Source organism: Canis lupus, chromosome 16 (assembly GCF_011100685.1).
Source record: "Canis lupus familiaris isolate Mischka breed German Shepherd chromosome 16, alternate assembly UU_Cfam_GSD_1.0, whole genome shotgun sequence".
Lineage (NCBI taxonomy): Eukaryota > Metazoa > Chordata > Mammalia > Carnivora > Canidae > Canis > Canis lupus.
Genome location: NC_049237.1, coordinates 7,223,921 through 7,291,032, shown reverse-complemented (window position 1 = coordinate 7,291,032; position 67,112 = coordinate 7,223,921). Strand labels below are relative to the sequence as shown.

At 41.1% G+C, this 67,112-nt stretch overlaps 2 protein-coding genes and 1 long non-coding RNA gene across 5 annotated transcripts; 2 read left to right on the top strand and 1 right to left on the bottom strand.

The window, feature by feature from the left end:
* Positions 1-6,687: 6,687 nt before the first annotated feature.
* On the top strand, positions 6,688-39,362 carry WEE2 (WEE2 oocyte meiosis inhibiting kinase). The gene is made up of 11 exons (XM_038559370.1): positions 6,688-7,032; positions 20,879-21,075; positions 22,831-22,882; positions 24,831-25,003; positions 26,366-26,487; positions 31,491-31,637; positions 32,288-32,395; positions 32,530-32,615; positions 33,749-33,919; positions 35,593-35,735; positions 38,289-39,362. Exons 1-11 carry the CDS (start codon positions 6,688-6,690, stop codon positions 38,443-38,445), a joined length of 1,701 nt encoding a protein of 566 aa, XP_038415298.1. The 3' UTR covers positions 38,446-39,362.
* A 5,183-nt stretch (positions 39,363-44,545) lies between these two features.
* On the top strand, positions 44,546-54,106 carry SSBP1 (single stranded DNA binding protein 1). The gene is made up of 7 exons (NM_001252279.1): positions 44,546-44,681; positions 45,303-45,369; positions 47,561-47,621; positions 48,230-48,370; positions 48,568-48,655; positions 50,592-50,680; positions 53,947-54,106. The coding sequence occupies exons 2-7, from the start codon at positions 45,346-45,348 to the stop codon at positions 53,988-53,990; spliced, it is 447 nt and encodes a 148-aa protein (NP_001239208.1). The 5' UTR covers positions 44,546-44,681; positions 45,303-45,345; the 3' UTR covers positions 53,991-54,106.
* On the bottom strand, positions 51,817-61,324 carry LOC119869513. 3 transcript variants are annotated; one of them, XR_005371228.1, is made up of 5 exons: positions 61,186-61,324; positions 60,461-60,614; positions 58,725-58,876; positions 58,055-58,130; positions 51,817-52,101 (listed from the first exon to the last, which is right to left on the bottom strand). It is a non-coding gene; the product is annotated as an uncharacterized LOC119869513 (long non-coding RNA). The 3 variants fall into 3 exon arrangements; XR_005371227.1 differs by lacking the exon at positions 51,817-52,101 and adding an exon at positions 55,435-57,971; XR_005371226.1 differs by lacking the exon at positions 51,817-52,101 and having other exon boundaries at positions 55,435-58,130.
* Between the last annotated feature and the right edge of the window lie 5,788 nt (positions 61,325-67,112).

Sequence of the window (67,112 nt, the reverse complement as noted above, 5' to 3'; positions counted from 1 at the left end):
GGGTCACAGAGAGAGCAGTCAGTGATGACTTACAGATGTTTGGCATGTTTCTGTTTATAGAGAAATGAGGAAACTGCGGGAGGAGCAGGTTTGGTAGGAGAGGTTGGGAGCTTGGGTTCAGCCACGTTAAGATCGAGATGCCTGTTGCACATCCAGGGGGAGGCTGGGTCAGGGAGCTGCAGACCTGAAGTTCAGGAGTGGAGTCTGGACACCATGCAGATGTCCCTCCAGGGCGCACCCGGTTACAGAGGGTTTACAACTGTGGGCTGCGTGCTACTGCAGGAAGTGAATGCCCCCAGGGAGAAGCTGGGGAGACTGAGCCCAGGGAGACCCTCGTGAGCTTAGAGGTCAGGCAGATGCAGAGCAGTGAGTGGAGGCATTCAAGCACTTTATGGACCAGTAAAAAAATATACATTTATTGGGATGCCTGGGTGGCTCAGCAGTTAAGCGTCTGCATTAGGCTCAGGGTGTGATCCCAGGGTCCTGGGATCGAGTCCCACATCGAGTCCCCTGCAGGGTGCCTGTGTCTCTCTTGAATAAATAAATAAAATCTTTTTTTTTAAATGCATTTATTTATAATTTTCATTTAAATTCTTGGAAATTATTTTGACATTTTAATTAGATCTCCATGGCAAAGATGAAACAATCACATTACACACAGGACATACAGTGAGCAGCAATCTCCTCTCCCCAGACCCTCCCCCAGGCCCTCTCCCTCCCTGGGGACAGTCACTTTTGACAGTTTCTCTCTTTGGAGCTTCTGGTGGTTACCCTTTACTTTCTTCCTTATCACACTTCCCCAAAATCATTAAGCGTTTGCTTCTTTTTGTTTGAGGAAGATAAACCTTCAGTGTGGGGATCTTGTAATTGGGTCAGAAGCATAAAGCAATGGCTGGCAACGTTTGACCAAGTAACTAGTGACTTCTTGAGCCCCGGCCCTGGGAGCAGAGAGACAGTCAAGATCAAGGCACACCAGATCCAGCTCTTTGCCATTCCTATGAATTCCTTCCTGTGAGAGTAATGTGTGTGTGTGTGCGTGAGAGAGAGGAACAGGGAGACACAGAGATCTCATCTCTGTGGAATGGCATTGGACCAGGTCACACGGGCGACCCATCTGCTCTAATTCTGGAGAATCTGGGAATGGCCAAGCGCCACATAAATTCTGTTACCCACATAAATAAATTCTGTTACCCACATAAATGTGGGTAACAGAAAACAGATCAGTGGACTAAGGAGTCTAGACCATTGTTTCAAAATAACTGCTCCTTAAAATATGGGCAGTACATCAATGGTCTCTGAATTAGTGGGATGTCAGGTTAGCAATCTGTTCTTATTCTAAGAAGAACAGTGTGTTTTGTGAGGGGACAGGCAGTGTGTCTCTATTATAACAGCTATTTTTTTTTTTAAGATTTTGTTCATTTATTCGTGAGACACAGAGAGAGGGAGAGAGGCAGAGACACAGGCCGAGGGAGAAGCAGGCTCCATGCAGGGAGCCCGACGCAGGACTCGATCCTGGGTCTCCAGGATCACCCCTGGGCTGAAGGCGGCGCTAAACTGCTGAGCCATCGGGGCTGCCCTGTAACAGCTATTTTTGACAGACATCCTGTAATTTTAGCAAATGTGACACCGTGGCAAGAGAAGCAATTTGTCAGAATCTCATGTATTCATCAGGTAGATGTTTAGTAGATCTGAAGAGAATAGATTAATCTGAGGAGTTTCACTAATGGCGCTGAAGTCTTCATGAATGAAAGGATGTGTTACCAGTGATTTGCTTTAAAAAACCTCCAGTACCCAACCGCCCCCAGCGAAATTGCAGATCTAAATGAAACAAGATTGTACAGCTGCCCATAATTTTTGAAGCTACATCGCTGATACATGGAGACTCATTATACTGTATTTTCTCTACTTTTGGTGTGTTTGAACACTTCCACGAGAAAAAGCAAAATAAGAAGAAAAGGATTAACGAGACGTTAAAACGGTCTCCAGGCTTTATCTTGCTCAGCCCACAATCTTTCCTTGGAATTCCGTTCTGCTGTCAGTGCTACTTAGCAGATACAGCTGTGTAAGCACTTGCACATGAGAAACGTGGCGGCCAAATACGAACTAGTGTCAGTAAATTATGTACTTAGCACTAGAGTCACTGCAAGGACAGGGGGTCTGCTGCTGTGCACTCTCTCAGGGTGGAAGGAGGAGGTCAAGAGAAGGTCTTCGTCAGGCCTCCTGGCCTTGCTGAGCACCCTGAGCTGTTAGAGGGGTCAGGAGCGGGGTGCCTGGGTGGCCTGGCGGTTGAGTGTCTGCCTTTGGCTCAGGTTGTGATCCTGCGATCCTGGGATCGAGTCCCGCATCAGGCTCCCTGCATGGTGCCTGCTTCTCCCTCTGCCTGTGTCTCTGCCTCTCTCTCTCTCTGTATGTCTCTCATGAATAAATAAAATCTTTAAAAATATATATAGATACAATTAAAAAAAAAGAGGAGTCAGGAGCACCTGAAGCTCTGTGCTGCAATGGGCTACCACATTGCACCTGCTGTCACTGCTGCTGGTGGATGTGTCCCCGGAGCTGGCGAACGTATGCTGCTGCTGAACGTAGTCTGCTTTTCTCGAAGTCACTGCAAACTTCCCTCTGTGGGGCTGAAGCAACACTTCCGGTTGTGATGAGAGACGGAGCTAGAGGAGGATGAGGGAGGACATGGGGCTGGAGTGGGCAGGGACCCCAGAGACCCGAGACCCTGCCTAGTCCTCTGGTTTCCTCAGTGAGCTGGAGAGGACTCCTCCCTGCGTCCGCAAGGCCCCGGGCCCTGGTGGGAGAACGCTGACTGCTGCCCTGCTGCCTCGCGAGGGCACGTCCTGGGGACCAGGGCCAACGGTCCCCTCCACCAGCCTGCACCTCCCTCAGGCTGGCCTCTAGCCTTCACAGCCCAGGCCCAACAGACTGAGGCCCAGAAAGTGGCTGGCAGCCCCAGCCCTCTTCCAGTCTCCGCTTCCTGTCCTGGAGCCACCCAGCTTCCCAGAAAGCCTCGGAGAAGTGTCCCTTTCTTGCTTGGGGAACCAGACCTCTACCTCCCAATGGGTCCCAGGGGGTAGGGGGTGGGGGGTGGCGGGGCGGCTCATCAAATATACTCTAATCCAATACCTGTATGTTTCGGAGTCTGGAATGACTCCGTCTGAATTCAGTCTTCAATAAATAATGTGCTACAGCTTCCTTTTGGCTTCTTCAGATATATATATATATATATATTTTTTTTTTTTTTTTTACAATTCTCCCTCCTGAGGGAACTATAAGGCCAGCATGTCCTTCCTTGGAGCCATAGACTCTCAAACAAATGGCTCATTTTCCGTGGCCTTAGCTTTACTTTTGCAAACAGTCTACCCTAAAGGTGAAAATGAGTTTCCACCTCTTCTAAACTGATTTGAATGGACAGACTTTCTTGCTTCTGTTTTTCCCACTGGTGTTTCAGAGGCCTCAGCACCAAGGTTGCGTCGGAGCAGGGCTCTGAGCCTAGCTTTCTGGCTCCTCAGCAGTGGGAGAGAGCTTCTCCCAAGCACAGGGTGTAGGGAATCTTAGCCCTGAGATGCAAAGCTGGCTTCCTCCATCGACATCCTGGGAACATTGCTTTGCCTCACTGCAGCAACCCCTGAAACAATAAGAAAAATATTCAAACTTTCAAAAAGTCAAATTTTGAGTATTTAAAACAAAACTTAGATGAATTTATTTTGCTTTCCCAAGTCCACTCAAAAACGACTTGTGGAGGGATGCCTGGGTAGCTCAGTGGTTGAGCGTCTGTCTTTAGCCCAGGGCATGATCCCGGGGTCCTGAGATCAAGTCCCACATCCATCTGCTTCTCCCTCTGCCTATGTCTCTTCCTCTCTCTGTGTGTCTCTCATGAATAAATAAATAAAATCTTTTTTTTTTTTTTAAAAAGCATTTTAGGGACCCCTGGGTGGCTCAGGGGTTTAGTGCCACCTTCAGCTCAGGGCATGATCCCGGAGACCCAGGATCGAGTCCCACGTCGGGCTCCCGGCATGGAGCCTGCTTCTCCCTCTGCCTGTGTCTCTGCCTCTATCTCTCTCTGTGCCTGTCATGAATAAATAAATAAAATCTTTTTAAAAAATAAAAAAACAAGTCAACAACAACAAAAACAATTTATGGAACCCTCACTACGTGTCAGGTACTAAGGGAAAAATTCTCCCTTTTCCCTTACTGCCACAGATTACCTGTGTTCCCCCTTGGACCCCTCATCTCATGATGAGGAGCTGTTTGCCTGGGACGGATGCCTAGGGTATTAGCTGAAGCAAAGAGGAAAATTTTTCATCATGTGCAGACGCTGAGAGCAAAGAACAAGAGTGAGGCAAGACGCCTCAAAGAGTGGGGCTGTGGGCCAGAGGCAAAATGCAGGCTTCTGGGGCTTCCCTTAGGCCGTCAAGGTCAGGACCTGCCCAATTCCCATTATTCGCTTTCCAACTTGGGAGCATCTTCTTTGTACTTGTTATTATGCCTTTCTTGTTCTGAAGCCTTAGCACAATTGTCCTTCGAGTGACAATACGCGAAAAGGTGAATGGTGCACGTTTCTAACCGAAGCACCACTGGTGATGCTGGTGACCTGGGACCCAAACCATAACAACGGCACAGCTGCCTCCCTAGGTAGGTGGTGTGGTCGTAAGTGAGGGTGACTGAGAACTCTAGCAAGGCCGAGAGGAAAGGGGGAGTATGTGTGTGTGTGTGTGGGGGGGGTGGTGATGGTAAAAAACTGGTGTCTCTAGTTAACGCCCCATGAACTGGGCCCCGTGCCCTGCCTGCATGCCTGGGATTCGCTCAGAGTGTTTCCAATGAGTCCCGTCCTGCCTGAGAGTGGACCCAGGCTTGGCTAGCCTAGGGCTCCAAGAATGACGGACGACCCATGGCCTAAGAGGGGAACACTGGTCAACACCAAGGCTACGGCAAGGAATATCACCTGGCCTGCCGTGATAGTTGCAAATAAGGATCTCACTCCCAAAGCCTGGATCTCAGCTCACAGCAATTTCTTTACTTATAACCAGAGTCCTCCTTTTCCTGTTGATGACTTAATCGTCTCTAGCCCCTGCGGGATGGGGGAACCCTGCCAGAGGTGGGCAGTGAGTGAGTTTGTGCCTGCCATGAGCAACGTGATGTCCCTGTGGAATGATTTGGGAAGGTCGGCACTGGCGGGATGGGCTAGGGAAGGTCAAGAGAAGGATCCAGTGGTGTGCACACCTGTAAAAAGCAGGAGCATGAGAAGCCTTTTAGCTGAAAAAGTTACTTTTACATCCTCCCGGTTAGTTTTCACGTGGATTAACGTCCTCATGAGCTCAGGTCAGAGATGGGAAAGATTGAGAAAGGAGAAAGGACTGAAGGGATTGAAGGGGGAGGAAATGGAAGACTGGTGATGGGCAACGAGTAACCAAAGACTGTAAGAGAAGAGAAATTAACTTTGTTTCAGCCAAGATCAAACCATCCTCAGCACCTCTCTTCAGGCCCACGTCTATCAGGTACATAATTTCACGTGTCCAGTACCTCTAGGGTCTCCCCTGAAGGTACAAGAAGGCTCATGTATATCATTTTCCTATTCCATGGATGACCTTTCACATGGTTTCTCCTACAAAGTGGTATCGGTGACTTTTTTTTTTTTATTCAAAGAGTTTTTTACTCTTCTCAAGGGGCCCCTCTAAGAAAGAAATTTAATGATGTAGGTTAACAGTAAAAAAAAAAAAAAAAAAAAAAAAGACGCCTGGGTGGCTCAGGTCATGATCCCGGGGTCTTGGGATCGAGTCCCACATCGGGCTCAATGCATGGAGTGTGCTTCTCCCTCTGCCTGTGTCTCTGCTTCTCCCTTTCTGTGTCTCTCATGAATAAATAAATTATTTTTAAAAAATTTAAAGATTACAAAATAAGGCATTTGGGGGCAAAGTAATTGCTCTTTTCAAATGATACATACCGGCTTCTATGTGTCACTCAGCTTTTTTTTGTCAGTTTAGAAATTTGTCCTATTCCCTAAAAGTTTTAACTGCTGATACCTGGGGCGGGGGGAGGGGAGGGTGGAGGGTGTGAGATGCCTGAATTATAGCAGGTGTGTCTGGCGGAAATCTCAGGTGTCTCCCTGCTGGGGAGAGGGACTCCAGCCAAGAGAAGTTAGCAGCTGTTTAAGGATGATTATGATACCCTGGTGATGCTGAGTTCTAGTTAACCGCTGTTAGCCACGGGTGGGTGGGGGAGACAGGAGAGCGTGGTATTTCTTAATGGTAGGTAGAAAAGACTGGAAAGAATATCTTCCCAATAATGAGCTTGTTTCCGAAATGGCTAATGGGTATTTTTAAAGCCACATAGAATTAAAGGAATCCAACTATCTCACCCGGATTTTTGCAGCACGTGGGTTCAGGGAGACTATGTGGGATATCCAGAAGAGTTCTATACATGAATTGAATTTAATTGCTCCGAGAGTCGCTGGAGCTTTCTTCAATCAGGCTGGAAATGAGGATAAGCTGAGGTCTTACAGATATGGGGTACTTAAGGGAGCAAACTAATGCCGTGCCTCTGCATAGCTATTAGTGGGCAGAGGGAGAGGCAGGCTAACACTGGGGGATTTGCCAGCTTACAGTGTCCTCTCCTCCTCTGGAGCTCTACAGGGCTCCCCTCCGATAGGCCTTCTCACTGGTGCTGTCAAGCTCTCTGGCTGAGATGGATGACAGCAGTATTAACAAAGAACTAAAGCAGAAGTTGAATGTTTCCTACTGTGAAGAAGAGAGCGAGAGTGAGGGGCAGAAGGAGGCACCAGAAAGCAGGGAGACCCAGAGTCAAACCCCAGACTGGGCTGAAGGCCAGGAGTCAGAGGCAAAGTTCACACCTCCCAGGACTCCCTCCAGTAGCATCCATGGAGTGGGCACATTTGAGGAAAAAGACAAGATGAGTCCAGATCAGGCTTTGAGGACTCCAGGGCCAGGCTTTCACAAATGTCCTGGGACACCAGCCCAGCCAGACAGCAGGAGCGAGGTGGTGCATTGCGAGAGCCCCTACACTCCCAAAGTAAGTAAGTCGTGGGGCAAGGGGACCCAGGTTGCCAAGATCTGGGTTCTAGTTCAGCTGATGGAGAAGCAGGACACGGTCGTTTATGTGTATCTGACCCATTTGCCTCATGGGCTATGCATGTCCTTAATTATGTATTTGTTGGTGAAAATGAAGAAAAGTTTTAAGTTATCAGAAAGTAGAACTACGTGCCTTGCTAGCTGTCTTCTCAAAATTGTTGATGTCAGCAACTGTTTGGTGTAGGCCACAAATAAATCTTGGTGGGGGAAAAATCCTAGTTAAAGAATATTGCAACTGGAAGGATGATTGAGATCTGGAGCCCTGTTATGCATTCTGCATGTGAGAAAATCGAGGTTCAAAGAGATACACTGGCTTTTGGCTCAGCCAATGGCAGAGGCAGGACTAGAAACCTGATCTTTTGGTCTCAGTCTGCTGTTCTCTCCATTACGCCAACTGGCTCTACTCTTACGTAATTATCTACTAATATTTCCTAATATAAGAATGTTCACCTTCACTGTTTGAACATATTCACATACCTTTGCCACTGCTCTTCTCAGAAGGAAGTCCTCCCCATTCCTCAGTCTGATGAGGGATAGGCTCTTCCGTTATAGGTGATCAAAAAGTTAACTTGGTGATACTTCTTTATAAGCTGAGGATGACAAATAGGCTAAGGTCCCAAGTAGTTAGCTTAGTCCTTTATTCTTGCCGTGATTATTCTTATATTGTATCTACACATTATTAAGGCCATGGAAGGCCATCGTTACCTCTGACAACCTCATGCCATGGTATGTGAGCTCCAGGACTGGCATTAGCTCTGCTTTTTGCTGGCTCAGCTTGAGGTACTCATGCCGTCATAACAACATCTGTGCTTCTGATTGCAGACACAGTCACTGTCAGCAGGCCGCTTTAGTTCCTGCTGAGCATGCACACCACATCCACTAGGAAGTACTAAGCTTCTTGTCTGTATTGTAGACAAACTACTTTACAATGCCTGTGTGTCCATCCGTGGATTTTCCAATCGTCCCAACACCAACCAATCAATCATCCATTTATTTTTTGAGAACCCAATGTGGGCAAGGAACACAAGACATGGTCTCTGCCCTCAAAGTGCTTATAATCAGCAGAAAGACAGGGGATGTATCTATAGACACTATGTGATAGGTGTTTCGAGAATGGTTTTGGTGTATGTAGATTAGTGAGAGAGTGGGCTGAAAGAGTGTGTCTCTGAGCAAGGGTACGCAGACGAGGAAGCATGTCACGGTATGTCTATTTCATTCATTCATTTAAAATGGAGCACCTTGATATCAGACCTTCTGCTGGCAAATGATTCACTGTGTCAAAAAGTGTCCTTAAAATGAATGAAGATGAACAACTGAGACAATAAAGTTCAGATTAGGGGTGTGGGGGAAGTGGTGTGGCATGATGAGAAAGAATTAGGAATTAAGTCCCAAGATCAGGGATGCCTTTCCAAAGAAAGTCAAGTCTGAGAGCGGTCTTCAAGGATGAGCTAGCGTGAGCCAGGTAAGGAAGCGAATGAGAACTTGAGGCCAAGGAAAAAGTGTCTAACAGGTTAGGAGGAGGAAAGATCATGTCACACCTAGAAACTGCACGGTGCTAGAGATACGGGGCCTGTATACGAGAAGTTGCAGGCAGCGAGGTCAGAGGAGGTAGGCAGGAGCTAGATTGAGATTTTATTCTGAAAGCTTTGAGACCTTCATTAAATAGTTTTGATCAGAGGCCTTTTGGAACAATTGACCTTCATGTGCAGGCTGCGTGGAGTGGGAGAGACCCTGAAAGCAGAGCAGTATTCATAGCAGATCTGTTGACAAAGGAGAAAGGTCTAAACTACATTGGTGGTACACAGTGATAAATTGAGGGATGGTTAGGATTTGCAAAGTGACTTTGATGCAGGATTGTCAAGCCCAATGGGCAAGAAAGAATTCTTGAGACGTTTTAAGGTGCAAAAAGGTATTTTTATTCTAGCAGGGGGACAGGACCTGTGGGCAGAAAGAGCTGTGCTGTGATTGTGAGGAGTGTCTGATTATATAGGGTTTTATAGCCAGGCGATGGCGACTTTAGGGCTCCAGGAAATTGAGTCTATAGGTTCCCATAGGTCTATTATGGTGTTTTTCTTGTAAATCATTAAGACAGTTACAAAGCATAGTGAGTTTCATGTCCTACATGACTGGATCTTTATCAATTGACCATTTGTTTTCCCCCTGACTTTGTTCTTAGGCAGTTACTAGTGCCTGGGAAATGTTCTATGTATATATCCCACCTTAAGGAGAGGAGGGTTTGGTGGGGTGTCAGCACATGTTTTGCCTCATCTTGCCTTTCGTTCTCTCATCATTTTCCCCCTTGAACAAATCTGATCCTTAAGTCTTTAAGATTGTTGAAGCCAGCAGATCTCATCTTCTTTTTTTTTAATTTTTTATTTATTTATGATAGTCATACAGAGAGAGAGAGAGAGAGAGGCAGAGACACAGGCAGAGGGAGAAGCAGGCTCCATGCACCGGGAGCCCGATGTGGGACTCGATCCCGGGTCTCCGGGATCGTGCCCTGGGCCAAAGGCAGGCGCCAAACCGCTGCGCCACCCAGGGATCCCAGATCTCATCTTCTGTAGCTTCTTCCTGCTGAATAGGGGCATGGAGATGTACCTTCCGATGGGTCAACATTGTTCAACAGGGAAACATGGGGGAGTAATGAAAGGTGGAGGCAGCTGAGGTCATTGTGAACAGAAAGAGGTAATCTGTGGGTGGTATGAACCATCTTCATCCTCATTTAAAGAGGAGTTTGAGATCTTCTCCAGGTTCATAGGAGTAAGAAGGCACATTAGTTTGTTCATGGGTTTCCTGTGAAGGAGGTACATGAGTCCAGGAGGAGTGGCTCTCTAATTTTGCTACGGTGGGAGTACATAACACAACCTGATATGGACCTTTCCATTTTGGATTTAAGTCCCCTGATGTATTTGACTTCCAATCTTTTAAATAAACCATGTCTCTGAGGCTTACATGGGATGGACTTTCAGTTATAAGTAAGTCAGGTTTTGGGAACACATGATCAGTATATCCATTAAGTAACTTATGAATTAAACCAGCCTGAGTGAATAGTTTAACAAAGGTTTATAATCTTCATCTAATCACAAGTCCACTGTAAGAAATGGTTTTCCATATAATAACTCAAAAGGGCTCAGTCCTAGAGGTTATTTTGGAGTGGTTCTTATTCTAAGAAGTCCTATTAGTAAGAGAGTAACCCAATTTTTCTGGGTCTCTAGACTAAGTAAGTGTCCTTTTAAAGTATGATCAGCTTTCTCTACCATGCTAAAGGATTGTGGATGCCAGGCTGAATGTAAAAAACATTTAATTTTTAAAGCATGTGCTATTTGTTGAGTTACTTGAACAGTAAAAGACAGGCCACTGTCCCTTTGAAGGATCATGGAAGGCAAAAACCTAGGAATATTTTCACTCTAACAAAACTTTGATTACTTCTGTGTCTCTTTTAGTTTTACATGGAAAGGCCTCCATCCATTCAGTGAAAGTATCAACAAACACTAGTAGGAACTCACAGCCTTTTCAAGGAGGTATTTGTGTGAAATCAAGCTGCCAGTCCTCTCCTGGATATATACCATGGCTTTGGACTGGTTTCAAAACAGGTGGAGGGTGATGCATGGACTGCACCTTCTGGATTTACTTGTGCCCAAACATATGGGATTGGCAAACCTGTTTTATTATAACTCTTAAATTCACTCCATCAAATATATTTTTAACTAAATGCTTTAAAGTATTTTTGCCCAAATGAGTAGTTTGGTGTAAATTCTGTATTACCTTCCATTAGTTATTTTTGGATGTAAAGATTTTCCCTCATTATTAATAAGCCAGTTCTGTCCTTTTTTGGAATTTCCTTGTTCCTGGGCTATGTGAATTTCTTGGTCTGAATAGACTGGAGTTATTGACTTGCCTGGAGTTAAGATTGGTATGAGACTTAATATTTGTTTTGTGCTGCCTGCTTGGCTACATGGTCCAGCAAATTGTTTCCGTTAGATTCCAAGATCATATCCTTTGACATCCTCTGAGATGAATTACAGTTACCTTCTTAGGTAGGTGTACAGTCTCAAGAAGGGGAATTATTTCAGGCCCATATTTGATCAGGGAATTATGGCTTGATAATAATGGTAACCCTCTTTCTTTCCAAATTTCCCCCGTGGGCATGTAGCACCAGGCAAGCATATTTGGAGTCAGTATAAAAATTTTTCGGCCTTTTGCTAAGTGAAGAGCACGGGTAAGTGCTATTCATTTAGTCTTTTGAACAGAAGTAGTTATTGGAAGGGCTTTTGTCTCAATGGTCTTAGCTAAGCTAACTATAGCATATCTGGCTTTTCTTTTTCCTTTATCCATGCTGCTGTCATCAGTAAACCAATTGTCCTCTGCATTTTCAGTAGGGGAATCTTTTAAATCTGGTCCGCTAGAATAAACAAGATCAATAATCTCTGAGCAGTCATGTTGTAGCATAGATGTATGATGGTCAGGTACAGGCCTAAGGATAGCTGGGTTTAAAGTTTAACAGGCTTTCGATATTATTTCAGGTGTGTCTAAAAGCATAGCCTGGTATTTAGTAAGTCAGCCTCCCATTATCCATTGGTGGCCTTTGGTCTCTAGGACATTTTGGACCTGATACGGAGTTATCACCATCAAGAATTGTCCCAGAGTAAAGTTTGAAGCTTCTTCTACCCAGGAGGGCTGTTGCAGCCACTGCTTGAAGACAAGCTGGCCACCCTTGTGGGGTATAAATGACTGAAAAATAGCCCACCAGTTTTGTTTCATTTCCTAATTTCTGGGTAAGAACTCCTAAAGCTTGTCCTTGTTTTTCCTGCTACATACAAAGTGAAAGGTTTTTCTAAACTTGGGAAAGCCAAAGCCTGGGCTGATGAAAGCTTAGCGGTTAATGTTTGAATGGCTGTCTGTTGGCCCTTCCACAAAGAATAAAGGGTCTTCATCAGGGCCTTTAATTGAATCATATGATGGTTTGGCTAAGAGCCCCAAACCAGGAATCCATAGGGGGTAAAAACCTGCCATATCTTGTAAAGTACAGAGTTGGGTTTTTTGGTAGCTGGGGGTCCAGGATTCAATATAGCCTTTTTTTCTGTCATTAGATATGGTACAATGACCTGGTGTTAGCTCATATCCTAAATATTGCACTTCTTGTTTTGATATTTGTGCCTTTTGAGAGAAGATGCAATACCCTCTGCCTGCCGAGAAATTATGTTATAGAATTACTATCAGACATTTCTTTTTTTTTTTTTTTTAATTTTTATTTATTTATGATAGTCACAGAGAGAGAGAGAGAGAGAGAGAGGCAGAGACACAGGCAGAGGGAGAAGCAGGCTCCATGCACTGGGAGCCCGATGTGGGATTCGATCCTGGGTTCCAGGATCGCGCCCTAGGCCAAAGGCAGGCGCCAAACCGCTGCGCCACCCAGGGATCCCACTATCAGACATTTCTTTTGTGGGACTACAGATTAAAATATCATCCACATATTGAACTATATATAGTCCCTTGAGGCAAGGAGATAACACAGAGGTCTGTGCTAAGTGCAGCTCCAATCAGTGAGGACTGCCTCTTAATCCCTGTGACAAAAGACTATCCAAATTAATTGAGCAGCCTGTAGGCTTGAAGGTGAGCCCATTCAAAAGCAAATTAATGGCTGTATTTCTTCATTTAGAGGGATGCAAAAGAAGGTGTCTTTTAAATCAAGTACTATAAACCAGTGGGCATCACCAGGGACCTGGATGAGAACAGTATATGGATTTGGCACTATGGGATGAATAGGTATAACTGCTTCATTTATAGCTCTTAAATCCTGTGCCATCTGATAGTCTCCATTTGGCTTCTTTGCTGGTAAAATTGGAGTGTTATAAAGGAGATTGACAAGGTTTTAAAATACCATGTTTGAGAAATTTACCATTAAGTGGTTGTAACCCAACCTTTGCCTCAGGTTTTAAGGGACAGTTTTTTTTTGTTTTTATTTTTTTTTAAATGAAGTATAGTGGTTGGGTCCTTTTAAGGTCACTTTACCTGGTTGGGCTTTAAGAGCCCTTCCTGGGACATTACAATCCCAAACCTGTGGATTTGCTTCCAGATTTTAGAAGGGATATCAGGGCAAAGAGAACAAGCTGTCCTCTTCTTTAGTAAGAGCAAGCCTGCTTCCTAACTTATACATTAAGTCTCATCCAAGTGACGGAGTGGGGCAAGATGGAAAGACTAGGAAAAGCATGAGTAACCAACTGATTTTTGTACTTGTAGATTAAAGGCATTGTCGGTTAGCATGTTTTAGTTTCCCCTTCTATGCTAACAATTTATAGTTAAAAGACCAGTAGGGCCACAGTGCTGAATAAGAACGGAGTAAGTGGCTCCTGTATCAGTAAGAAAATCAATAAACTTCCTTCCATATCCAGGGTAACCTGGGGCTGAGTCCTCTTGATTTCAAAGGGAGCCAGAACACTCACAAGGCCCCATCAGGCTGGATCCTCTGGTTCCTGCTCTCCAGCAGGGAAGTGAATTCCTGTCTTCCTCTCCCTGGAGATGACGACAATCTTTCTTCCAATGTCCTTCTTTCTTATAGACAGGACATGGCCCTGGTAGAGAGCATTTGTGTGGACATTCTTTGTTCCAATGGCTGATTTGGCCACACCTGCAGCATGGGGTCTTATCTGGTCCTTTGTCTGACACCAGATTTTTCTTTGGCCCCTGGTTAGTCTGGTGTTGTGGGGAATCCACCCACAATAGTGCCAGCCAATATTGGAGCCTGAATTTTATTTTGCTGTTTAGCTCTCCAGTCCTTTTCTTGCCCTATGGCCATACTTCTATTATTAAAGACCCCAGCAGCTACCTCTAGTGGGCACTGGGCGGCAGGGGGTGGGGGGTTGGGTGTTTGAGGGCCTAAAGCCATTTTAGTTAATTTTCAGAAGATGTCAGGGGCCAGCTGACTTATAAAATGCATGCTTACGATAATTGTTCCCTCAGATTGGGTTCAGATTTGTATACTTAGGGACAGTGTCTATCAAACAACCCTGAAATAGAGTTGGATTTTTATCAGCTCCTTGAGTAACTTCCTGAATTTCATCAAAGTTCACAGTTTTAAATCTTTTTTTGTTCTGTTTTAATTTTTTTTTTTTTTTATGATAGTCACAGAGAGAGAGAGAGAGAGAGAGAGAGAGAGAGGCAGAGACATAGGCAGAGGGAGAAGCAGGCTCCATGCACCGGGAGCCTGATGTGGGATTCAATCCCGGGTCTCCAGGATCGCGCCCTGGGCCAAAGGCAGGCGCCAAACCGCTGTGCCACCCAGGGATCCCAAAGTTTACAGTTTTAAAGAATCCTTTTCTCTTTCCTTCCATTAAACAAGTTATCACATGATCCTGTCTTTCCCTTCCCTATCATCTTGGATGGTGTAACTCCAGTGAGGTTCAGTACTGGAACAGCACTTCCCCCTACTGGATAACAGTATCTATCTCTGACTGCTAGTTCATCAGCAAGTTCTTGAGCCCCTTGCCCAGGTATGGTTCTTTTCTTCAGGGGTAAAACAATGAATTCTTATGATGAATGTATCTTGCCAGGTCAAATCAACCATAATAGATAATTGTTGAAAGCCCTCAATGAATTGAAAACAGGGTTTCAGAATATTGTCCTAATTGATGTTTATCTGAGTCAGGTCTGCTATGGAGAATGGGATATGGACTCTAACTGTGCCCATTTCTCCATTAGCGCCCTCCCTAAGAGGATGCAATCCAGATTTAGGTGGAAGGCTTAGAAGATAGGGAATTCCCCTCCTGGTATGTTCAGAGGTGGGCTGGGAGCAGAGGGGTCTTGAGGTTCATAAGGAGGAGAGGTAGTAACAGAGCCAGTATCCTCTTTGGATTGGCTGGTGATTTCTCCAGTGACCCAGGTTTGTTACAAGGAATGGGCCTATTTAAACAATCATCATTCAGTATGTTCAGAGGGGATTTATTAACCTGGTTGGTGATTAGACACATTATGCAAGAGGCCCTTAGATTGGGATCCGATTTAGGGCATTGAAGGCCTGGACATAGGTACCTCAGTCCATGTGCCCTGTTTCCTATTGAAGAGATCTGATAAATCATATTGAAGTTTAATGTTCCATTAAAGGGCTATTTTCCTTCATTTCCTAAGGAGTACTGAGGCCATTCAATGTTACAGAAGATCAGTCTTTCTTTTTTCTTCCTTAGATCTTGCAATGTGAATTGATTCCAGTGAGTTAAAAGGCATCTCAAGGGAGAATCCTTAAGAACCAAAGAAAATCCCATGCTCCCAGAAAAGTAGAGAAGGTCCATTACCAAAAATCCCCCCTGACTCCTAGGTGGCATCCTACACAGGACATGTCAGAGCTTCCTAGTGTCAAAGTGACCAGAGGCGACCTTCTAAGAACATGATATGAATACCACCTTGCCTTGTAGGAGGGATCCTGGTGTCCCTCAGCTTCTGCATTGCGCTCTAGACTACCAATGGGTGCCAGTGAATGAACCAAAATGCCATGGAGAACTTGTCATTCTTAACTCATGGAAAATACCAGAAAAGTTTTACAGGGGAAATTATATACTATTGTAATTTAAGTAGTCAGTAGGGGACATTGATGAAGAATAGTAAAGATAGAAATCCATCACGATCTAAGTAATATCCCAATACATGTAATCTTTTATAGCTGACTTCACTAGGAAAGGATCCTCAGTTGGGTTTTAATTCAGTTTGGTACTGGTTTCAGCCAGCTCTGAGTGGAGGACTGTCTCGTGGCCAGAAGTGGCTAGACTAGGAATTTGGAGGGGATCATATTAGACCAAAGAGAAAGAAAACCTTACATAAGATTCTTAAGATTGGCAGCTACCCTAGTGACTTAGGTGGCTGTCTTATGCCCAAGAAAGACAACTTTGTGTAAGAATAGGAATAAAGAAAGGGCATCAAGTTTCTGGGTCTTCTAATCATTCCCGCCAGGGTACTAGCTTCCAGTCAAATGATAGTCTTTCTCCTACCTATAAGTATTGCAGCCTGAGCAATGGACATGAAAATGTTCCAATAAGCCCATAGTCCTTTTTTTCCCCTTAAAAAAATTTTTTTTATTGGAGTTCAATTTGCCAACACATAGTATAACACCCAGTGCTCATCCCATCAAGTGATGGGCACTGGTGACCTCAGTGCCCGTCACCCAGTCACGCCATCCCCTGGCCCACCTCCCCTTCCACTACCCCTTGTTCATTTCCCAGAGTTAGGAGTCTCTCATGCTCTGTCACCATCTCTAATTTTTCCCACTCATTTGCTCTCCTTTCCCCTATAATCCCTTTCACTATTTTTTATATTTCCTGTATGAGTGAAACCATATAATTGTCCTTCTCTGATTGACTTATTTCACTCAGCATAATACCCTCCAGTTCCATCCATGTCGAAGCAAATGGTGGGTATTTGTCGTTTCTAATGGCTGAGGAATATTCCATTGTATACAGAGACAACATCTTCTTTATCCATTCATCTTTCAATGGACACCGAGGGCCATTTCTTTTCCTTGTTTGTTTCCTACCGTAGGACTTCCAGGGCTAAGAGGGGACTTCCTTGTCTTGTTCCTGCTCTTAGGGGAGATGATTTCAGGTCTTCATCATAAAGTACGATGTCAGCTACAGGCCCTCCTACACAGCCTTTATTCTGTGGATGGACATTTCCTCAAAACCCACTATGCTTTTTATGTTGTGTTTTGTGAAATGCTTTTTCTGCCACTATTGAGATTACCGTATGGTTTTTGTCCTTTCTCTTGTTAATGTGATGGATCACGTTGACTGATTGCCAGAGAGGAAGTGGGTGGGAGATGGGCAAAATAGATAAATATTAGGAGCTATAAGCATCTGGTTCTCAAATATAGAAGCCACAGAAATTGAGAAAGTACAGCCTAGGCAATGGAGTCAGTACTATTGTAACTTTGTACGGGAACAGATGGTGACTACACTTCTCATGGGGAGAGCTGAATAATGTACAGCATAGTCATTAAATTGTAGCCCTGAAACTAGTTTAACATTGCATGTTGACTATACTTCAATAAATATTAATAGGGTTTTCCGATAGAAATCACGGTGGGTCCCTGAAAGGCATTTACACAGCCGTTACACATATGAAGGCACCTCTGCAGAGATGATAAAGATTTCTCAAATATCTTCAATATTGATTATTAAAAGATTTGACAGAGCTTGCATTGGGAGGGGCAGAGGGAAAGGGAGACTCTCAAGCACACTTCCCACCCAGCTGGCCCAGGCCCCACTTGAGGCTCCACACCACAACCTCGAGATCCTGACCTGAGCCAAAATCAAGAGTCGACGTTTAACTGACTGAACCACCCAGGAGCCCCTCAAATGTTCTTAAGCAAAATTCATGCTGAACCCTTGAGGGTGAGAGGACAGCAGGGACACCAGTCTACCTAGAAGGGTGGGAGGCCTGGAGGACCTGAGGGTGGAAACTAAGATGTGGGAGGGTGCCTTCATCCCATTCCCACCCAGCGTGGTGACAGGACCTCCCCCTGCATGCTTGGCTTTCAAGGGATCCCGATGTGGGACTCGATCCTGGAACTCAGGGATCATGCCTCAAGCTGAAGGCAGATGCCCACTGAGCCACCCAGGTGTCCCATGACTGCGATCTTTATCAATTGATCATTTATTTTTCAACTTTGCCTGTGTTCTTAGGCAGTTACTAGTGCCCAAGGAATGCTAGCATTATATATTGCTATTGGGCATAGCATTATATATTATTACATATAGCATCATTATATACATATAATAATGATGCTATCTATCCATCTCACCTTAAGGGGGTGGGGCTTGGTAGGGTGTCAGCTCATGTTTTACACTCAGCTTGCTTTTTGTTCTCTCATCAACTTGATGGAGGGGTTGAGGGAAAAGGAGGGATCTAGGGTGCTGTGAAGTTTCTGCCTTGTTTGATTGAGTAGAGGGTACCTTGGATCAAGACAGTTGATGCTAGAGGCATTTATAGGTTTGGAGAACACAGAGGTGTCCTATAAATCATTGAATAAATGTTTCTGGGGTGCAGGAAAACCAAACTACATTGGAGATCTATCCTTGGATATCATTAGCATTTTGGAAGTTGTTGAAGCTTTGGGTGCAGATAAGCTCAAGTAGCCTGAGTGCCAGAGTAAGAAGAGAAGTGGTCCAAATTAGGAATCCTGGAAGTGCCAAGATTTGAGGGGCAGGAAAAGAACAGAGCTTGGGAGGGAAACTGGAAATGCAAATGAAAAAGTGCACACTTTATGAGGAATATAGTTTGGATCAGAAGAGAGAGAGAGAGAGAGGGAGGGGGGCAATGATCAGTGGCGATGTTATGCTAAAGACAAGGATGCAGAGTAATGGAGGATTGACTCTGTTCAGCCTTACCAAAGGGAGAGGACTAGAAATCATGTGAAGTGACTTGAGGTCACTGTAAAGACTTCCTAGCAGAACAACCTAGAATAGAAGAGTTTCCCGAGGAAGTCATGGGTCCCTGTGGCTAAATGCATTGAACACTAGTTGATGACCACTTGGCAGGAATGTTGTAGAAAGTATTCAAGCATCAGGGGACTAATTGTACCAAACAGGTCTTTAAAGTCTTTGCAAGTCCTGAGATACTATGATGTTGTATCTTGAAGGTAGGAGGTTGCCTTCTCCTCTTGCCATCTTCAGAAGCGAGGGAGCTATTCCGTAATCTTCCCTTCCCTCTATCATCTGTAACAGAACTGTTACTTACAGAATTAGCTACACTCCCTGGAACATATTTATACTCTAAACCTGGACATCTTTCCAGAAATTTTCAATCTGCTTTACTTTTAGGCAGAACTTCCTTTCATAAACCTTGTTCCAAACAAGAACTTTCATAAATACAAGTTCTTTTGGATTTCCAAAAAGATTACTTACAATTACTTACCATTATGGCAATAAAATCCAAATTAGTATAATTAATATATTTCTCTGTATCCTAAGTGGAACTCACAAAATCTATCTGCCTTCATATTTCCAGACTAGGAATTCTGGTCTTGTCTGCCCTGATGTGAATGCTTTTCCTTCCTTTTATCTGAAACATTTCTAGGCCTTTTTGTTGTCCTTAAAGTGTGGCAACCAGAGTGTGCAGCATTCCGGGTGTAGATGCCCCACTGTTTCAGATGTGACAGACACATTTTAATTCCCATATAATCATCAGCATCACAAAAAAACTGTTTCTCGGGGAATGGTTTAGTGTAATTCTAAGTTCATTTCCTCAGTCACACAGACAACTGAGAAATATTATATGGTATAGTTGTACTTACTTGAGCAAACACTGAGCCCTATACTACACTTACAGGAAAATTGTGAGTTTATCTTTGGCTTTGTCTGACAATAGCCCCAGGGTTGTTCATCCTGTAAACTCTAAGACCTGTAAAACCTTTGTAAAAACTGGACTCTAGCAATGACTTTTCTTCACTTAAAAAAAAAAAGGTTAGGTTACTAGTTATACTCTATAGTTTCCTTCATTTCTGCTTTTATCATTTAGGGTTTATAATTTCAATATTCATTCCTTGTATCTTCACATTCTTTTTTTTTTTTTTTTTTAATTCATAAGAGACACAGACAGAGGCAGAGAGAGAAGCAGACTACATGCAGGGAGCCCGACGTGGGACTCGATCCCAGGTCCCCAGGATCACACCTTGGGCTGAAGGCAGGTGCTAAACCGCTGAGCCTACCCAGGATGCCCTTATCTTCATTCTTGAATCACATTTTTATATCATGTCATAGTCTAGCTTCTGCTTCTATGCTGAAAAGCCATGGGCAGATATTATCAAATAGTGGAATTCTTTTAGAAAGAGCCTCACAGTACAATGATTATACTATGTGGTTATATCATGGCCCTGCGTCTACTGCTGTACACCATAACACAGCTCTCTGGCCCCTGACTTAGGTTATAATGGCATTCTGCTGTCTCATCAGAATTCTTTGTCTTCTACCTATTCCCCTCTGTCCTTTGGTTTAGTTCTGGTTAGGTTGTAGGCATATGTTCTCTTACTGTACCCCACTTGGAGTGGTAAGTCCTGTACATTTTCCTACTTATTGGTATGCTGGTTATAGCCACTGTAAAGCCCTGAATCTTAAGGGCTCAGAGGATTATTTTTCAATTTCCTTACTCTACTTTATGGAGCTCTTTTCATTTGGTGCTGTATTTTAAGTGGAACTGGAAACTTCTTTTCATGTTTAGATAGATAGTCTTTCTTGTACAAAGTGATTATTTCTGAAAGGTTGATGAACTGTTGACTAATGGACTGTGCATCCCTTAAGAGTTGGAATTCACCTCTGTCCACCTCAGCATCCAGCCCGGCATCTGCTACTTAGTAGGCACCAAACAAATATTTGGGTGAATACTTGAAGGGGGAGTCAAAGTACATACTGAGACTATAAGGACCAGGTCTTCTAGAGTCCTTTTCATTTGTCTAAGCTGGAGTATAGTCTTTAAAAAGCCAGAGGTAGAACTAGAGTTGACATTTTTCATAGCTGGCCTCAAAATTGCCCAGGGGAAGGAGGTGGAGCTTAACCAAAGTACAGATTCCTGTGTTGATCCTCTAATCAGAATATCTAGAGGAAGACTAGGAATCTGTATTTTTCATAAGAGGACCAGTTATAATGCAACTAGTTTGTGCTGAACCAGATAACCTCTAATTCCTTTTCAGCAATAACATTCTTTGGTTCAAATATTAACTAGCTGATATGGAACTCTTTTTTTTTTTTTTTTTTTTTTTTTTTTTACTAACCTCATTCTATTTTCCCTTTTTTGTCATTCTCATTCAGAGTCTGCTAAGCCAGTCAGTGATTTCTTCAACAGAGAAGCTCCCCTCCAGAGGCTCTAAGCATTTGAGGTTCACACCTGTTCCCTTTGTGGATGAGATGACCTCGTCAGCTCTGGTCAATATTAATCCCTTTACCCCAGAGTCCTATAGAAAACAATTCCTTCGATCCAATGGCAAGAGGAAAACTCGAGGAGATCTGTAAGTGTACTGTCGCCTCTAACTTTTGGGAACTGGTCTTACTAATGTCAAGTAGAGGGGAGAGCATGAAAGTAAGATTAGGAACAAGAACTCAACTTGAATGCAACTGATATCATGTTCACACATCCCCTCCTTCCTAAATGTTAATGTTGGTTGTAACCTTCTTTGTCATGGAGATTCTAGTGTCTCCCCATTCTGATATGTACTGTAAGGTATCTTCTCTATAAAAGAATAGGGCAGAGTAAGCAATAGACTTTTGACTTCCATTAGCAAAGTGGGCGAGCTATGGAATTGCATTCATGTGGTCTCTGGATAACAAAAGGCTAGCCATTGGGGCAGGTGTAGCTCACAGTTCAAGGAGAATCCTGCTGTTTCGAGTCTAGACTGTGTGACTGAGAGATATAGAGCAAGGATTTGAACCTCTCTGCAGGTGATGGCAGATTGGCTAAAGAGAAAAACATAGTGTTGCTTTTAGAGGTGCTAAGAATGGAAAGCCAAACTGCACAACTCCCCAAGGCCACTGAATATTAGGAATTGTCCAAATGAGGATTGTGCATATAACTGAGGGACACTTCTTTACTACGTCTCTTCATTGCTTCTTTATTACATGATGAAAGCCTCTCTGAAATGGGCCAGTCATTTTTGCTCACATATAGTCAGCAAAATAAATGCACAGCTAACAATCTGAAGTACAAAGAACATTTAATATGTTAGGTTGAGTTGTTTTGTTTGGAATCAATGACTCCGTATCAATCAGCTTTGTGGCCAGAATAGGTTTTCTCAATGCTATCTCCTGCATCTTAAGTAAACAGAACTTTAGTACAAGTATACAGGTCCACTTTTGTTAACAAGAATTCTATTGGTTTTAGCTCTTGAGGATTCTTTGCAAATCATCAGAATTGATTCACCTCTCACTGAAGCTAGTCAGAAGAGACCATTAATTTTAAATCCCTGCAATGAAAGTGATGGCACTTTTGTAACAGCTCTTAGTGCTTCTGAGTACTTTTTCTCCCTTACTTAGTGTACTGTTATTTTTGATGTGGTGTTATAAAGTATTAGAATGTATTATTAAACTTAAGTCACGAATGTCCAGTGTCAATCTGTCCCCATGAGTGTAAAGTCTTCCTCTGTTTACATTTTCTATCCTCTGCTTCTCCAGAAGAAAAATCTATAGCTGGCTGCTCTAGAGATTGAAATATGGCTTAGAGATCCAGAGTGCAACTGCTCATGCCAAAGAGGATGTTTGTCAGAGACTTCAGCTCATTGGAAAGTAACTGAAAATATCTTAGCCAGCGTTAGAGTTTATTCTGCTGTACTGTTGGTTTGCCTGAGAATCTAGTGCAGAGCAGGGGAGGTGGGTGTGGGAGGGGCAGGTCGCAGTGAGGCCAGGAAGAGGGCTCTGTTTCCAATCCTCTGTGTACTCTCACCCCCACTGTTCAGGGTTGCTCTGTTTGCCCAGAACTCCACTACCAACCTTAGCTGATTCCTACTCGTTCTTGGAAACTAAGTTTGCATATCTTCTCTTTTGGGAAAGACTTCATGATTTGGGTGCTGCCTGTAATGTCCTATGATATCTTGTTCTTATTCTTTCAGTTTCTTATGTTGAAATGTTCTATTTATCCCTGTCTTAAAATATAAACTGAAGGAGGGAAGGAATTGTCTTATTTACTCTTACAGTCCCAGAACCTAGTATAGTATCAAGCTTAGTGGTGCTAATCATACATTGATATCACTTCTTCTCCCTCTTTTTTTAAGTGAGGAAGCTGACCCAGGGGAAGGCAAGGTAGAACAAGGGCTGCCTGCCAAGGTGAGCACAGTTCTTTGTTGTAGCTGTCCTAACTTAGTCACTTCTTCCTGTTGCTTCCCTCCCCTCTCTTTCTTTTTTTCTCTCTCTCCCTCCTTACCAACCCCACAACTCACTTTGTAGATTTACAAATGTGCTTTGCAGCTGAATTGATCTGGACTCTCATCAGGGTCTATATTCTTAGCTAGTTATTACTGTATCAGACAGGCCTGATAAGCGTATTGCTGAATCATTACCTTGGAGTGTTGTAAAATTAATGGCTACTGCTTCTATCTTGGATTTAGGGAAAAATTCTATATTCATGGGGTAGAAGGGTGAAGGGAAAATTCAAGATATTTAAGGTCCAAAAATGGAAAGGCAGAAGAGAGAAAAAATGGCATAAAGCTGTAAATTTAGATGTAAAATTTTGGCTCTTAAATGTGTCAGTATCTACTGATTTTTAAATAATGTTCACAATCTTTGAGATAGCATCCCTCATTTGATAACCTAGTCTAAGAAAAAATACTGTAAATATTAGCACCATTATTGCAGCCTTAACTGTAATGGCAAAAAAAAAAAAAAGAGTACTAAATGTCCAATTATAAAAGAATGGCTAAATAAACTATAATTTATAGTAGAATATTAAATTGCCATTAAGAAGTTTATAATACCATGAAAGCATGCTTGTGTTCAATACTCAGTTTATGAAAGTGGAGGGGGAGGGCTTGATGGATGAGTGATGTGGATGGTAAGCTGGCTTATTTGGTGTCTGAGATGAGGATGGGAAGGTAGTGGCTGAGCAACTGGTAGAAGGCCTTGAGGTCTCTGACCAGAAGTTTGGTTTCCTTATAGGAGACAATTAGGTATGTTGGATTCTATCATTTTGCAAAAATAATTTTCACTATTAGAAGAGATGGAAAGAGGGCTGGTAGCTATGGCAGCTCCAGACACGGGGGAAACAGAATTGGAGATTGGCTAAGGGCAATGAAAATTCTAGATCTTGCTAATGAAGACTGATTGGTATTGGATGTTGAAACGAGGAACTAGTAAGGGTCAGGATTGTTTAAACTCAAAGTTAGATGAAAAAATTCTTGCTAACGGGGACATTAGGAAAGGATGACTTCACAGATAAATTAATTTGGATTGAGATTCATATAAATTCATGGAGATTTTTGTCATCTTAGCTACCATTTCCTGATAATTTACTGTGTGCTCGGCATTGAGCTAAGTTACACACACACCCAACCCACTCCTCCCCCCACACGTTTTCTCATGTAATATTCAAAAGCACCCCAAGGAGTGGTTGCTAAGATGCTCACTACTTTAGATCAGGAAACTAATAAGAGTTCAGTGACTTTTGCCTAGGGTTACCTACTAGCTGAGTAATGAGAGATGTTGCTGGTCAGCCAGTAGGTGGAGGGCTTGTTATACCTAAGCACATAAACTAAAATAATCAATTTGACAATTTAGTTCTCTAGACTAAGATTTTTTAGGAAGCAAAGTGAACACAAATAAGTTTATTCAATTTGAGATGGAAACACTAGCAGCCAGAGTGTGATCTAAGTAGACCAGAGTCAAAGGGAGGTGCCCTTTTTTTTTTTTTTCTTAATATATTCTACCTGGATCTCAGCCATTCCTTTAGGAGAGGACAGTAGCTGTTGCAGTGAGCAAGTGCGTCCCCTCTAAAAACCTATTGAGAAGAAGAATATCCCAGACAGAAGAAATAACATAGAAAAAGACTTAATATATGAAAACAATGACAGTGCAGAGTTGTTTAGACAGTTATGAAGAATACAGAGAAGGTAGTCAGCAATTGGGGTGGTTCTTGCTACCATGAATACTGACACAAACAGAATCCAATAGATTGGCCTCAAAAGTCTTTTTGAAAACATACAGAAATTTTTGAATATGCCTTAAGTTTATTGCTCACAATATGTTAGAATTATTTTAATATTTTAATAAAATATTTCAGAGATGTGTTCTACGAGAAACCAATATGGCTTCCCGCTATGAAAAAGAATTCTTGGAGGTAGAAAAAATTGGAGTTGGGGAATTTGGTACAGTCTACAAGTGTATTAAGAGGCTGGATGGATGTGTTTATGCAATAAAACGGTCCATGAAACCTGTTGCAGGATTATCAAATGAGTAAGTACCTTTGAAATGTACTAGAAGTGCACACTTGGATTTGGAAAGTTGTTTCTTGTCAAAACATTTTAAATAATAGTACTGATGTCACCAAAAATATACCTGTTGCTACCCTCTCTATTATATGTGGTCTCACATTCATAAACTTTCTGAATTTTTCTAATCAGAGATCAGTTACTTCCCAAAACATACCATGACCATTTGGGTGCAATCATGTTGTGTTTTTTCATGGCTCCTAAGACTTTTCCTACTGGTCTTACTGCTTTTGCTTTAATGAATAGATTTATGGAATGATCTTCAGCCTGTTAGTTCATTAGAAATATTGCCAAGTAGGAAGTTACTGTTAACTCACTGGTTATCTTGACTTTGTTTTAGTAACGAATTCAATAATGAATTCGGTGTTTTGAAGACTACAAGCGAGGACAAATTAACAATAATTTAAGTTTCATTCCCAGAACTAATTGTCTAGAAGTTCTTCCTTTTACAAAGAAGACAATTATTTTCAGATTCAACCAGTGCTTTTTGTGAACTGTGGGAATGTATTATTAGTTTGCTGAATCTGAAATTATGGACCTTAGAATTCATTTTTTTTATACCGAAATTCATCAAGTACTACATTTTACTTTGTGTGTGTGTGTGTGTTGGATTTTCTATTCCATAATGACTATCTCTGCCCGAGACTGTCCCTGTGACTACATCATCTTGGTGGAAAAAACATTGATTCTAAGGACTGTCTAGCCTTTACAGAGAAGATAGAGAACCTATCACAATATCCATTACCAAGGCCTTTTTGTTAAGCCTGTCGAGGTTTTTAAAAATTGTGATACGGTAAAATTAAGACTCAAAGCCTGTCTGCCATCAAGATAGTAACAACTGAAGATTGCTCTTTACATATGCCGTCTAATCAAAAACCATGGATTTTGGTTCCAGGATGACCAAGGTTCTTGGGTCTATCATCACTGGCTTGACATTGGGTCGGTCACTGAGCTTTCTAAAGCCTTCATCCCTGCCACTATGTCTTACTGAGTAGTTATGGAAATTAAGTGAGATAAAATAGTAAGCAGTGAGTAGTCAGTGTTCTGCCACTGTGAATAATGCCTCATATCTTGTCCTTTTTTTTTTTTTTTTTTAGATTTTATTTATTTATTCGTGAGACACAGAGAGAGAGGCAGAGACACAGGCAGAGGGAGAAGCAGGCTCTGCCTGGGGAGTCTGATGTGGGACTCGATCCCGGACTCTGGGATCATGACCTGAGTCGAAGACAGATGCCCAACCAGGCATCCCTCATATCTTGTCTTTTAAAAAAAAATTTGTATGTATATCATCTTGACTCATTTTTCTTGATGCTTCTCTGTCTTTTAGGAATTTGGCTCTGCATGAAGTTTATGCTCATGCAGTGCTTGGGCATCACCCTCATGTGGTCCGTTACTACTCTGCATGGGCAGAAGATGACCACATGATCATTCAGAATGAATACTGTAATGGTAAGTATGTAGAGTAGTATCTGTGGAGAGGGAGATGAATTTTAAATCAATAGGAAAAAAAATCTTTGCCTCTCCTTCATAGTTTAGGTCAGGATAGCAATACCTAAAAAAAGTCTGTACTACTACAGTTTTGCTTGGAAGCAGTGAGCTGGGGACACTGAGTTGTATTCAAAATGAATTTCTGTTTTATGCTATTTCATATTTCTTTCAGAGCTGATGTGTGGCTGACACATAGAAGCTATCAATCCCTTCACATTTTACTCCATACTTAGAAAACTTTTACTCTAGTGGTTTGAATAGTAGGTAAATCCTCCTCCTCTTACATTTGCAAGGTATTCTAAAAGATGCATGCAAGCCATAAACCCTACTATTTGGGGGGAAGGGAGTGGTAAACTTACACAGCCAACTTTTGATTAATTTTCAAGTGGGTTCCTGAATTGGGGGATAGTTCATGCATCTAGATGCTTCTTATCTTTGAACTTTAGTGTTCTCACTACAATGTGTGGGGTGGGTGCTGGAATGAAATGCAGTGGCTTCAGATATATTCTTGTAGGTCCTTCAGAACCAGACATACACAAGAAACTGGTAAAAAAAAAATTTTCTGGGCTACTTAAATCCAAAAAGTAGTCTTTTGGTTTAACATATTTCTAATCTGTGATTAAGGGGTTGATAAAATCATAGAGTTACACGTGATTATTCTCAGAAATATTTTTTACCAAAATGTTCACTGGTAAAATATGAAAGTGCTACCAAATTAAGTAGAAGCTTGCCAGCTTTTTAGGAGTAGCAACCCATATTCTGGCTATGGTAATATGGGAAAATGGCAAGCCTCCCAAACCTGCTCCCCAACAACATGTACACCCACCCTTAAGTTTCTCTAATAGTACAGTCTTCGAGTAATTTTAGTAACCACCAGATAGCCCCAAGTATGTATGTGCAGCCTGACTTTTGAGGGACAGTGATAAAGTTTCATCATTTTACATACAAATAGGTTAAATGATAATATTATGAAATGCTAGAAACATAGAAAATAGTACACACATGCTGCAAAATAATGATTTGGTATTTCCCTTATTGTTTCCTTAGGGCCTGATTTCCTTGGAGTCTTAACTGTGAACTTTGTTGTGGTTTTTTTCCCCCAAGTTCACCTGAATCCTTTTTTTTCCTAATAATCTCCTTAGGATAAAAAAAAATAGACCCTTTCCTTGTGATTCAGAGGCTGAGATTTTTCTTAATCTTCTCTTCCTAATTTCTTCTTATCATAACCAGGGATTCCCTATTCTCCTCTACCAGTCCCAAAATTGGTTTTATCTTCATGAATTTCAGCTACTAACAAAGATAATATCAAATAACAAAAATTAACCAAGAAAGCCAAACAAAACAAAAGTAATCTTATTCAAAAAGAATAAGATGGAGTGATCTTATTACAAATCATCTTCTGATTCTTTTCAACATTTGAATACCTTCTCAAAGTGTGACGCTATACTAAGTTCTAGGGTGAGATATACTATAGAGTGAGCTAAGGTAAGTCCTTCAAGGAGCTTTACTCCTCTTGCTCTGTTACAATGAATACATAAGAGACCATTTGCTGCAAAGTCAGGTGGATAAAAAGCATTCAGAGAAGATGGATGTGAGCAAGTGACAGCATAGTGTGGTGTTGTGGGCCTAGTCAGGCAGAGCTGGATCTAAGACTAGTGCTGCACGCTTGCTGTAGGATCTCTGGGATGTCAATCCCATTGATTAAAGAAATCATAATATTTATTTATGGGAGTAGTTTGAGAAATAGCAACAATCTATGCCAAATGCTAGCAGTGACAATACCTGATACATAGTAAAAACTCAATAATAGTTGCTATTAGAGCAGTCCAAGAAAAATCTCATAATGGAGGTAAGACTTGAAGGAAACCTTGCAGGATTACCAGAGTTTAAGAAGTAGAGGGAAGACTTCCATTAGAGGAAGAGCATGCAGACAAAGGGCAGGGTACTGGGAATGGGTCTGTACCAGTGGACAGTAAGGACACTGAGAGGATGGAGGTGATCCCTATAAAAGGAAATAAGAGCAACAAGGTAAAGTGTGGGAAGACTTGGCTTTTGGATGTCGGGCAGTCAATTTTGAAGTTGATGTGATAGATTATGAGGAATCCTTGTCTGTTTACCATGGCATCCACTAACTTCACTGTGTACTTGTCAATTAAAATGTAATTCTGATTTTTCAAATTGTAATTCACATACATTGCTTTCAAATATGAACTGATCATCGACAATAAAGCACACCCTTATATTTGTCCTGTTTGTGGTTATGGATAATTCATGTTGAGACTTAGCCCTATGGCTCTAAATGAAGGAGAGTTAAGTCCTAAGTATTTGTAAAATAGCAAAGTACCAGCATCCTATTCCTTCTACTCCTTCTCCCACTCCATCCTCTCCTTCTCCCTCTTGCTCATCTCTTCCTCCTCATGCCTGCCACTCTTTCCCCTATACCCCCAGCCTGTCATAGCAGTCAGGCTAGAACATGTATGGTTATGGTTTTACTAAGATTATAAATTAGATGATTTAGATAATTTACATCATAACTAGTAGAGACCAGCAGTTATCTGATTTTTTTTCCCCCTACTGTGTGTCTTGAGCCCTGAACCAATCAAATGTTCCTTCCTCCACCCTCACCCTTGTCAAGACTCCCTACGTGTCACCTGTGGGCCAGCCTCTGAAGTCTGAAGGTCTTCCACCTAGTAGATCAATTGTGTAACCACCAGGATTCCAAACAATTCAGGTTGGGATGATTAATCTCTCCCCCACACAGTATTTTCTTGTGATAACTTCTGTCACTGAAGTTTTACAGAGCGTGCTCTCCTAGGATGGTGGTTCTTGCATTTGGTCTAGTGATGTGACATCCAGAAGTCCCCATGTCCTCTGTGGTTATATTTTTCTACCAAACAAGGAATCCTGGTTATATTTTTCTACCAAACAAGGAATAACTTTACCAACAGAAAAACAGGATTGTGCTATAGATAGCAACATAAAATCAAGATTTTGAGAATACAAGTGTATGAGCAAAATATCCTGTTTAATTGTTCTGTTTACCTTTCATTGTTGGAAGGCATTTGCTATTTATTTTAGTATCTGTCAGATCTCATAAGCAGATGGAAAAATGTAGCTATGTTTTTACGTTTTTTTTCCCCCCTGCCAAGTAGGGAAAGCACTTTTATCTAAAGGAAATAACTCAGTCACCCATTTCATAAACATGATTTGATAAGAGCTGAGAGCTGGTTGTTTCCTCTTAGGGCACAATGCTGGCAATTATGGTACCATCTTTGGGTGGTACCCTGGGGTATGGAGTTAAGGCTCCAGTGTAGCTGAGATTAGTAAGGATGAAGTTTTTAGTTCATTTGGTATTGCTCTGTCTATAAACACATACTTCCTTAGTACTATTTAGCAAAGAACAGTTAATAACACTCTCTGATAAGAGGGAGACAATAAGCTTCAGCTGTGGCAAAATAAAGACATTCTCCTGACTTTGCACAAATGCTTTTCAGTGAGTTTTACTGTTGATTATCACTTGGATAACTTTTAATATTACCTACAGAGCTTCTAAGTAATTAAAAGTGCTGCTAGCACTGGTGTAGTTACCCTTAATAAATCCCTGTAGCTCTTCAGGGAATTGGCAATACATCTCTGCTTATAATCTAAAGGACCATCTTGAAGGGTTCCTATCTACCCCCAGGATGCTTCCCTCTTTCCACACATTTTATGGGGGCCCTGTCTCATCTTTCCTTTCCCTCTGTTGCCAGGATAGACCTTCAGTTCAGAATATATAGATGACATGCAAGACCTTGAGAAAGTGAAAATGAATGGGTTGGGGCCCTGTCTTGAAGGAGCACCTAGCCTACTAGGGAGGGAGATGGACTCCAGTGGACATGAGATCCTTGGATGTAGGCTTCCTTCTTCTTGCCATATCTCACAGCTTCATCTGCAAACTCAGACTTCAGGTGACTTTGTTTCAACACACTCTTACTTTCTATCTAATGTCCTTTCCACACATAAGTTTTAGAAGATTCCCAGGAAAAAGACACACCATTTACTTTAGGCCTCTTGGTGTTTCTGAAAAGGGCTGAAATTCTCCTTTCTGAATATAATTATTTTAACATGACAGGTCAATATTTATACTGAATTTTACATAGGATACATGAAAGTATGGATTTCCTAAAAAAAAAAAAAAATGCCATTATCACCTCTGATCCTATTGTTCTGGACAGATACTTGAAGGCTGGAGCCCTAACTGCCAGGGAGACCCCAGACTCTAGAATTTGACTGAAGAAGCTGCCAGTAAATGAAAATTAATAAATAAAGGGTTCAGAAGCATTCTAATACCTTAGGAAAGGGGCAAACAAGATCCAGATGGTCAGATGAGTCCAGGCCTTTTTTTTTTTTTTTTTTTTTTAACTTATAACAATGATAAATCAGGAGCCTATCTATAGTTGATAAGCAAATACTATGGCTCAAATAGGATTTAGGTATATATTGAAATTTCATATTTTCCTTGGGTCAGCAATCATTAAATATCCTGATTTTGTTAGATATTTTTAATGGAATTAAACTCAGAATCAATTTCATTAAAGTTACAAGTAGCCTATAATTACTAGCTTGATGCTGAATTAATCATCAATGCCAGCAGTAGTTATTTGTCTAGGCCTGATTGAGCTTCTGGTTAATCATTAGATAACAATTTTAAAATGTTAGCTGGGGCAGACTCAAGGCAATAGAACCATATATTGGATACCTGCAGTATGGCATTTTATTTTCTTTAAAAGTCCTGTAGTTCTTCTCCAACACATCTGTGGAATAGATGGGGCCAAAATTATGTTTTACACTAAAACTGAATAATCTAGACTTGTTGGATTAAACCCCTTCATAAGAATTTTCTTAAATGTTTATTATGCTTTTATCTATTCAGATTCATACCTTTTCTCCATTCTGCGGGGCTGCTCTCTGTTGTTCCTTCCTAGGTGGGAGCTTGCAGACTGCTATATCTGAAAATACAAAGTCTGGCAATCATTTCCCAGAGCTGAAACTCAAGGACATCCTTCTGCAGATTTCCCTTGGGCTTAAGTACATCCACAACTCTGGCATGGTGCATCTGGACATCAAACCTAGTCAGTATGGCTCCCTCTGCTCCTCTCAACAGATTTATTTCTCTCTCCGCTATGTCAGAGTTGGTGCCTGCGTGTCTACTAAGCATTGAAGATGCTGTTTGCTGGCAAAATCTGTTTCCTTCTTTTGTTTCCCTAAAAAATTTAAACGGCTTTATCTATTTTTGCCCTGGGCCCAGGGGACAGAGAGACAGAAGACTCTTTCCCAGACAGCGAAGCCAAAGTATGAAAATAGGTCTCTAACTTACTGCATAGCTAAGTGACAGCATATTGGCTGCATCTGGAATGTATTGACAACTAGTGCTGTATATACTCTTTCTAATTCAGCACTGACTAAAGTGAACAGAAATGAATGGTTTTGGCACTCAATGTGAAACTCCAGGAAATGATGTTACCATTTTTTTTTCAGGCTTATTTTTTTTGTTCTGAGGCTACTAGCCTCTTCAGAGGATGGAATGTGTCTGAGGTCAGTTTCACTCAAAATAGGTATCCTCAATCACTGAGCTGTTCAGAAGTAGTGTGAGGAAAAGAAATCTTGATAGTCTTGTTACAAATACACAGAAAGGAGGGTGGCTAAAATGTCAAACAGAAAAGAATCTTTGGGGTGAAAAAGCTAAGGGATCATTACTTAGGTCAATTGTGTATTTTGTTAGGTAACATCTTCATTTGTCATAAAATGCAATGCGACTCTCCTGTAGTCCCAGAGGAGATTGAAAATGAAGCTGATTGGTTTCTCTCTGCCAATGTGATGTATAAAATTGGTGAGTTGGCCTTAAGCCCTGAGCTGTATATTATCCTGTAAAATTTATAGTGATGACTTCACCTATTTCAGTTTTAAAGACATGCTTTTAGAGAGCTCTATTTCTTTCCTTCTTTTTTTTTTTTTTTCCTTCAGGTGACTTGGGTCATGTGACATCAATAAGCAAACCAAAAGTGGAGGAGGGAGATAGTCGCTTCTTGGCCAATGAGATTTTACAAGAGGTAAAGACTAGGGAAACAGTGTATTTTTTTTTTAATTTATTCATGAGAGACACAGAGACATAGGCAGAGGGAGAAGCAGGCTCCCTCTGGGGAGCCTGATGCGGAACTCGATCCCAGAACCCCAGGATCATGACCTGAGCTGAAGGCAGATGCTCAACCACCAAATCACCCAGGTGCCCCAAACAGAGTATTTTATAATTCCTTGAACCTTTTGACTCTCAAATGAGTGTTCACAGTGCAAAAAATGAAAAATATATATTTATAATTAAAAAAAGGATTTTATTTATTTTACAGTGCAAGAAATGAAAAGTATGTTTACAATTCTTAAAAAAGATTTTCAGAGAAAGAATTAGCATGTGAGTGGGGGGAGGGGTAGAGGGCAAGAGAGAAAGAGAATCTCAAGCAGACTCTGCTGAGTGCAGAGCCCAATGAGGGAGGGGTTTGATCTCATGACTCTGAGATCATGACCTGAGCTGAAATCAAGAGTTGGACATTTAACTGAATGACACACCCAGGCCACCCAAAAAGTATGTATTTATAATTTAAATTTATATTATCCCTTATCCTATTCAGGATTGAGATCAAAGATGATAAACTTTTCCAAAAAATAGCATGAGGAAAGCTGGCTCAATTGTAGATTAATCAATATTTTTACTGTTCTTTATAAAGGTCCTCCTTTACTGTTTCTAGTATTTCTTAGAATTCCTAAACTCATGGATTCCTAAGCAAAAAGGAAGCTTTTATTACTTCAGCCCATCTTTATCATGCTGTCATCCTTTTGATAGTACGACCAGCTCCAGTGAAATGACTTTCAGTTATTGCACACCTTCTAGGATGTCTGTGGAGTCAGGGCTAGGAAGATTTAATACCATCCGGAAGGATAATATCTGTGACCAATCTATGCTTGCTTCTGCCCTACACTCTTCAGGGCACAGTAGTGTGAATCAGGTGGATTTGTGCCGTATCCTCTGTCTTCTCTAGAAGTAAACCACTAGCCATGTCAGATGTGACCTGGCCCATTGTGTCTGTTTAGGCTCATATGCACTCAAATGAACCTCTCTTTAACAGTTGTCTTTAGTCTAGACTCACTTCACTTGGCAAACTAACTGGCATTCCTGTCTTCTGTTTTGAAGGATTATCAGCACCTTCCCAAAGCAGACATATTTGCCTTGGGATTAACAATTGCAGTAGCTGCAGGAGCAGAATCTTTACCCGCAAATGGTGCCAAATGGCATCATATCCGTGAGGGGAACCTTCCAGACATTCCTCAGAAGCTCTCAGAAGAATTTCACAATCTACTCAAGGTGGTATCTCTTAGGAGATGAAGAGAAGATAGAAATGTCTATTTTTTAAAAAAACATAATTGCAAGTAGGTAGGGAAAGGGAAAAGAAGATGTTGGTAGTGCCACTGACAGAGAAAGGGATCCTGATGCCCAGAAAAGACACAGGAGAGATTGAAAGTTTCTCAAAGAAACTTAGGATATTATAACACCTGTTTGTTCTAGTTTAAAATCCTGTTAATTTTTTTTCTCTGCCATTCCCAACAACCCTGTTAAGATGGGTAGTCAGGAAACCTAGGCTTAGAGCATTTCCTGGACTTGTATTCTCACCTTTTGATGATTGCTTAACTTTAAAAGCAAACCTGGTCTATTTGCTTTTTATTTAACTATTGTCATTGGTAATGGCGATATTATGAAAAAATCTGATTTCTGAGTGTATAGAAGAAAGTAAAAGCCACTTTATTGATGAATTACTGGCAATACCACCCAACGTCTGGACTATTGGAAAAAGGCATAATGTCAGGAACCTATGTGTTACTGGTACTCAGTAGCATCTGAGCATGTGTGGGACAAGGAAAGGAGGCTCTTATGTTGAAACAGAGGTACAAGGAAACAACGTTGAGAAGCTTAAGATCATACTAAGAAGACAAAATGTATACATAAGACTTAAGTCATGATTAAAGGAACAGGATTAGTTACGATCCCTACAATAGCCTTAGAAGCATCTACTCTTGGGGATTAAACTTGAGTTTCACAGTTTACCTGAAAACTTCAATTTTAGCTACAGATTTGTCCCTCTTCCATGCTGCTGCTTTCCTGAAAAAACAAGGCAAACCCTTGCTCACAGTGGAGTTTCATGAATAGCATAATTACCCATTTCTATGTGTAAACTGCTCCTAGATTTAGTTAATACATACTGAGTTCTTCAGTGCTGGCCCAGTGCACTTGTTATACATATATGCTAATTCATTTAATTCTTGCAGTAATCCAAAAGGTGAATATTGTTATCCCAGATATCGGGAAAGAGAAAGTGAGTTTCAGCATCGTCAAGCCACTTTCTCAAGCTAGTTAGTGAATGGTGGATCTGGCTCTGAACATTGGTCCCCAAATAGAAGGTTCATATTATATGAACCATTATATGATATTGCTAATTACTATAAATAGTTAAGCTATTTTCTACTGTATTTATGTCGTTTTAGGTTAAGACACTCTCTACCTGAAGATGAATGCTTTTAGGAATACTGTCATGGTGGGGTATACTTAGTTTTAGCTGAAAAGGAGCATGTTGTAGTTGAAAGTAAATGGAACTAGGAGTTGGGTAACTTGAGTTTTAGTCTTGGTCAAGTCACTTTTTATCTTGGACCTCAGTTTGAAAGCAAGTCACTTGGACAAGTCACTTTTAATCTCAGGACCTCTGTTTCTTCCCATTTAAAATGAACACACTCGACTAGCTAATCACCCACTAGCTCTAAAATATGATAAGGACAAGTCAGAGGTACGGATGACGGATGCCACTGTGTAGGGATGATGGTTCCATCCCCGGTGGAACTAAGTTTTTATTTATTTCTTCCCCCATAAAGTTAAAAGCAGAGTTTCACAAAACTCACCAGCAGAAGCTGGGTTGGAGTTGGATTGGGTGGGCAGATTTTCCCAGCAGTAAAGTTTCTATTGCCTTCGTTTTGGTCCGACATCAACAGAACATGATCCACCCTGACCCAAGTGAGAGACCTTCTGCAGCAGGTCTGGCCAGAAGTCGAGTTCTCCGGCCCTCCCTCAGGAAAGCGGAAGAGCTCCAGCAGCAACTTAACTTGGAAAAGTCCAAGACAGCCACACTAGAAAGGTAGTTTTTGTTGTTTGTTTTAAAGTAAGCTATTGGCCCGATGTGGGGCTTGAACTCACAATCCTGAGATTAAGAGTCACTTATTTAACCCATCCCCCCATGCACCTCCTTTCTGGTAACCATCAGGGTTGCTTTTTGTAGTTAAGAGTCTGTTTCTTGATTTATCTCTCTTAGCTCTTCCCTTTGCTTGTTTGTTTTGTTCTTAAATTCTACATATGTTTGAAATCATATGTCTTCCTCTGACCACACTCTCTAGTTCCATTCATATCCTTGCAAATGGCAGGATTTCATTCTTTTTTATGGCCACATAATCCATTAAATATATATAGCACCTCTTCTCTAGCCATTCATGAATTGATGGACATTCAGGTTGCTTTCAAAATTTGGTTATTGCAGATAATGCTGCTTATAAACATAAGGGTGCATCTATCTCTTTGAAAATGTTCTTGTATTTTTGGGGTAAATACTCAGTAGTACAATTGCTGGATTGTAAGGTAGTTCTATTTTTAGCTTTTGAGGAACCTCCACACTGTTTCTCATAGTGGCTGCACCAGTTTGCATTCCCACCAACAGTGCATGAAGGTTTCTTTTTCTCCATATCCTCAGCAACACTTGTTGTTTCTTGTGTTGTTGGTTTTAGCCATTCTGTCAAGTGTGAGGTAATGTCTCATTGTAGTTTCGATCTTCATTTCCCTGATAAGTGATGATGACCAAAATTTCATGTGTCTGTTGGCCATCTGGATGTCTTCTTTGGAGAAATCTCTGTCCACGTCTTCTGCCCATTTTTAATTGGATTTACTTTTTGGGTGTTGAGTTCTATTCTTTGTATGTTTTGGAAACTAATTCTTTTATCAGACATGTCATTTGTCTTATATCTTCTCCCAGTTGCCTGTGTTCTCCACTAGGATTTTGATGGTTTTGATGGATTTTGATGGTTTCAGGTCTCACACCTAGGTCTTTAATCTATTTTGAGTTTATTTTTGTGTATGGTGTAAAGTGGTCCAGTTTCATTCTTTTGCATGTCCTGTCTAGTTTTCCAAACACCATTTGTTGAAGAGACTTTTTTCCATTGGATATACTTTCCTGTTTTATTGGAGATTAATTCACCATATAATTGTGGGTTTATTTCTGGATGTCCATTGATCACATTGATCAGTGTCTATTTTTGTGCCAGGACCATACTGTTTGAATTACTACAGCTTTGTCCTATAACTTGAGCTCTGGAATTCTGATGCCTCCAGCTTTGCTTTTGTTTTTCAAGATTGCTTTGGCTATTCAGGGTCTTTTGTGGTTCCATATAAATCTTTGGATTCCCTGTTCTAGTTCTGTGAAAAATGCTGTTGGTATTTGATAAGGATTGCATTAAATGTGTAGATTGTTTTGGGTAGTATAGACATGTTACTAATACTTGTTCTTCCAACCCATGAGTGTGGATTTTCTTTCCATTTCTTTGTGTCATCTTCAATTTCTTTTATCAGTGTTTTTACAGTTTTCAGAGTATAGGTCTTTCACCTCTTTGATTAGGTTTACTCCCAGGTGTTTTATGGGGTTTGGTGCAGCTGTCAATGGGATTTATTCCTTAATTTCACTTTCTGCTGCTTCATTATTAGTGTATAGAAATGCAACAGATTACTGCATATTGATTTTGTATCCTGAAACTCTACTGAATTTGTTCATCAGTTCTAACAGTTTTTTGGTAGAGTGTTTAGGGTTTTACATATAGTATCATGTCATCTGCAAATAATGAAAGTTTTGCTTTTTTCTTACTGGTTTGCATTCTTTTTCTTTTTGCTTTTCTGTTTGCTGTGGCTAGGACTTCCACTGCTATACTGAGTAAAAATGGTAAGAGTCGACATCCTGGTTTGGTCCCTGACCTTGGGGAAAGTTCTCAGTTTTTCCCTATTAAGGTGGTTGTTAGCTGTGGGTTTTCACAGATGGCCTTTATTGTGTTGAGGTATGTTTCCTCTAAACCTACTTTGTTGAGGGTTTTTTATCATGAATGGATAATTTACTTTGTCAAATGCTTTTTCTGCATCTATTGAACTGATCATATGTTTTTTATCCTTTCTCTTATTGATGTGATGTATCTTATTGATTGATTTGGGAATATTGAACCACCCTTGCAACCTAGGAATAAATTCCACTTGGTTGTGGTGTATGATTTTTTTAATGTATTGTTGAATTCAGTTTTCTAGTATTTTATTGAAATTTTTGCGTCTGTGTTAATCAGAAGGTATTGACCTGTAGTCCTTTTTTAGTGGTATCTTTATCTAGTTTTTATTTTTAAAAATTCTTTTATTTTTAAAAATTCTTAACATAATTTATGCCCCAATCAGTAGGAATTAGGAAATCTAATCTGCCATGTGTTGTGGCATGTGTGTGCCAGCCATTTTTAAAGAAAATCACAGGAGCTAATTTCTTATTCTGTGTATAGCTGAGGGTTGTTTCTATAAATACTGAAATAAAAAAGAAAAATCTATGTTAGTTTAGATCATAAATATCATCTTTAGTTTAGGATCAAGTAATATATTTTTTTTTCCCTTTAATTGCCAGGGAACTGAGAGAAGCTCAGCAGGCCTGGTCCCCCCAGGAAGAGCATAGTGACCCTGGGGTCTCTGGGACCCCCACAGGATCAAGATGTACCAAACGCCTGGTAGGAGGAAAAAGTGCAAAGTCTTCAAGCTTCACCTGTGGGAAGTCTTCCCCATAAGAACTCCCTTCACACCAACCCATCTTTTGCCTTAGTGCTTCCAGAAATAGTTATTGACCATGTCAACCTTCTTGTAAATGGGAAGATTAACCAACTTGAATGCCCAAAGATTTCAATAACCACTCCTAATTTAGCATTTACAGCCAAGGTCCTCAAGCTAGTAAGGCCCTGTATTAGCAACGTCCCAGATACAATAACTGGAAGCATTTATCTTCTCTATTGATATATTCCTAAGGCTACCTATCAACAGTTTGTTCACTTGTCACGCTCACTGATGCACAGTGGGAAAGCACGCATCTCTGAACTGAAAGAGAAGGCAGTGGCCCTAGGCACGCCATATGGAATAAGAGGCTGCTGTAGCTGGTTGCCTACTGAGGAACAGGGACTCTCCCTGCACGTAGAAAGGAATATAATTTTGTTTTGAATTGAGGTAACTGCTTTCAAGAAATGTGCATGTATTTCAGTAATGCTTCTTAGGGGTAAATGATGGTATTCCTAAAATAATTCTCAGCCACTTTGAGCAAGTGGTTTTCCTACTGTATTCTTTCAGTGAAGACAATCCTTTCCTCTGATAGTATATTTATTAAATAAATGGCTTCAACATTATGTGAGGTGGGTAGAGATAGACTATCTATAACTTGTAATTTCTGAACTGGCTATTAACTTATGGAACAAGACCCTGGGTATGGGGTTCAGGGAACATTTAATGTGGTGGTTCTTCAAAATATTTGCCCTAACCCTCTTGTAATTGTTAGGATTGGTTTTGATTTTCTGGGTGTCACCAAATTCTCCTTGACTTTTATCAGAATTTGGCTTTGTTTCCTGTGATTTTATCATATTTTAATCCTGATTATTTTCTCTGTATATATATTTTAAGGGAATAGAACATTTGTAAATAAAGGTTTTTATCTTGTCCAAAGTCAGATATGGGTAAAGTACTCTTCTTTATAATATGTAACCATCAAAGAGTGAGAAATTTCTGTTGGAAACTATTTCATGAGTAGATAGGGAGTAGATAGATGAGAACATTTGGTAGATTGGTAGTAACAGGTCTTGGCTGCAAAGCCCAGCTTTGTGGGCCTAAAAGCCAATAATGGTCAGGCTCTAATATATAAAATACTTCTGTCATAAAGGCATTTGACAACTTCTAGTGCATCATGTTAATTAAGGTAGCCTGTTAATGGTCTGTAGGCTTTTTTGCTGCCTTATATTCTTCTTTACCCTCCATTAAAAAAACAAACAAACAAAAAAAACAAAAACAACAACAAAAAAAAAACAAGTGTTTTTAAATTGAATAGACCATCATAGCATTCTTTGTTCTGTCTTGGAGTAGCAATTATTTCCATGCAGTTAAGTGGGGGTAAAGTGCTCTATATTGCTCATTGTCATTTACAAAAGTCTAGTCTCAATTCACATTTCTAAAATGGAGTTAATTTATCTCTTGCCTCCCAGGCATATCCATTGCAGTGCAAGATCAACCACAATTTGCAATTTAGAAACAGGTATATTGTTAAACATATGCAATGTACAGACCAGAATTCTTTAATTATACTTGTCTTCTCAGACATTGACCACTCGTACTTTTAAGGTCTATGACCTCTTCTTGACCCTGCTCCTCAGAGCCCATGTCAGCACTTGAGTGGATCTGGTGCCAGACTATTGCTTTCTCTCCCTCTCTCTCTGGGGGACTCCAGAGTACCACAAAGTTACTAAACCAGCAGGTGGCTACATAGACACTGTTGAGTGTGAGAGGGACTGAGTCTTCACTGGGCTGAGGATTTCATCCCTTTCAGTTCAGCTGGAAGCTGAAGTTGACCCCTTGCCTCTGTAAGATGCTCCATCCTCAGTCCTAAAGTTCTGTTTTTGCACAGAGATCATAAGGTAACCTAGGAACTAGTTATCAAATGTCATACTATCAAATATTAACATCATTGGACTTACAATATTAAACAAGTTGAACTTAAATATTTTAGGATATAAATGTGCTACTTTTTTTTAAATAATAAATTTGTGCTACTTTTCTATAGATCTTAAACATACACTGATGTTAAGTTGCCAACAGATAATCTTGAGACTTAAAGGAATGATATTGTGCTTTATTAAACTCTTACATATGTATCAGTTTATAGATGCCATTATCTAAAGCTGTATAATGATGAACATTAAAAGATAAAGGTCAACATTTCAGCCTGAAAAATTAAGCTTTTTTATCTCTGTATGAACCATAATTTCAATCCTGAATTACATAAAAATGTCAAGTTGATTTTTAAAAAAAATTTAACAAAAAATAGCTCTAATAACTAATAACTATGAAGTGCTGCTAAAATTGCTTTTGAGCCATTTTAAAGTAGTTGCTGTAATCCATTTAGATAGTAAGTGCTATAATTTTCCACCCGTTATTATGAGGCTTGAGAAAAACTGATTTAGAAACAAAGTGAAAATTGCATTGAAATTTCCAAAAAATGTTTTTATATAGCAATGACATAGGAAGATTTGGACAATCTGTGATAAAGCATTGCCAACACTGGTCTCTACCACTTAATGCCTATATAGCTAAGACTTTTTCTAATTTAGAGGGGAAAAAAGGCAAGGCCAAAGATAACTTTGTGGCCCTGGGCATCTATGACAGATACTTCTCTTTCTCAACTACCTTTGCAAAGGATGAAAGCCCTGAATTATTCCACTACTGCCAGGAGTAATGGTAGCTGATTAAAGTCATATTGCTGTCTGTCAGTACTTCTCAGCATCAAGAAGGCCCTTTCTGGGTCCATGAATGAACTACAGAGAGTCTACAATTATGCAAATTGGAGATTCTTGAAAGAGGCATCTCTATTACAAAAATCCATTTCAGCCACTCTTCCATGTCTCTGATTCTTTTGTTGTTTGTTTTTAGTCTTCTAATTTCAGGCTTATTTGAGTATCCTTCTGGGTTCTTCCTACTTTATCTTCCTATTTCTTTGTTCTGGCCTGTGACCTACACTGTTCTAAAGCCTCTCCTTGCTTTAAAGCATAATTTTTGGTTGGATATTCACAAGGTCCCCGTCCTCTAAGAGCTCACAGTCAATGCGGAGGATGAGCTACCTTCATGGTCATCTAAATTATAATACAAGACTAAGTGTGTAAGAAAGTGAAATGGAAGAACAAAGTAAGGACTTTGAGTAGAGGGTTTTGAAAGTATGGAGAAGGGCATTGCAGATAACAGAACAGTGAGAACATTCTCAGATACTGAGAATGCCTGGCTGGAGCATTTGTTGAGGGGAAGGAGGATGTAGTTGATAAGAAAATGTTTTAGCTCCATTCTTCCATGACGTCTTTTATTTATATATATATAAATATATATATTATATATATAATATATATAAAAGATTTATTTATATATAATATATATTTTTTATTATATATATATATTTATTTTATATATAATATATATAAATAAAATATTTTATTCATTTATTCATGAGAATACACAGGAGAGCGAGAGAGAGGCAGAGACACAGGCAGGGGGAGAAGCAGGCTCCATGCAGGGAGCCCGACGTGGGACTCGATCCCGGGTCTCCAGGATCAGGCCCTGGGCTGAAAGCGGTGCTAAACCACTGAGCCACCTGGGCTGCCCACATTTATATATTTTGTATATTTTAATGTTTTTCTTGTTAAGAGTTAAAAAGAAAGCAGCACATACAATTTGGTCCAATAGTCTAAGAACATGTGTATTGGTAATTCCTGTCTGAGAATTGAGATTAGTTTAAGATGCTATTTAGATTAAGATGTTATGTATAAAGTTATGAGTTTCCTCAAGGCTGTTTTCAATTGGCATGCTTTCTGCTTTTTTAATTCTAAACAACCCTTTCCGCGCTCCTCAGAAGTATGGGCAGATACAAAGAGGGAGAGGTCATGGTATAATGAAATAAATTTAGGGCTGAGCAGATATGAATAAACTGGATGTAGGTGATTAGGAAGAGGTTTTAAAGATGACTCCAAAGTTCAACTCAGGGATAATGTTGGTACCATTAAAGTAAACAGAGTTTAGAAGGGGTAAATTGGTTTTGGAGGAAAGGATGAATTTTGCTTATTTTGCTTTCGTTCATCTGAACAGCTCAAGTAGAAGGAAGATTTTTCTTTTAAAGGATTTTTTTCAACATTTTCTAAAAAAAAATATTTTATGTATTTATTCATGAGAGAGAGAGAGAGAGAGAGAGAGGGGGGGGCAGAGACACAGGCAGGGGGAGAAGCAGGCTCCATGCAGGGAGCCCGATGCGGGACTCGATCCCGGGACCCCAGGATCATGCCCTGAGCCAAAGGCAGATGGTCAACCACTGAGCCACCCAGGGGTCCCAAGATTTTATTTATTTTAGAGGTAGGGGAGGAAGGGGCAGAGGGAGAGATAGTCTCCAGCCAGCTTGGGCTGAGCATGAGCCTGAGGTGAGGCTGGATCTCAGGACCCCGAGCCTGAACCAAGAGTTAGACTTGCACTGAGCCCCTAGAAGTGAGATTTTTAAACAGGAGATGACTGCAGGGCACTGACAGCAGCACCACGGCCGGTGGGTGTGGGACCATTAATAACTGCGCGAGGCCTGAAGGCAGTACAACATGCTGTTTCAGGAGCTGAACATTGTGAAGGTAGAGGTTAAACGGGAGGTAAGCGTCTAGCATGTACCAGCTCGTCAGCCAGGCTTTTAGGAGCAGGTTAAAATGTCCATTGGAAGCCATGTTAAGTAGTCTGTGTTTTCTCCTTTTGAGACAAAAATGGGCCAGTGAGGACCTCTCTAGGTATAGGGTCCCCAGATGGCAATTTGCTTGTTAGACTGGTCTGGCGGGGAACCCAGGACAGGCCCCCGGGGCCAGCAGAGGAGAGGCCTGGGGAGGCCGCCTCTGGCCCAGGTCCTGCAACCTGGACCACCCCAGTACCCTCCCACTGAGCAGGACCCAGGCTGACGGTGCCAAGAAACACAGCAACCAAGCTCAAGGACACTTTAATGCAATATTTTAAAGATATTAAAATTAGGGCAGCCTGGGTGGCTCAGCGGTTTAGCTCCACCTTCAGCCCAGGGCCTGACCCCGGGGGCCAGGGGTTGAGTCCCATGTGGGGCTCCCTGCATGGAGCCTGCTTCTCCCTCTGCCTGTGTCTCTGCCTCTCTCTGTGTGTCTCATGAATAAATAAATAAAATCTTAAAAAAGAAAAAAAAAACAAAGATTGCAACTTGGTTAAGAGACATGGTCGCACATGCAAGGCCCACGGCTGGAAAGAAGGAAAGCATAATAAGTAGATTGCTGTAAATATTATGCATCAATTTACTTCCAGGGAAGCCAGGAAAGTAGAACTACACTGACTTCTGGTTTTGGCATAAATAATATAAACTTAATGGGGTGCGTTTTAATAAACCTTCTCTTCGAATTTTCGATATTCAAGTATTTTAATATCATGGAATTTTTTTTTTTTTTTTTGGTGGGGGAGGTATATGTAAAAACGAACGTTTTTTTTTCCCCCCTCTTGTGCCTCAGGATTCAATATGGCTCAGAATTTAATTAAAATTTTGCTTTTTTTTTAAAAAAAATTATTTTTATTTTTATTTTTTGTTCATCACAGATTTCTTTTTTGAACTAACATTCTTAAAAATCTCACCCTGACTCTTCCTGAAATATTATTTTGATCGCCAATTTTTTTTTTTTTTTTTTTTTTTTTGCATCCCCTTAATTTTTCCTTTCTCAGCTCGACTTCCTCCCCCGGGTTTCCCCGCTGCAGGCCTGCCTGGACCTGCGCAGGCTCCCCCCGCAGGCGGAGCATCCTTTGCCCTCGCCCACCTCGGCCCCTCCTGGGCCACAGGGGAAGCTCGTCCAATCATTTCATTTTATTAGAAACTTGAAATCACTTCCGCTACTCACCGCTCGGCGGCGTTGCCTCATCCGCTTCCGCCCGGAGGTGGAAAAAAAAAAAAAAAAAAAAAAAAAGAAGCTGGCGGAACTACCGCGTCGCTTCCGGAAGCGCTGCCCGGAGCGTTTCTACGACGCACGCCGCAGCCGTTCCGCGTTCTCATTCCTCTCGCGAGGCGTGCGTTCTCCCTGTCCCCCGGAAGTGCTTGTGGCGGTGACGCTGAACCCGCGAGAGCTTCCGGTGCGGGAGGGGGCGAGCGGGAGCTCGTCGCTGCTGATGGCGAGGAGGTGCTGCGGCTGCTGTGTGTGTGTCTCGGCTCTTCTTCTCCCCCGTGCGGAGGACTTCAGGGTTTTCTGTCACTTCCCAGGTCCTTTTACGGGGTGGGTTAGGAGCGCCACCTTTGGGAAGGGGACCCGCCCGTCCCTGCGGGGAGGCCGGGGCCGGGGGGGTGGGGGGGAGTCCCGGGGTCTCCGTGGGCTTTGCCACCGGCATGGAGGGCGGTGATTTTAGCAGCTCCAGGTTTCAGATTTACATCCCTTGGTGACGTTGTCATACTTGGTGGGCCTCCACTATGGGTCAGGAACAAACTTAGGAGCGTTGGATGTGGCAGTCAATATAAATCAGCCCTGGGAAGGGGGGGGGCTTGCATTTTTATTTTCTTACATATATATATATTTTTAATTGGGAACTCAAGGGGGCTTGCATTTTGCTGGAATTTGAGAAGACCGTGGAATGCGAGTGGGGAAAAAAAAATCAGTTTTTTTTTTTTTTTGGTAGGAGTTAGAGGAAGAAGCAAGGGGAGTAAAAACGACTTCAACTTCTTTTTTTTTTTTTTTTCATTTGAGAGGAAGAGTCCTGGTAAAATGTGCAGGGATGTTTATGGTCGCGAGGGGGACTGCGTAAAATTAGGAATGTAGTCGGGACGTTAGGATTAGTGGGTTTGTGCTCTTGCTCTAAGTGACATCTCTCTCTCTCTCTTTTTTTCCAGGGGAAGACCACACACTACACTGTAGGAAAAGCAAATAGAAGCCATGTTTCGAAGACCCGTATTACAGGTAATCAGTCGCTTCTCCGTGATGGTGTTGAGATGCGTTCTCGTCCAGCACAGGTGATGAGGCTTCTTCAGGGTTTTGACCTCGGTAGGCGAAGGACCTACGAGAGGGAGATGTGTACTCCTTTGCTAGGATCAGGGGCAGATTTCATCTGAGTAAATGCTGTTCTCAAAGACAACAAAGGTTTTCCAGCTTGCCTATATAACGGGAGTCAATTTTTTATTTTTATTTTTTATTTATTTTTTTGGGGGGGAGTCAATTTTTTAAAACACGTAACTTGCGTTTACATCAGTTACAGAGCCTTTACTGTCTTGCGTGAGCTAAAGACTAGGAGAGTCATTTCCAGCATTCTTCTCTGAGGCATGCGGTTCCTTTTTTTTTTTTTTTTTTTTTTTCTTTTTTCTTTTAAAGATTTTTTTTATTTATTCATGGGAGACACAGGCAGAGGGAGAAGCAGGCTCCGTGCAGGGAGCCCGATGCGGGACTTGATCCCGGGTCTCCAGGATCACACCCTGGGCTGAAGGCTGGTGCTCAACTGCTGAGCCACCCGGGCTGCCCATGGGGTTCCTTTTTTGACCACCGGCCTCCCCCGCCCTCATCTTTCCACCCCATCTCCCTGTGCTAAGGGCTGCAGCGGAAGTCAGCCGTCAGCGCAGATGTGCTCCCTCCCACCAGTCTGACTCCTTAGTTCTCCAAGCCCTCCACCAGCCCAAACCACTTGTTTCCCTCACTTAAGTCTGGGCACCAAGTTTATAGGTTCTGGTTTGTAACACCTCTCTTAGTCCCCATCCTGTTAAGACTGGTGAAGAATCAATTCCTCTCTGAAACCTGTTCTCATGTCTCCCCCAGTCTGCTGTAGAATTGACTCTGTATTTGGATCTTCACTTTAACCTACACATCTGTTTAGCAGCTTTTTTTTTTTTTTTTTTTTTTTTTAAGATTTATTTATTCATGAGAGACAGAGGCAGACATATAGGCAGAGGGAGAAGCAGGATCCATGCAGGGAAACCGACATGGGACTTGATCCAGGACCTCAGGATCACGTCCTGAGCCAAAGGCAGAGGCTCAACTGCTGAGCCACCCAGGCATCACATGATGACTTTTAAAACCAAAGACAAGGATGTGAGATATTTACTCTTCCACTTGGACTATGAAAAACACAGACTTTGGGCAACAGAAGGCTACTTCTTTAAAAAGTTGAAATCAGAGCAGGTGATGTTTCTTACTGGGGAATGAACTCGGGTGAGGTAGTCTTATAAAAATTTACTCCCCATTCAGGAAAGAATAAACCAGTACAGAAGGGAGCTTTTAGGCCTTGGGGGCATAAGTGAATGTATCAGTTGTTTGTCATATTAAAGAATGAGTTTAGTGACTGACCTATAGTAACCCCATGTGAGTTTGATGAACAGGAGAGCTGGGCAGCAGGGAATGGTAATGCTGGGGAGTCTTTTTTTTTTTTTAAGATTTTATTTATTTATTCATGAGAGACACAGAGAGAGAGGCAGAGACACAGGCAGAAGGAGAAGCAGGCTTCTCGCAGGGAGCCCGATGTGGGGCTTGATCCCAGGACCCCGGGATCACGCCCTGGGCAGAAGGCAGATGCTCAACCGCTGAGCCATCCAGGGGTCCCAGTTTTGCATAGTTCATAGATTTATTCCAAGGACTGGTTTGTAAGAGGTAAAGCACTTAGCTGGTGTTCAGTAGTGATGGCTTATGTCACTGAATGTTGCTACTTTGTGTCAGGTACTACCTTCCTCTGACAGACTGACTTGACTAGTCCCATTTTTGTATTTTATCAGTGAATCAGATTTGTCTCTATCTTAGACTTTTTTCTTTGCTCCGTCAAAAGCATGATTTTTTTTCCAACACATATATGACTTTAACCCTTTGTGTGGACCACGGAAGCACCACAGTCCGGAGGGTTGCCACAAAAGAAAGAGGATTCCAGGTTAGCTCTCCTGTGCATGCCATCTAGGAGTCTACCCCTGGGCTTCTGTGGCAGTCGGCCCACCAGCGTTTGCTTGCTCCTTCTGGTGCTGTGATGGGGGAACACATGAAGTGCATCGCTTGTCTTCTGGGCATATGTGTGCTGTAGGAGCCGCTGACCCCATGGTGACTGAGTGTGAGCAGGTTTTCTGTTTGCGTTTCCCTTTCCTCCAAATTAAAGTCATTCTACTTGTTTGTTCCACTTTAGGTATTTCATCAGTTTGTGAGACGCGAGTCTGAAATAGCCAGCAGCTTGGTTCTTGAAAGATGTAAGTAATAGCTAATTTCCAAGTTCAAAGTATGTTGTTTATGGCAATGTGCAAATATTGTAGACGAGGTGCACTAACTAGTTAGGGTGTAATCTGCTGATCCCCAGGCTCTTGGCTCCTGTTTGCCTCTCCCCTCTTGGCCTTGCCCCATTGGGCTGCAGGGGCCTCGTAGAATTTCCTTGAGTCCTGTTTGGTGACCTCAGTCTCCCAGGGTCATGTGCTGTTTGCCTGAGGGAGTGGAAGTTTGTGCAAGCTATTCTTTCACAGAAATATATATACTTAGATATATTTATGTATAAAGATTTTCAGAGCTCAGATTTGTTCTTTTAACCATATAGTTTTTTTCAAAAAAAGATAGTCTAAGATTTTAAGATAAAATAAAGAGCATAATGTGTGTTTTGTGAGATACTTTCTCTAAGAATATTTTCTCTCTTCTCGACAGCTCTTCTTTCCCCTCCCAACCTCTTGTTATTCACCCCAAGTTACACCCGATCTTCTAGAACGTGGGTTTTGCTTAATGCTGAGATTGGAGTTAAAGTACTATTTGTAGCTGTTCCCCTTCTGGACCTTTTCTCTGAATCTCATTTTATTTACATGCTGCATTTCAGCTCTGAACCGTGTGCAGCTGCTTGGGCGAGTGGGTCAGGACCCTGTCATGAGGCAGGTAGAAGGGAAAAACCCAGTCACGATATTTTCTCTAGCGACAAATGAGATGTGGCGGTCAGGGGAGAGTGAAACATACCAAATGGGTGAGTATAAAACACTGGGGTTTTAATTGTATCAGCAATAAAGAGACGTTTATTCTCAGCTGATTAGAGACTCTTTCGTCTCTAGTTCTGTTCCTTTCTCTTACAAATTGTGGTTTGGTTTTGCTGGGCATGTTGTCTTTTGGCATTTATTTTGTGTGCTGGCGTTTGTAACTGCATTTCCTATTCTTATGATTTAGGTGATGTCAGTCAAAAGACAACGTGGCACAGAATATCAGTATTCCGACCAGGTCTCAGAGATGTGGCATATCAGTATGTGAAAAAGGGGTAAGTTGAGGAAGGAAGGATCTTACAGATTGGTTTAAAAAACTGGTAATAGGTGTTCTCAGGGAATGCCTACCTCCTTTATTTTACTATTACTCTGTTAGGTCAGGATATTTATTCAGAGCTTAGTACTATATGCATGGCGTGTTGCTATGTGTGACTAATTCAGAGGTGTATAAAACATGGTTTAGTTTTCTGAGAACTTACAGCTTAGGACAAATAAGGATTGTTCGTGAATAGAAGCAGGTGAGACAAGAGAGAATGCAGAGCGTACTGAATGCCGTGTGAGCAAGGGCAACCCATGCTTTTAGGGATTCTCTTGTCACCTCTTGGCATCCACGCAGAGTCCTTAACCCAGGATCTGGGACATCTGAAGCCTGACACACGGATGGCAGTGTTCACAGCAGTTATTTTATATTTGATAATTCTGTATCAGCTTAATAGTCCCCTTTTGGAATGCTTGGATTGATTACAAATAAAAAATATCTTTTCCAAACCTGTAGAAGGACAAAAAGTTGTGTTGAACAGCAGTTGTATTCATAGTTAACATTTTAGAAATGTACTTGTCTTATAGAAATGAACTATATTCTCCAAAATACAATTTTAGGAATAAATAAAATTTATTTCTTTTTAATAACTGCGTGACTTTTTTTATATGTACTTCCATAGTCTTTTATGTATGTGTGAATTTGCACATTTACACCCACATATAAATACAGGAAATTATCTGTATGCAATTTCAGCCACAATTGATGAATCTGTGTGTGTTCCCTTTGGTACCCAGTCATTTTACCAGTTTTGTCCACTTTCTATATTTTACTTTTTTTTTTTTTTTTGGACTCTGAAAATTGATGCCAGCATGCATTTTCTGCCCTTTAAAATCAGTTACGGTTGTCTTGGGGTTCAGCCTTCTAAACAGTGCAGAAGGGGCTTAGTAATTAACTCCAAGTGAAATGCTAAGCTGAAAACCTGTTTTGATTTTATTAATCTAAGTCCCTTGAGGATGTTAGTAAAAATATTACCTGACTTTGTCAAAGTTAAGTTACAGTTGAAAGTCCCTTATGTTTTTATGGCATATCCTTTTCAGTTTGGACTCCCAAGACACAAGGCCTGCTGTGTATTCTATGTTAAACCCTTGCTAATCGTGCCAGTTCTTCCTGAAGTAGGTTCATGAACTTGATTGTGGAAAGGAATTGAAAAATAAGCGAAAATAGGCAAATCCTTTAGGGAGTCCAAAATGAAAAGTGGGAGACAATGACATGTTGGAAATCAGTCCTAGAGATTTAAAGGATGCCACGTGTTACTCTTCCATTTCATGGTCTTAAAGTCACTTTCAAATTAAAATTCTGGGATGCCCAGGTGGCTCAGCGGTTGAGCATCTGCCTTCAACTCAGGGTGTGATCCTGGGGTCTGGGATTGAGTCCCACATGAAACTCCTTGTGGGGAGCCTGCTTCTCCCTCTGCCTGTGTCTCTGCCTCTCTGTATGTTTCTCATGAATAAATAAATCTTAAAAAAAAAATTTCAATAAGGACTGCTGTCAGCTGAAGGCTGAGAACATTGTCTTTTTTACCTGGATGTGTCGAGTCTGTGTGTCTGAAACCTTGTGTTTCAGTACTCTCAGTACTCCTAATGTTGAACTTTGAGATGTGATAGCAAAAATGAGGTTATGCATGATTCTGTGTTTCTTTTTAAGATTTTATTTATTTATTCATGAGACACAGAGAGCAGCAGAGGCACAGGTAGAGGGAGAAGCAGGCTCCCCACAAGGAGCCTGATGTGGGACTCGAACCCGGGAATCTGGGATCACGACCTGAGCCAAAGGCAGAGGCTCAACTGCTGAGCCACCCAGGCATCCCTGATTCTGTGTTTCATCCTCCTCTCTCTTATAAAACAGATTGGAATCTCCAGACTGAAAACTGTAAATTTTATTTTTACTAGGTCCCGAATTTATGTAGAAGGGAAAGTAGACTATGGTGAATACACAGACAAAAATAATGTGAGGCGACAAGCAACAACAATCATAGCTGGTAAGAAGCTTGTGATAATACTATTCCCTCCTCCCATCCCCCTTGTTTTAAACCCTTGGCTTGTAAGCGACTTTCATGGGGGCTTTGAGTGCTGCTGCTGAGATTGTCAGGCAGCTCACCATGAGAAGCGGGAGTCTGGTTTGTGAGTTTGCTATGAGTTTCTGCATTTGCCTGACCCTTCAGAAAATTATCTCTATACACAGTTTCATTTCACAGGTAACTTTGGAGTAAAGCGTTTGTGTCAGTACTTAACTGTTTGAAGTGAGAGAAACTAATGTCTTTGAGGACATGGCCTACATAGGCAGAAGCCTGTGCCGAGATAGAGTTGCGCTGGCTGCTGTTAGTGGCTTTAGACGTTTATGCAGGCTTATTCACAGCCTGCTTGGTCTTGACATGATGATTTTAAGTTCCTGTTGTTTTTGTTAGACAAAATGCAAAACAATGTAGAAAATAAGGACACAAAGCTTAAAGAAGATTAAGATCTCTCCTAGAGCAGGGTTTTCAAACTTTTAAAAAAACTGTACAAGAATTTTGAAACAAACGTAGCCCTTTGTACATGTCTAAGTCAACATGAACATTTTTTTCAATATGAAATTGTTACTCTGAAACGTGTTAATGGGTGTAAAAACCATAGCAATTTGATCCCGTCATCCTTCAATTTTTTGAATTGAATGTACAAATTGAATTTATACATGAACGAGCTCTTCAACATTTGGAAATTTTATGTTCTTTCTTTTTCTCTGAACTTGTTTTTCCATTTCCTCCTAAGAAATACATCTTGATATATATTGTATGGATAAAAATATTTTATTACTCATCCTATTATATTCTTAACAAAAACTCATACATAACAGAAATTTAAAAATACTTAAATTCTGTGATACGAAGGCTATAAATGTTATATTTCTTCTTGATTGGGTTATCATTATAGTGGCTTTTAGGACATAAGCTACTAACGTAATTTTAATACATAAATTTGAAAACTGAAATCTTACTGGAAATGCACCTTTTAATAAGAGAGATGGTTTTTTTTTTACCTAATCAGTAAATTATTAAAAAATAAGACAGTTAAACATTGATTTTATTCTTTTGTTTTCTTTTTATGGATGTAAATAAACAATGAGAAACTTTTTATAAGTAAATACAGAGAAATGAAAGAAAGTAATGTCTTAGTGTTTATGAACTTCTGAGATAGTCAAAACTGGGGATCTTAAAAATTTTTTTAATTATGGAAAATGTCAGACGTACACAAACATAGAAGTAAAAAAAAGATCTTCTGTCATTTAGCTTCAACAATTATCGACTGATGGCCAATATTATTTCTTCTATTTCCTCAGCCCGCTTTTCCTCCACTTGAATTATTTTCTAGTGAATTCCAGACATTATATTATTTCATCCATAAATATTTTCAGTAGGTATTTCTGAAAGATACGGATTCCTATTTGAAGCATAGCTATGGTGCTATTATCACACCTAATCTTAAGAAATCATTAAAAAAGTTTTACTAGGCATCACAGTGTTTTAGGTTTCTTTGATAGCTTTATAAGTACAAGTCCATATGTTATATTACATTGTTTATATGTATCTTAAGTCTCTTATTTTGTTTTAAATAGCAAACATTTATTTTTCTCATAGTTCTGGAGGCTAGACCTCTGAGAACTTAAGTCTCTTTTAATTGACAGATTTTCCTTTATCTTTCCTTTTTACTTCGCTCTGGAGTTCATGTCTTAACCACTCTACCATTGCTAAATTATAACTTGTCATAAATAATAATTAAAAAATATATTTTCTTACTGGTTTCTTTGAGGCATATTGATCTTTGAAGCCAACATAGTTCTCTGCCCTCATTATCAGACCTTAGATGAGGTCCCAGCTATTTTGATTTCATGATTTTTGGATGTCTTGACAGTGTTTCACTTCTGCATGCTTTTCCTTGGGCCATGTCTCCAGAGATACCTACCTGTTCAAAAATTTATTTATAGATCTCTATAGGACATACATCTACACCTGTGATTTTAGCAGTGGAAACCTGACTTTCTAATAAAATAGCTGACATTTCTAAGTCTTTATCAAATATGTATTTATGAAGCATTTAACACTTTGACATTCGACTATAAACCAAAAGTGTGGGTAAACTGCATTGTATAGATTGTTCTGAACCAAGCCAACTGGTAAATAGAAATGGTTCAGATTATCTGCCATTTTGTTCTCTTCTTGTCACTTGTATTCACAGCATGGGTGAGTTAATTAATTGATTAGTTAACATAGATTTATGGCTAGTAGTAAAGGTGAGTAGATCTTTAGTGACATTTGAATTGAAAGAAACCGTTTGTTTATTTATTTATTTATTTATTGAAAGAAACAGTTTAAACTTGACTGCTTTTTTTTTTTTTTTTCTTGTAGGGATCCATGTCTTTAATATAAAAGTAACTACCAGTGGATGGCACTGTTGCCTTTTTACACTGTGGTGTCGCAATAATCTCCTGCAATAACTATTCTGTATCAAGATACTATGTACTTAGAAGACTATAGTTATAAATATTGTGATACCCACTTTGAATAATTCTAAAGTTATAAGAATCTGGATTTTTTCAAGTTAGGCAGGAAGTACTACTCCTTTTCCTTTGCTCGTCCTAAACTGACTCCATCTGGGACAACATTTTAAGTGCAGTGTCTGATGTCCTTGTATGAAAATACTCTGTGATACTGATGCGTAAAAATTTTCCCAAGAATGAGTATATAAAACTCAATCTCTTTTAAAATGTAAAAATAGAATGTCTTCTGTGTGAGTGTTACAGCCTATTTAGACATGAATCTGTCTCTGTTAATAGTGCCATATACTGGACCCCGTCCTTTCTCTGTACCTCCAGTAAGTGGAATGCTATGCCTGGATCCTCTTCTGTGTGAGGGTGTGCTGCCTGGTTTCATGGCATCTATCAGAGTCTGGCAGGCATTGAAATCTATGACTAGTTCTTTTGTAGGAAGTTATTGCTGAGCAATTAGAATTATCTTCAGGGAAGGCAAGAAATACCACACTTCTAACAAGGTCTGAGTTGTTGACACATAGCTGAAGCCCAACTTTTAGCTCCTTTGGTGCCTGTCATTTATGCCTCTCATGATGAACATAGCAGGAGTTATTTCACAATTTAGGAATTTTTCTAAAATCCTGTTAACAGCACTAACATATGGGTGCATTGTAGGCGAGCAATTAAAGGAGATGGAGAAAGAGTTCTGAAAATAATATTTATGATTTGGTTTCTTTACAGATAACATTATATTTCTGAGTGACCAGACCAAAGAGAAGGCATAGAGTGGACGATTCTCCTTTGGCCATTGTTTGGTACAGTCTCATTTCCAAATCGTGTATAGTCTTTATAGTTCCTAAGGTCAAGAATTAAAATATTCTTTTATATAAAATGAGTGATAATACTTCTCTTGACTATTACTGCCCCTCCCCTTTCGGTCTCATAGACCTGTGCAGCTAATTGTTTAATCTTTTAGGGATGGTTTTTGTGTACAAGTGTGTGAAATAGTGGACTGCTAGGTTCATCTGTCTTATGACAAAGGGATAAATGTCCTTTGGGAGACTTCCTTGTTTTTTGTGCTCACTTCTATTTATAGTATTGGTTCAGCCACTGAGTAGTGGTTGAGCTTCACTGTGAGTCAGGCATTTATCCCGTGGTTGTGAATAATGGTTTTCTTACTTTCTGCTCTGTAAACTAGACAGCAAGGACTGTGTCTTCTCTGTGTGCCTGCACCTTCCCAAATGTGTGGTACGGAAGAGATACTGGATCACCGGTGACAGATGAATGATCCCAGTGGGATATTAAGCTTTAGGCCCCAACTGGAAGGGGTTGCTGAACAGTGGTTGGTATCTGACCTAAACTGCTTCAAGACTAACCTATCTTCTTCCCCTCTTTTGTTTTTGGACAAATTTCACTTGTAGCTTTTATTAATCAGCAATAAAGATCTAAAACTACATGGAAGGATGAAATAGTTCATGCCCCAGGGGGTCTGGTTCCACCATTTTCTATCTTTCTAAGCCCCATTCTCTATCGTTTTAGTCTTATCCAGAACTTGGGCGGGGGGAGGTCCTCTAAACAACCTTTGACATTACCTCCATAGGTTAGAGGCTTGGCTGTGACATTTTCCTTTTATTTTTCCACACGGTCCCTGAATGCACATATACAGAGCATTGTGAACACACAGTTACTTTCAACACAGTAACTTTCATAAGATTCTGGAAGTTACCAAGTACTATTAATTTCCTAATAAATATTACAGAAAATAAACTCCGGTTTTTCAGTGCGTCTTGTCCTTTTTCAGTCTGTGTTGGACCTGCACAGGTCTGCCTGCTAGCTGGCTGCAGTTGCTCATAGTTGGTTGCTGCTAAGCTTGGTGCCCAGTTCTGATAGAAATCCCTCATTCTGCCTGGGCCACCTGGCCTCTAGCTTTGGCTTACGTGAGCCCCAGGCTGCATGTCTTGACCCCTCCCTCTGAGGGCTGGACCGGCGTGGCTTCGCTGACCCACAGTTGAGCAGCATTTTGTATTTACAGTGCAGTGTGGTCAAGGAAAGATGGAGTTCCTTAGCTCTAGGTTTTACGTTCAAACTGTCTGGTGACATAGTCCTCACTCCTTTATGCCACTATTTTTTTTTTTTTTTAAAGACTTTTATTTATTCATTAGAGAATGAGCATGCATAGAGTGAGAGGGAGAAGCAGACTCCTGCTGAGCAGGAAGCCTCATGTGGGGCTTGATCCCAGAACTTTGGGATCATGAACTGAGCCAAAGGCAGACGCTTAACTGACTGAAACCACCCAGGTGCCCCTATGCCACATTCCTTAAACAAAATGAAACATCAAATTTAACTTTGGGCCACTCTTGGCAGAGCTACTTTTATACTCTTTAAAAGTTGTGAGAAGTGATACAGATTCGTATTCCTGTTATATTAGTGCTGTGGGAAGGTAATAAGGTGAACAAAATGATTTAATGAGCAGCCCACAGCAGCTCTGAGTCTAGGGCACAGGGGCAGAAAGGTACACCCAGCAGGATCCATGTGAACTGAAGGCTTCTGCACGTTCCTGCTGGCAGTTACATGAAAGGCTCTGAGGTTGGGCAGCAGAGCTTTCAGAGTCGGGTATGCAGTGCAGAGGCTGCAGCATGTGCAAAGTGCTGCAGATCCGAGGTCCACAACCAGGCAGGCTCCCTGAGCAAAACCTCTGCCCTTCCCACTTGGGCAGCCACCTGTGCTGAGATACTGTACTTGTCCAAGCTGGAGTGGGTATGTGGAATCTGGTCTCCTAGGCCAAGTTTTATGTCTTGCATTCCCATTTTCATGTTGTTACGGTGTCAGGGAGTATACCTGTGGAGAACTGCCCTATGACTTTGATTTTCAGGTTCCATGTTGGGTGGAAAGATGAGTATGATACATAGAAGCATGGGAGAAAGAGGATCAAACAGCATGTGTGTTATTACTCCATTTTTGAAAAAGAGGTAATTGATGCAAGTATATGTTTAGAAAAGTCTGCAAGGAGAAACATATAAAGGTTTGATCTCTGGATGGGGAGATTCATGTGTGATTTTCTTTATTTTTTGCACTTTTATATATGTTAATATTTATATTTTTAGCATTGAACCTATATTTACTTTATAATAAGAAAAAGCAAAACTATTTTCACTTTGGAAAAAATCTTTCCATTATTTTCAAGCCAGGCTTGCACTTCTGATTTGACCTTCCCCTAATACTGCTTGACAGAGGTGAACGAGATAGTCTCTCATGTATTTATCCCTATCTTCTGCATGTTAGTATCGCATGCTTAGATACTTCATTTACCTTTTTTTCCTTTTCCTTTTGTTTTCATCCTAATGCATGAAATGACTGGCTTGACCCAGTCGTATGACCCAGAATGACTGGCTTTAAAGACCAGGCCATATGAGATCCACTGCTTGTTGCCAGTACAATCCTCAGTCAGTCAATTTCTTAAAGATTACTGGACAGTTAATCCAAAGACATCCTCAAACACCAAAGACATGTTTTTGTAGCTCTTTTGGGGATTACTTGTCATTGCCAACTGGTTTGCAACCTAACCTCTACAACTCATGAGAAATTACTGGTAGTGTGTTTTTGGAAGAAACCATGCAGTTTTTGAAGGCAGAGTTACCTTATACTCAAACCACCTCTTGGGCCCCATCCAGCCTAGCCTAGCACAGTGACATTCTAGGGCTTTCTAAATGTCGTTTGGTTGGATTGCCCTGAAACATTGATATGAAAATGAGGGCAGGATCACTTTACTTACTTTTCTGTCCGGGTTTGCATTATATGCCCTGAAGCTTGGTGTGGGAGTAACAATAAGCAAATCATTGTAGAAAAGTTGATGAGTTACAGAGAAATCTCTTACAGGGTAATAATTACCATATTAACACCTGGCGTTTATTGGCTACTCCCTGGGTGCCAGGCCCTGAGCTCAGTGCTTTTTATCGTTGTCTCATTTCACTGTTACCCTAAGAAGGTGGTACTATTCTGACTTTACAGGTGAGGAAATGTGAAACTGAGAGGTTAAGTAACATGTTAAAGTCATGCAGCTTATGAGAGGGACACCTGGAGTGTGAGTTTAGGTGTGTGGAGTTGGCATTTTGCTTCCTGCCTGCTGTGTGTTTCCTACTGCCTCCCACTTCCATTGGCCCTGCTTTCCAGAACCCCTGTGGCTAACTCTTGGCCTTTCAGGGTGCATCTAAGTCACATTGGGAGTTGTAGTACGTGATAGGTTCTGGTTGGGATAGAATCAGGAGTGAGGGAGAAATACCTCTGCTTCTTTATTCTTTCTCATTCTCAGTCTGATGATCCTACAGGAAAATAAGTCGCAGTTCATCTCTCTGCCAGGTCATCTTTACATATTCCTCTTGGTTCAAGCAATGTTTCTTTACTTATTATTCATAGTATCTGCTCCTCTTACTATTTCCACCAGTTGTTTCCTGGCTAGTGAGAGTTGAAGCTGTCAGCAAAGTTGCTCAGGTATTTGACAGGCTCACTTTTTAGAGGATGAGACTTTTGGCAGTCGTTGACAGCATTGCAGCTTGCTCTCACTACTATATTTGCCTCTGCTGTTCCCACAGCCTGTGATAGGATGGTGTTTAGCTTTTTTGGCTGTCCAAATCATGCAGCCACAATAATGAAATTTCTCTTCCTTGTCTCTTTTTACTTCATTCATTTGCTCTCCGCCATGCTCTGGGACCTCGGGGTGTTGTTTGTGTAGTGCTACACCATGACATTTTGTAGCCTTCCTGCTATACCTGCCCATTTGGGGAAAAGGTGGTTTATTGTGATAGTTCAGTTAAGGCGGTGTAGTCAGACCGCCTGCATCTGCTGTACTTACCAGCTGAGTGACCTTTGCTCAGCTTCATTAACTTGCCCTGCCTTGTTTTGTTTTGTTTTTTTGTCGCTTTGCTCTTCTGTGGATAAAAGAGGGAAAATGGTAGTCCTAGTTTATAGGCCTGCTGTGACCAACACAATAGATAATGCATATAATTTACTTAGCATATGTTAATTTTTTAAAAAAGATTTATTTATTTATTCATTTATGATAGAGAGAGAGAGAGAGGCAGAGACACAGGAGGAGGGAGAAGTAGGCTCCCTGCCAGGAGCCCAACGTGGGACTTGATCCCGGGACTCCAGGATCGTGCCCTGGGCCAAAGGCAGGCGCCAAACCGCTGAGCCACCCAGGGATCCCAGCATATATTAATTGAATCAAGTGCTCGATACATACTGGTCATTATTATTCTTGTTGTAGTTATTTTAAGCAAGGCATATCTCTTTCAGTCACCATGGCCATCTCCTCAAGTCTCATAGGATACTTACTAACTTTAGGTAATTGTACTTGGTCTTTGTTTTTGTTATTAATGTTCAAGGATTATCGAGAACATAGTCTGCTTTAGTGTTTTTTGGTTTGCTTTTAATCTTCCATGGCTATTTACAGTTAATATGGGCATCTTTTAAAACCCAAAAGTCAGTTGGGTGCCTGCTTTGTACCATGTAGGAATACAAACCTGGATATAGGGGTAAATAGAACAGGACTCCTGCATTGAAGGAACTCATAGTCTAGGATGATGGCAGCTGGGTGGGGAGGACAGAAGCAGGAGCCCATGCATGAAGTGTGCTACGGTGTGAGGAGCACTCTAGTAATGGTAGAAGTAAAGTCCTGTGGGCACAGATTTGAATAGTTAGGTTAGTTTTCAGCAGAGGAAACAGCATGAACAGAGGTCCAGAAACATAGAAGTATATGGATTGGTCAAAGATAAAACATGAAAAGGGGGTTGGGGCTGGATTATAAAGGGCCTTGAAAGGTAACAGAGGACTCTGGCAGTGGGGAGCTACATGTCTTAGATATATCAGAAGTGTGCTGTAGAAAGAACAGTGAAGATCTGTAAAAGATTAGATGGGGGAGAGCCTGCAGGCAGTTAGGAAGCTACTGAAGGAGCCTAGCAAGCTTAGCAGAGTGGGGATTACAGGTGACACGAGGGGAATTTGGTATTCATGGTGATTCATTCACTGTGCAACAGTTACGTGCCAGGTCCTGTGCTGGGCTCTGGGTAAGGGATACTGAGTTGAAGAAGAACACGGAACATATAGCTCCTGCCCAGGATGCACTGGGGACCAAGTAGGTGCTGGTGGTAAGAGAAAAGGACATTAAGTGAGAATTCTAAAACTGGGCAGCCATATGGATAGTGACATTTTGTTTCTGAGACTAAAGAACATGAATGTAGGAGCCAATTTGAGAAGAGGAAAGATCAGGAGTAGTTTTGAACATAGTTTAATCACAGATTTCCTAGCTTATAATTGGTGATTAATGAGTGGAACTCAGAAGTTGAGACAGGAGTGACATTTTTTTTCTTCTGTCAAACACTTTTTAAGCACATTTTCTGAGACAACATAACGAATGTTGCCAGAATACTAGCTTTCTGTTGTGGAAAACCATATTGTGGGACAGATTCCAGTTGCTTACCTGTTTTACAGTGTGGCAGGGATTTGTGTTAATCAGGTATGGTAAGATGACAGACATGAAAAAAACTGTCTTGAAAGAAGAGTTTATTATAGTTTTCAAGAGGAGGTCTCATGCCACACCATTAGAGCCACTTAGGGAAGCACCAAGGTAGGGCAGAAGGCAGAAGGAATGAAGGAAAGTATGGACCAGAGCTTTTATTGTGTGTGTGTGTGTGTGTGTGTGTGTGTGTGTGTGTGTGTGTGTTTAATGGGATAAGAATAATTTTCACTGGGCTTTGGGCAATAAGGGTGAGCCCTAGTTATCAGGTACCTGGTGATTTTGGGCAGAGAATAGTGTTCTGGACTGCAAGAGCCTGATAAAAGGAGGCTAATGGAGAATACGGAATCAGGATTGGTTGGTTTGCATGTTACAGACATGCTCATGGGCCAGTGTTTGCTATTTCTAGGAACCAGCTAATGTTGGGAGAGGTTAGTTCCTCAGGGTCTGCCAGGGCCGAAGATGTCAAGCATCGTAAAATATGGAAAATAAGAAAGGTAATTAATAAGAAAGGTAGTTAATTCACTACACAATATCCATTATCCTTTCTACAGAACCCATTAATTTACAGAGCCCATATTCTGTTGGGAGTGACAGCTGAAATACTGCATTCCTGTTCTCCTTTGCAGTTGATGGTTGCTAAGGGGGTACAAGCAGAAGTCATCCGGTGGTGCTTCCAGGGAAGCTCCTTAAATGCCTAACTTTGTTGGGAGGCTCATCCTTTGTGCTTCTCCAGACCCTCACCTGGCTTTCCCTTGTCCGAAATGTGGACATGATGGCTGAATCTCCATTAGCCATCTCGGACCATGAGAAGATCTTCAGGATGGAAGACGGAAGCTGGGATCTGTGATGACTGTGGAACCACCACACCAGACCTGGATGCTCAACCCGTGGACTTCTTTGGGAGACACAAATAAATCTCTACCTTGTTTAAGCCACTTACTTGTGCTTTGCAGTTAAACCTCATTCTTACTAATTCACACATTCTTTATCTCCTATACACAATGAATTTATTACTCTAATTCTTTCTCTTTTAAGACCTTTCACTGCTAGTAGTAGTAAAATCTTACCTCTACTCTCACAATCCTTCAAACATTTAACCTATCTCTCAGTCTCAATTTGAGGAGGGACTGTACATACAATGTACACAAAACCTTAGCAATTAGCCTTAAAAAGAATAAATATAAGCATAGTTTTTCAAATGAACGTTACTTAATTTTGCTTAGAGTCTCTAATGAGGAGCCTTAATTAACAGTCCCTTGTTAAATAAAGGGTGCTTAAGTTAACGAAAATACCACCCTTATGCCTCCTAGCAGTATGTCAGACTCAATCTGGAGTGAGGAGGTTTCCCACTGTGAAATAACCAGATGCTAAGTATGACCTAGTTTTTATCACATCCTTGGGTATCTTAGCTTGGGCTTACCAAAATACCAACGACTGGGTGATTTAAACAGCAGACATTTTCTTACAGTTCTGGAGGCTAGAAGTCCAAGCTCAGGGTGCTGGCATGGTTGGTGAGGCCTGTGTTCCTGCCTTGTAGGTGGTCCCCATCTCACTGTGCTCACATGACCTATTTTTGCTGGCAGAGAGGGAGTTCTCTGGTGTCTCATAAAGATGCTAATCCTGTTGTGTTGGCTCCACCATTATGACCTCATTTCACTTTGTTGTTGAAGGTCCTATCTCAAAATACAGTCACAGTGGGGATTAGGGTTTCTATATCTGAATTTTGAGTGGACACAGTTCAATCTGTAGTATTGGGCTTGTAGGAATAAAGGAACTTCCCTGAGTGACAAGTTCTAAACTAAGCTGGAACTAGAGCAGTAAGGTAACACTGATGAAAGGGAGTTCCCTGAGGACATGCTAATCTTGACGTTGTGGTTTGGACATAAAAACAAAGGGTATGTGTCAAAGGTTTGGTTCCAACAGTTTTTGAGGCCAGCCCTGGTGGCGCAGCGGTTTAGGGCCGCCTGCAGCCCAGGGTGTCATCCTGGAGATCCGGGATCGAGCCCCACTTCCGGCTCCCTGAATGGAGCCTGCTTTTCCCTCTCTCTGCCTGTGTCTCTGCCTCTCTCTCTCTCTTTGCCTTTCATGAGTAAATAAATAAAATCTTAAAAAAAAAAAAAACAGTTTTGAGATTAGAAGAGCATTTCTCTTAAAATGAACAGGAAGGTTGTCTTACCACCACTTCTCGTTGGCAACTTATGCTGAGACTTTAGCAAGCATAGTCGGAAGGAAAGAAAAAGTATTAGGATGAAAAGGAAGGAAGTTACACATGGCTGTGATTATATAGAAACCAGAAAAGAATTTGTAGATGGTTGATTAAAAGTTGCTGCAAATAAGATCGGTGTACAAAAGTCAATTACAGACAACAGCAAAGATGCCGTATACAAGAGTATCAGAAAATGAGTCTTCCAAGTATGTGTTCTCTGTGGGAGAACATTATAAAACTTTAGTGAAATACATTAAAAGAAGACTAAACAAATTGGAAAACCATGTTTATCATAAGCATTGGTAAAAATATCAACCCTCCCCAAATTGATGTTACAGAGCAAATAAAAATTCCCAGAGGTGTTTTGGAGCAACTGGACGAGTTGATTCTAAAAGTACATTAATAAGCAAAGGTCCAAGATAAATCAACATACACCTGAAGAGGAAGAATGAGATGGAGTGCTTACTTTGCCAGTTGGCAAGACTTTATTTTTTATTTTTATTAAAGGTATAGTGATAAAAGAACCATACTATGGATGCAGGAATAAACAACAGTGGTATAGAATAGAGAACCCAGAAACAGACCATGTATATGTGGACATGATAAATGATAAAAGTGACATAGACAGTGGGTGTAGATTTTTTTCAATCACTTATGCTAGTTTTTATTCATTCAGAATAATACCAAATCAGATCTCTACCTTACACTTCACACAAAGATCAGTTCCTGGTTATTGAAAGACTTCCTTGTGAAAGGCAAAACTTTAAAAATTCTGGAAGAAAATGTAAGTGTCTTTATGATTTAGTGGTGTAGAAGTTTCTTTTAAACAAAAATGTAAATATAGATAGGAAAGGGATACCTTTAACTTAAACATAGTTTTTATCAAAAGTCACTATAAAGAAAGCAAAAGTGACAAGTCATAAACTGGGAGAGAAGATATTTGCAATAGTATGCCTGAAATACAATCTAGAACGTATAAAGGATTACAAAGCAATAAAAATCCAATCTAGAATATATGAAGGCCTATGAAGCAAAAGGAAACAACAGCTTGGTAGAAAAATGGGCAGACACAGGGACTGTGAAATATAAATGATCTATTGATAAAAAGGGGTTTAGTTCGTTAATAATCAGGAAATGCAAACCAGAAACTGCAATGAGACTTCATTAAGCCCTTCATACTAACAAGTTTCAAAACATTTGATAGATGTGTACCAGAGGAAACTTATGCACTGGTGGGGAGAGTGTAAATTGGCACCTCCTTTTGAGAAAACATTTTGGCATTGACTTGGCATTGAGTGTAAATTGGCACCTCCTTTTGAGAAAACATTTTGGCATTGACTTGGCATGTTAGAATTTTATCTAGTTATTCCATCTTCCTGTACACCCTACAGGAAGCTCTAGCCCATGTGGGCAAGAAACATTTCCAAGAGGGTTCTTAGCAATAATGTACATAATAATACAACCAACAACCCAAAGGGAACTACCCAGAGGTTTGTCCATAGAGAATGGTAAATAAATGTTCACACAGGGACATACAACTGTGTAAATGGATTACAGCTATTCCAGAAACAATAATTTTTAGAAACAATACTGAGTCAATATCAGTTAAAAAATGAATCTGAAACTTGAGCTAAAAACAAAAGTCAAGCTTCCTTTAGAATATTTGTTTATTTGGGGATTCTGGGTGGCTCAGTCCACTAAGCATCTGACTCCATTTTGGCTCAGGTCTTGATCTCAGGGTTGTGAGGTGGACCCCTGCCTCCCCTCAGGTTCCATACTCAGTGGGGAGTGTGCTTGAGATTCTCTCCCTCTCCTTCCATCCTTTACCCCCATCCATGTGCATGTTCTCTCTCTCAAATCTTCTTAAAACATTGTTTATACAGTATATATTTATTGAGATTCTGCTATGTGCCAAGGTCTGAACCTAGGGTCTGAGTGTTTAGTGAATAAAATACTGAAATGGAGCATTATTAATAATTACTTGGCATGACAGACACATACCGTGATTGTTCTGGACAAACTGAAATATATATATTTTTTTTAAGATTTTGTTTATTTATTTGACAGAGCCAAAGAACACAATGGCAGAGGGAGAGGGGGAAACAGGCTTCCGGAGAAGAGGGGAGCCCCATGCAGGGCTGAATTCCAGGATCCTGGGATCATGACCTGAGCCGAAGGCAAATGCTTAACTGACTGAGCCACCCAGGCACCCCGATCATTCTTTTTGTAGGAGATTTATATTGCAATGAGAAAAATTGTCTGAAAATAACCCTAGTTCAAACTAGGTTGTCTGGAGGACAAGCTAGCTGGGAAAAAAGAGTTTCTTTCACTTTCTCTCATCAGAAAGTGCTTCACATAAGCTCAGTTAGCACAGAACTGTTGACTCTAATACCAGTAGGAACTCTAATATCCTGTGGCTTCAAGGTGTTGGTCATCTGGTCTTCTCAGACACTCCTGTAATGGCTGGCTTCCCAAATCTAGATTTTCTGGCACCTAAAACTGTTTTGCTACTGATGAGTGCTCGCTTTGGCAGCACATATGTTTTGCTACTCATGAAGTTGCCTTCACACTTTTATTACAAAAAGTGAGAGCAATAGGGAGGGTGGGGCACTTCCGTTGGCATACAGAGTGCACTGCTAACAGAAGAGTGCTCTGGTCCTTTGTGTGTGTAATCATAGGAGGATGAAAAGGAGCCATGCTCTTATTTCTGTTGTTGATAAGAGTTTTCTCTTACTCCAATAAAGCCTGTTCCTTTACTCAGACCATACATACAATATGGTAAGATTTATCTTGAAGCCTGGTACATGCAAGAGGACATGAGGAAGAGATTCTTAGTATATAGTATAAGGAGTTCACATTTTGTTGTAGTTGCACTGGAAAGCCCTTGGAGTGTTTTAAGTAGTGGAGTAAAATGATCTAGTACATATTTTAGGATCATTCTTGTGGCTCTATGGAGAATCTGTTACAGAGGAAGAGATTGGAAGTGGAGAATGAGTTAGGGGACCATTGAGTAGTTCAGATGAGAAGGCATGGTAACTTCGACCAGGATGGAGGCAGTGAAAATGGAAAGTTCAGGGTATGTTTTGTGATTAAAATGGAGAAGGCGTTGATAAATTGATGTGGGATTATAGGAAAGGGAGAATCAAATTCTTAGGTGGTGCTTGATTTAAGCAACTGGATTGATGATGTTACTATTTGCTGAAATAGGGAAGATTGAGGGTAAGAGATAGTGCTTTTAAAATGAAAAGAAGAAAAAAAATAAAATGAAAATAAGTTAAGAGTTTTGTTTTGGACACGTTACATTTGAGATGGCCGTGATAGAGCCAAGTAAAGAAGTTAGAAAACTTCTGGCAGTATGAAAATGGCATAGGTTAGATGAATTTCTTTTTCTTCTTGTGAAAAAACCTCAGAACCCCAAGGAGAATGTGAAAGAGAGAGATGTGTGTTATATCTTTTTTGAAATTAGGAGACAACTAAAATTTCAAGCCAAGAGTAGGTGGAAGGGCTGTATTGTTCAGAGTCCAGGCAGGAAAGTGGAATCCAGTATAGGTATTTCAGACAGAGGGAATTTAATGTAAGAGATTGTTTATAGAAGTGTGGGAAGAGGAAAAGGGAGGAGGGAGGGCACTGCCAGAGCGCAAAAGGAAGGGGTTATATACCCAGAGAACAGAAACTGCTGATATCCCTGGACTGGAGCCTATGAGCTTGCACCTGTGGCTGCATTGCTGGGGAAGCGATTATGGTTTTTCTGTTGTGTTGAAGAGCCATTGCCTTGGCCAGGCTGGTAACAGTGTTCCTGGAGTCTGCATCCATCCATCTTTCCTCAATCAAAGGAACTGCCACCAAGTGACACCCTGTTGGAGTGAGAGGCAGGATTTTCTTCCTTTTCATCTGCCAGTTTTCCTACTGGCAGATACTAACAGCAAGACATCTGGAAAGGGCATCTGGGAAATGGTTTATAAAATCCCAGGCTCCACAGTATAGAGTGGACTATAGGTGGGGCTTATGGGTTTGAGGGAGAAAATAGGAAACTAACTAGAATAGGCTATTGAAAACAGTGGTGACCAAACTGAGGTTGTTGGTAGTGGATTTGAGATTTGATTCTACCCAGTTGACAAGCTAGTAAGTTAGCCTGACAACTACTTCCTGGAAGCTAGCAGAAGACATGAAACCTCTGGATCAGAGACAAATGATCATATTACCGGCAGCACAACAAGCAGCATGAACACCAGCATGTTTGGATGAGTTCCCTTTGTCCTGTGAGTCCCCAGGGGTAATGCACAGGGCCCAGATGGATTTCATTATGGAGAGATACACTGATCCTGGAGAACTTACTGCTTTGATGGCAAGCAGTAAACAAGCCTGGAAGGCACATGACTTCCTCCTTTCTGGTTGCTTGCTGCACAAAATAGCCCCGGGACCAAGGGTGGTCAGGACCTTGAATACTTAGCACACTCAGCACAGGGGTGGGGGGTTGGGGGGGAGGGGGGTGTAGAGCAAAGACATTCTGGAGGACTGTCCCTGTCCCCAGTGTCTGGTAGGAAAAGACTGGAGGAACATTTTTTGGGGTAACATTATGACAGGATAGTGCCTACACAGCCTGCAGCTGGTATGTCAGCATGATATTGAAAACGTCTGGATAGTAGACTCTTTTTTTTGTAAAACAAAGTTTTATCAGTTTAGGGGATGGAACAGAAGGTGATGAATGAAACCTGTGCTCATTTGGAGTGGGCTGTACGCTCCGTGTTCTGTAGTGGGGTTGTATGCAGCCCAAGACCAAGGTTGGTAAGATGTGCTTGTACAGATCAGCCACATAGAGGATGTAAACATGCGTATATGGTTTAAGAGTGGGCCTTCAGGACTCGATGAGATGCGCACTTCCTCAGACTTACAGCTTGCCCTTGTGTACTCTCCTGGCCAGGATTTTAAGGGACCAGAAGCCTGCACTCCACTCGATTGATCTCTGCCCTATATACCCAACTGTGCTGATTTCCTTCTGCATTCTTCAGATTAGTGGACCGCAGTTGATATAAAGAGATGTTATTTGTGACTTGCCTTGCTGTCAATCTGAGTGTACTGCTGATGCTTGTCAACACAGTTGTCTTGCTAACATCAGAGCAGGAATGATGCAGAGACCTGGACCATGAGGCCTAAGTCCCTGTGGAGAAAGTGCCTAAATAATGAAGG

Coding starts and splice junctions, on each gene's coding strand:
- SSBP1 (NM_001252279.1), top strand. CDS start 45,346: ATGTTTCGAAGACCCGTATTACAG. Junction 45,370..47,560: donor TTCGAAGACCCGTATTACAG/GTAATCAGTCGC, acceptor GTTCCACTTTAG/GTATTTCATCAGTTTGTGAG. Junction 48,371..48,567: donor GAGTGAAACATACCAAATGG/GTGAGTATAAAA, acceptor CTTATGATTTAG/GTGATGTCAGTCAAAAGACA.
- WEE2 (XM_038559370.1), top strand. CDS start 6,688: ATGGATGACAGCAGTATTAACAAAGAACTAAAGCAGAAGTTGAATGTT. Junction 25,004..26,365: donor GTTGCAGGATTATCAAATGA/GTAAGTACCTTT, acceptor TCTGTCTTTTAG/GAATTTGGCTCTGCATGAAG. Junction 31,638..32,287: donor GCATCTGGACATCAAACCTA/GTCAGTATGGCT, acceptor GTATTTTGTTAG/GTAACATCTTCATTTGTCAT.